The sequence below is a fragment of the Hypanus sabinus genome, chromosome 6 (genome assembly GCF_030144855.1).
Source record: "Hypanus sabinus isolate sHypSab1 chromosome 6, sHypSab1.hap1, whole genome shotgun sequence".
Lineage (NCBI taxonomy): Eukaryota > Metazoa > Chordata > Chondrichthyes > Myliobatiformes > Dasyatidae > Hypanus > Hypanus sabinus.
The window spans coordinates 88446802-88518890 of NC_082711.1; the positions used below are offsets into that span (position 1 = coordinate 88446802).

The 72089-nt window shown below is 40.9% G+C and overlaps 1 protein-coding gene across 1 annotated transcript; it reads left to right on the forward strand.

Moving 5' to 3' along the window:
• Positions 1-22993: 22993 nt before the first annotated feature.
• On the forward strand, positions 22994-49870 carry sem1 (SEM1 26S proteasome subunit). Its single transcript, XM_059972581.1, has 3 exons — positions 22994-23145; positions 36032-36125; positions 49314-49870. Exons 1-3 carry the CDS (start codon positions 23070-23072, stop codon positions 49354-49356), a joined length of 213 nt encoding a protein of 70 aa, XP_059828564.1. The 5' UTR covers positions 22994-23069; the 3' UTR covers positions 49357-49870.
• The last annotated feature ends 22219 nt before the right edge of the window (positions 49871-72089 follow it).

Consider the following 72089-nt stretch of genomic DNA (forward strand, 5'->3'; position numbering starts at 1 on the left):
TAATCAAAAATGTCAGGGTTTCTTTTGCTCGCGATTCCAGCTTTTGCAGTCTCTTGTGTTGCCTTGTCATAGATTTTCTTTTATATGGTATTTCTTGTCAAAAAAAAGATCTTTTATCCTAGTCCCTAAAATAAAATCTAAATTTTGAAGATATATATGACTCACGACGGCATAACGTTTTATGTTTAGTATGTTGGTCTTGTACATTTTAGGTAAAGATTTTTCGTGGATGGGGAAGTAAAGGTCTGTGTGCTACAACTATGTGTTGAACGCATTAACGACCTATTGCCGCCAGTACTGTGGCAAAGGCATCAAACGCTTTCGGCTTGCTCTGCGCTCCTTTTCCCGCGGCGATATCTGCAGTCGGGAGCTCCCGCAGCCGGTGGAAGGGCGGAGGGCGAGTGGTGACGACCTGACCTGGGGTTGTGATGAGATTGTGGCCGAAATAGGAGAAAGAAGAGAAAAGGGACCCGCCCCCCTCTCGCTCCCCCCACCCCCAGCCCCGGGACTTGTCATCGTGGCTTCCAACCCCCTCGCTGAAGGAATCAGAAGGGCCGGCAGCTGGATCCCATGAAAGCTAAGATGAGTTGGATCAAATGCTAGGAGACAGGTTGGGCGGCCTGCTGTCTGAACGAGAGGAGTACAGGCGCCACCCTGTAACAGCAGCCACAGGTATGCCAAGCAGCCACCCTTCATTCCCAGCACTGAAGTTTGAACAAGTCTATTATTAACTGTTACCTACAGTGGAATCAAAGAAGCTTTTTTACTTCTTTTGGGAATGGGGGAGGCTTTGTCAACGAGTCCACGGGTTAAAGTAAGTGGAGGGTTGCTAAACCAGTAACAATGCAATGAGTTGGGAGTGTAATTATATGATCGCTCTCTTTTTCAGAACACTGCTTCAAGATAAATGTGAGCGGTCAAGCCCATGAAAAGTGCCCTTCTCGGAGACTAAATGCAAACTCTTCCATGGCCAACTCTATCTTAAAAACACTATTTTTTCTCGTTTATTTTCTCACAGAAGTATTTTACGGGTGCAATAAAAAGAAAAGCAGAAACCTCCCGAAGTCAGGAAATGCAATGAATTAAAATATACTTTTATCTGTTCAGGCCAAATTGGTGCACTTGCGCAAAGTCTCCTCCCACCATGGGAAAATCAAGTATAATTTCACAATCTGATTCGCTTTATGAGTTTCAGCTTTAAAGTGGGCTTCCCCGACGGAGAAAAATCTGAAGCAAAGGTTTATACACCTGAAACCAATAAGGTGATATTTAAAAAAAAAACATGTTTTACATTTCCCTTCCAGTGCTATCTGCTGAAAATTAAATGTTCTTTTACTACGCAGTCATGGGCTTAGAGAGAGTACTTTACCTCAATGAATAAACAGCATTTTGTTTTTACACTGTATAGTGCCTTTATGGTATGGGTCTAAGCAAGAAAAAATACATTTTGATCAGAAAGTTAGAAATCATCAACAAACTCCAGATTTCAAGCAATAAAAACGTGTTACATCAAATCATACTCGAGTACAAATCTAAACAACTGACGACAGCACCATACTTCTTTTCACCAGGTATACAACACTATGAAATGCAATACTATGATATACAACACGTATTTGTTTCTGTTCTATCTATACGCCTTGTATCTAACGTCAGGCAATTCTACTGTGAAGGCTTATTGTTTCCTGACCCGTTACCGATATTTTTATATATTTGTTTATTGGTTACTGATGACATTAGCAAGACCAGCGTTCATTGTTTATCCTTAAATGCCCTCGGGGAAGGGATGATTTAGCTGTTTTTTAAATCATGCAGTTCTTACAATGCTTGTGGATAAGAACATGTTATTAAAATGTATTAAGTGTCTAAGCATGCTTAAAGGTGTGGATATATCCCCAGGGCTTGATAAAGATGTACCCCAGGCTGCTATAGGAGGCAAAGGAGCAGATTACTGGGGCCCTGAGAGAGATATTTAAATCTTTGCTTGTCACAGGTGAGATGGCAGATGACTGGTGGACAGCAAATCTGGCATCTTTTTCCAAAGGGAAAGCATGAATAAGGCAAAGCTTCATCAGCATGCTTTTTTCTTTTTGGGGTGGGGGAGGCAATCCTGTCTGACCAGTTTGACTGAGATTATGTAAAGGTGGTGGGGCTTACAGTGTGGTTGATGCGACGTACATGGACTTTGCTGAGGTACAACTTGGGGGGCTGGTCAGAGGATTGGACCCCATGGGATCCTGGATCTGGATCATGGATTAGAATGGATCCATGAATGGCTTGGGACAGGGGCAGGGGGAGGGGGGAGAGATTTTCTTTGCTAATTGGAGGCCACAGAGATCAAGTCTAGGACTCTTGCAGTTTGATGTATACATTGCCGATTGAGATTTGTATAGGATGGTGTGAATGTTGGAGTTGCTGATAACTTAAGGATCTGTGACATTGTTGATGGTGAAAATGGCCCGAAACTGCAAGCATCATGATCAGTTGGTTGGGTGGATGGAGCAATGACAGATGGACTTCAACCCTGGTGTGTTTGAAACAACTAATGAATGGTGGGACCGTTGGGAGCATCGAGGAGCTGAGAAATCATGGTGCACAGGTTCAAGGATTGCAAAGCTGGTGGCACTGGTAGGTGGGGTGGGTGTATGGGATGCTTCCCTTCACTGGCGGGGCCTCACGTGTAATGGAATCATATTTAGTGGATTCGCAAATCAATCTGCTTTCAGATTCCTTTGCTTTTAATTATGTGCTCCTGAATCAGTCCTACGTGAGATTATTACATCCAGACAACTACCTCAATGCTCTTGTTTACATACTAACCAACACAAATTTCAGTATACCAATCACCCCTGTATTGAAATTGATTCTAATTCTGGCAATTTTGAAAACTATTATTAACACAAGAGATTCTGCAGATGCTGGAAATCCAGAGTAATACAACCAAGATGCTGGAGGAACTCAGCAGGTCAGGGAGTGACGATGGAAAGGAATAAGCAGTCGAAATTTCAGGCTGAGACCCTTCATGTCCCCTAATGAAGGATCTCAGCCCGAAATGTCAGCTGTTTATTCCTTTTCATAGATGCTACCTGACCTGCTGATTTCCTCCAGCACTTTGTATGTGTTACTTTGAAATTATTATTTTCTTTTCTCAAATCCGTCTTTCACTTTGCTCCATTCTATGTCTAATCTCCCGCAGCTCCACAATCCTCTGAAATATCCACACTCTCCCGATTCATCTGACCAATATACTGGGAATGATTGTTGCCTGTGTGAGCATAAACAATTTAGACTGTCATGTCACCCGGTGTGCAACAGGAATATAACACAAACACGACTAAAGTTGATCTTAACAATGCAATGTAATGCCTTGTGTTCAACTCACAGATGCACCCTCTCACCCCATCAATTACTTCCAGGAGTGTTGGTGATAGAGAATGCTTGCTATAGTAAATTATAGGCTACTCTTTCTCCAAATGCCACAGTTATGGCAGACTATGTTGTCCAACTTTTCAGAATGAAATGACTTAATGCTTCAACAGAACAGAGTTGCTGCCAGACAAGAATGCTACAGTAAATTCCTTCAGGTAGACAGCAGGAAAGCAAGCACAGCAGGACGACTAGCAAGGGACCAGGTGAGGGGATATGGGTGGCATGCAAGGGTGGAGAAAGGCAATAAGAAGCTCATGTAAGGACATTACACCAATGCATACCTCATTAAGGAACTATGCCTCAGATCACTCTGCTTCACAGAGGAGCAACTGATGGAGCATCTTTAGGAACTGATGAGTGTTTAATCCCCCCTCCCTCACTCACTCTCCCCTTTGCTTAGTTTCACCAATCACCTGCCAGCTTGTACTCCACCCCTCCCCCACTTTCTTATTCTGGTTTCTGCCCCCTTCTTTTCCAGTGCAGATGAAAGGTTTTGGCCCAGAACGTCGACTGCTTATTCCTCTCCATAGATACTGCCTGACTTTGAGTTCCTCCAGTATTTTGTGTGTGTTGCTCAAGATTTCCAGCATCTGCAGAATCTCCTGTGTTACTGATGTAGATAAGCCACATGCTGAAGCCACAGCTAGAGTTGTAGAACAAGGCCAGTCTGTGTTGCCAGTAGCACTGAATGCTATAGTGATAATTGTGCTTCTGTACCTTTCCAATTTGGGGATGGGAAAATCTGCAACATTTCTCATAGCATTAAAGAGAAAACGGATACTCTGAGAAGGAGTGTGAAACTAAGGGCAGTTTATCCAGATGATAGGAAGTTCTATAATCATAAAGGCTTCCAGTCCCTAAATGTTCAGTTGACTTGCAGATGTACTTCCTAAAAGTAATAATTTATTTTCATCTTTGCTATGCCCTCTATCTTTCATCCCTATGTCAAACCGAAAGGTAGCAATGAGGAGACATCTTCTTATCATCTAGATCTTGATTTCAACTCTTTATTGTTCAAATAAAGAATATGCCTACAATTAAGCAGATCATGATTCATTTGCCAAGATCACTTAAGAGACTCCTTAGAGTGCTAAGCACTGACTCCATTATTATGACATGCATGTAGGCTTAGCTTCTGCCGGCTCAGTGTCACAGTGGTTGCTGATAAGACCCAGGTGCAGAGGAAAGGCAGACTCTGTTATGGCGAACGCTGGCAATGACTCAACCCAGGAGCAGAGGAATGGCAGACTGTCACAGTGGGCACTGGCAACTACTCAACCCAGGTGATAGTTGAGAAACCTAGAATCCTTATGCTCTATGGCAAACTGCAGAGGCCCACAGAGCGCATGGCAGTATCTCCCTCACTAAAGCCAGCACCTGGTGGCCCAGGGAGCCCTGGGGAACTCAAAACAGGGCCGGAAAACCTTAGTTAGACCTGATGCTCGTGAGACGGGGCTGGAAACCCTGAACAGACCTACCTTATAACTCGGGAATAATGCACACACAACTCAGGAAAATTGGTGCTCATAAAGCTCGGAAATGTGGCATAAGGTGGGTGACATTACAAACCTCGTCAACCAAGAGAACCTCGGAAAAAATCTTGAATGTAGACTGGTGAAGTTTGGAACACAGCCTTCAGGAACACTCAGTTTGAAGCCTTCAGGAACTTGAACTGAGTGAAGAAGGCATCCTTGCCTCCAGCCAACTGGTACCCCATGCCATTGTAGTACTTCCACTGGGTCCATTATAGAACATAGAAATCTACAGCACATTACAGGCCTTCCATCCCACAATGTTGTGCTGATCATGCAACCTACTCTAGAAACTGCCTTGAGTTTCCCTAGCACATAGCCCTCTATTTTCCTAAGCTCCATGTACCTATCTAAGAGACTCTTAAATGTCCCTATCGGATCCACTTCCACCACCACCACCAGCAGTGCATTCCAAGCATCCGCCACTCTCTGCATGACATCCTCTCAGTACCTATTTCCAAGCACCTTAAAACTAATCCCCCTTGTGTTAGCTATTTCAGCCCTGGGAAAAAGCCTCTGGCTATCCACACGATCAATGCCCCTCATCATGTTATACATCTATTATGAGCGGACCTCCTTCTGTCACGGTGGTTACTGGCAGGACTGGACCCATATGAAGGAACAGCAGACTTTGTTATCTTGAGTACTGGCAATGACCCATGCAGTTGAGAAGGAACAGCAAACTCCCCATGAAGAGACAGAAACAAGAGGATTGCGGTAGGTACAGTGTACCAATAGAGCATCAGAGGCATGACCAAGCAACACTTCAAGACAAAAAAATTCTCCACAAACTTTGCTCAATGCTAAACAAGAGTCCCCTATAAATAATCATAGAATGTGGGAAACCCATTCCAGTCACAATTTACTTGACTAGATTTAACAGAGAACACCAGAGCTTAACAGTTCTAGTTAAGGTAACAATTAGTAAATATGAGTGCTTGAGAAACCTGGAAGCCCAATGCTCTACAACAAGCTTCAGAGGCCTGCAGGGCTCATAACACTTAACCGTTGAAGCATAGGACGGAGGAGGAAGAGGGAAAGGAAGAGGATCAGAAATAAATATAAGGACTGCAGTTCCGGTTGAGCAGAAGTTTCCTTATGAATGAGCAGCTAATAGGACTGTTAATTACGTGGCCATAATTGCATTGTTACAATACACTACTGCTACCATCTTGATTTCCCTCTGTTGCTAAGCATCCTTACTTAACCACAATAAATGCCAATGTCAAACCTTGTTTATACATCCATATAAGATGAAAATTATGCAACCATCTAGTAATCATTTTTGTGCCCATGTTCAATTTGCCTTTGTCTATCTTGGTGGTCCTGCACAGTGCAACCTTCATGGCTGTCTTGAAAGGAGATAATCTGCAGAATGAGGGAAGATTGAAGACCACGTGGGAGTTGGGAACTCAGCAGATCACAGGGTAAGAGCTATGAAATTTTGGGTTGAAGAAAGATGGGAATGGATGGCGTTGCAGATGATGCCAATGAGGAAAGTGTCTGAACTGCAACAGGAAGACAAAATATTTGCTTGAGGAACCAAGAGGAGCATTCCATCTGCCTCATGACTGGAACTGTACTGAATGCAGCCTACAGCACTTACTTCTTTCTAGCTGGATTACTTCCTGAGTCTAGGAAAACTGGCCAACAGGAATTAAACTGAGAGTAAATTCCCATTGGCACAGGGATCCTAGCCTGATTTAAATGTTATCCTCTCCAAGGTAAGCCATTGGTTTGACATATAATCAGCCATAGAAATGGTGGCAAATGTGTACTCTGTGACTTATAGTGATTTTACAATACCTCCTACATCTTGATCCCCTTTGTGTAAGACTCTGATATCAAATCCAATGCTCTCACAACTTACATTTCTTTTTCCAAAAACAAGGTCTTTGATTTTAATCTAACATTGATTTCAATTGCAACCAATATAAGGTATGATGTAAAAAAGGCTCCTGGCTGAATGCATGCTGAATTAAAATTAGGCTTTATTTTTCAGCATCATCAGAAAACATATCTGTGATAATCAGTTCTCTCATGCACATCCCTAAGAAACCAGTTTAAGAAGATAAATTCAGCAGCAAGTTTGTCCTAAATGTAAATTTTGTTTGGAGGGAACATAGTTACCAAGGAGAGCTTCAAAATGGCAGTGCCAGTTCTTCAACATGTTTCCTTTGATCAAGCCTCCTGACAAAGAATCTGAGAAGCACTGGATTTAGTTTAGCAATTGCTGTGAACTTCAGGTCAAAGGCATGTTCTTCATGTTTTGGACTTAAACTACTTCCTGATTTAGAGATAAAATATCTTCCGTCTATTAACTGGAAGTCCTATGGAAAATGAGTAAAATGGGTGTAACCCAAAATTTGGTGGATACGATCATATAGGTGAAAAGTTACTACTAATTCAGCATGAAGCACTGCAGTGAGACCAGAAGGATTATTAAGGCACTAAAAAGTCATATAATTAAAAAGACTTGTTGCGGACTTTACCAAACAGCCTTATTTCCGTATTTGGTTCAATTATTACACACTAGCTTTCTTGCTGTCTATTGTATCAATGAATTAGTTGTTTACTCAGAGTTCCAGACGCTGCTTCTTTTCAAGTCCAATAAGAACAAACAGCATCATTACAAAAGGCCATTGTAGGAAATGGAATAAAAACTATGTGATGCTCTTCTGAAATTACTGAAGTAGATGGTTTTTAACCTTTATCAGATTGTGCTACATCTAGGATTTTTGAATGCATCTCTGAAAAAGGAGAATATTCACATGCGTAACTAAAACATACAGTATTTGACTTGCTAAGCACTAAACTTACTTAGCAAGCCAGGCTGTTCAGCAAGAAACTTTAAATAAAAATAGAGAAGGCTAGAAATACATGGCAGGCCAGGCAGCATCTGAGAAAAAAGGAAGAGAGCCAATATTTCAGGCTGACAATCCTCCATCAAAATGGTTCACAACTACTTTCTATTTTTATTTCCAGCCTTTGCAGCATTTTGCTTTTGCAATAAGAATCTTATTTTGGTAGAATGGTAAAACATTTTGACTTCAGGGAATCGAGGATTGTAGATCAAGCAGGAAAGCTGCACTGAGTTAGAAAGAGGCACTGAGGAAAGTGGCACCTAAATTAACAAATTTCACGACACGTGCTGGTGATAATAAACACAATTCTGACTCTGAGATTATCAAAGTGATTGTCCATGAGGTAATTGAAAGACATTGCAGACTTGTTGGGCTGTATGACTTATTTATGCTCCTTTTCTTTTCTTCTTTATATGATTGCCCATGCATCATGTGGTAATATTTCTTCAGACATTTTTCTCAATGATTGCCATTTCAATGGAACATCTGCAGAAGACCTGAACAAATAATATAAAATTAGATCTTCTATTAAAATGATACCAGAACTTTCAAGGGGCAATTAAGAGTCAACTACATTAGCGGGTCTAGAGCAGGGGTTCCCAAACTTTTTTTTATACCATCAACCAATATTATTAACTGAGGTCTCTGTGGATCTCAGGTTGGGAACCCCTTGTCTAGAGATACATAAAGACCTGACCAGGTCAGGATGAGGGATTTCTTTGCTTAAAGCATTTTCACAGAATAAAATAACTTCGGTAAAATTTATTTTGTTTTAGATTTATTTGCTTAATTTGAAATTAATGCAATTCTTGCAACAGTGAGGCTTACACATGCATCTGTTACCTAGGCCCTTGAATTCTAACCCAGCAATTTAATCATGTCACTAGTGCATCATCAGAAGATCCCCTGTGGAAATTCAATCCCCAAGCTCATAATCTCAATCAAATTGTCATTAAATGCATCAACTGAAGATGGGAATTCTTCCACAAAGAAGAGGAAAAGAAAATCAGCAGACCAGTTTGCTGCAGAACAGCTTAATAAAAATTGCTGACCAGCCACAGGAGCGAGTACACCAATCATTTGAGCCACAGGAAATAATTTCAGTACAAAATGCTTTGCATTCACTTAGACAATACAGGTAAATGTACGTAAATTGTACACACCTACTCACAAACATGATGATCACTGTCAGTCACTATGAAGCAAAGCAATCATAATGATAAAAAGCACAGAGCCTGTATCTTACCTCTTTTGCCAGTAAATGAAAAAAAAAGTACACATACACATTGAGTGAATACAAGGATTGAGGCCATATGCTCAGGAGTGGCTTTGATCACTCAATTTTATTTACAAATCAAAGGCATAATTATTCAAAACTGAATTCCAATTATCCTTCCAAGGCTAATGGGAGATGTAGCACTCAACACTATTTTAGAGCATTTTAAAAGAGATCCATGGGACTAGTTTTAATTCTTAAATTTATAGGGCGGGGTGCCGGATAATATGAGGAAGTAAGCACTACATGTCTTTCATTGACTGGAATTTTATTCATAAACATTTTCGTCTGGCCTTCCCAACCAGTAAGGATCTCTGAGTATGATGATGTCCTGCATGAAGCAATCCAAATGGCAAGTTCAATCATGTGGAGTTACCATGGAGAAACAAAGCACGATTGCAGCGGAGCCTCGCTTAAGCAGCACTCTCTTGGGTGTTTTGCTGGGAATAGTGTTAATGATCTGGTCAAGGACAGTGGTAGGAATGTAGGACCATATTAGAACAGAGAGCGCTATAATACAGGAACAGGCCCATTGGCTCACCGTGGTGTGCTGAGCTAACTAAATTAGTAATCATATTAACAATCCAGTGTTAAAGATGGTTCAACAACCACAGTGAGGCAAATTTTAGAGGCCAAAAAAGGGGAGAATGCTGCAGGAATTTAGTGGATCAAGTAGGCAAAGAGTGTGCTGATGCTTCAGATCATGACCCTACATCAGGACTGAGTAGGAAGAGAAAGAATTTTCAGTGTATAGCTATATGTAAAGCCAGGAGTGTGGTAAAGGTCAGCAGCTGATCTGGGAGGGGATGACAAGTACCAGGAACCAGATGGGGGAGCATTTGGGAAAGATGAACAAAAGGAAAAGGAAATTAGATGCTCAGGTAAGTGTGTGCATGTTCAAAGTACATTTATTACCCAAGTATGTATACTATACAGTATACAACTTTGAAATTTGTCTTTTTACAGTCACAAAAACAAAGGAACCCAACAGAACCCATTAAAAAAGACTATCAAATGTCCATTGTGCAAAAAAAAAAGACAAATTATCCAAGCAATAAAAAGCAAACTAATAACACACTAACTGTCCCAGACCTCAAGGGACATTCATCAATGGCCATGAGGTTGAAGGGGTGAGAGACAGTTTCAGTAGGGTGTTCAATCTTCACACACAGTCTAATCCAGAAAGTTGTCTGCTGTGCCGGGATCCACCAGAACCTCCTGTGCGTGTAGAGCTGACAGAGTGTGGAGGACAGAGAGAGTGAGATGGGCCATGGTGCTGGAACAAGGGGCTGGGTTAAGCTTGCCAGATAGGATATCCTTCACTTCTACTTGGAGGTATCATCCCAGTGGCAATGGTTTTTGATGCGTTGCTGGTCAGCTGCTCTGCCATAGGTGTACGTTGCTTCTCCACTGATGCTCACACTCCTGTTGGTGGGGGTGGGGGGTGGTTAAAGAAACTTTCCCTGATTGCCTGGGTTCTGGAGGTGCTGGTGATGAGGGCCCTACAACATGAACTGGTTCTGGGAACGTAACTGAGAGCCTGGCTGATGATCTGGAAGGCCATTTCATAAGACGCTTATCAATTCAGAGGGCTAGAGTGATGAGGCTTTTGAGGTCGGAGGCCACCTCCTGGGTAGACAGCTCATATTTCAAGGACTCCAAGAGGCTGTGATGGTAATGGGCCAGCAGGACTTCCACATTCTAGCTTCACTCTGCAGTGAGGTTTCAAAATTCCACGGTGTAACCCAGCACTGAGCGTGAGACTCGGCGGAGGCAACTCCCACTTCCGGATGGTCAAAAACCCATTGAATCTCAGTGGTAAAATCCTCCAGTCTGTCACAAATGGTGGCTCTGTTGTCCCAGTTAGCGGTGGCCCAGGTCAGGGCGCACCCAGTCAAGAGAGATGAGGGAGCTGATCTGTGCCCTGTCCACGGAATGCAGCGATGGCTGGACCTCAAAGTGTAAGACACACTGAGACAGGAGGTTGCAGCTTTAGACTGGAGACCCATCAAAGCGTTCAGGCATTGCAATCCGGGGATCACAGGGAGGAGGTTGACAGGCGTGGATTTGTAGAATTGAGACCGAGAGTTGGAGGAGAGTGCTGGACAGATGGTCAATAGTTTCCTGCTGCTTCTGGATAACATGTTTGTGTCGGCAGATGACTTCCTTTAAGTATATTCTGCTGGGTCCATTAACAGTTCAGGAAACGTAGAGTAGGCTTGACCCAAGAGCAGCGCAGCATAGACAACTTAGCAGGTAATGATACTTTACCTACAGGCCGTGATGTACCAAACCACATGGAGCCACAGTACGAGAAAGAACAGAAACTAAACACAACAAGCAACAAGGCAAACTTTAGGCTTGGTAAATGAAGGCTAGGAGAAACTGTCTGAGGCTAGCAGGTTCAATCAGTGGACAAGGATTGTGGATAGAAACTGTGGTTAAATAGGCTGCAGGAGATGAGTGGCAGGTGAATCCTTTAGCTGGGTGGAGACTGAGTCGTGCAGGCCTGTCAGTGAAGTGCTATAACAGATCTTGCTGGTGGAGAACAAGCAGGGGCAGGGACCCAGAATGGGACAACCCAGCTAACTTGACCATGGTTTCCACAGAGCAGGGCATCTTTAGTCTCTGGTCCCACTCTCTGATGTGTGCTACATCCAAACCACACATCCTCATTTTGCCGTCCTAAGTCTTCTCTGGCACTTCAACCCTCACACCAGTAGGCTTTTCAGAAGCAATCATCCCTTGTAACAATGCTCTTACACACATACCTTTTCACCCTTGTAATATTATCCTTATTCCTCATTAGTACCCTCAGCAAACACTATCCACTTATCAGGAAGATATGCTGTTATGCTCAGTTATAGTCTCTTTATTCTCTTCATAGGGGCACCATGGAATAATAAAGAACTGTAGATTTTAGCCATCTATCCCTCTTACAACTAACACCTGCAGAGGAGGAGACGTTATGAATCAAAGGAAGGAAAATGGAGGCATGCCAACCATTTGGTGACAGAATTAAAGTTGACACAGGAGCATGACATCCAACAGTCAATCATCTGTTACTCCACTACACCTAGTTAGTACCTCGTATTCCCGGTGGTTTTGTCTGGTTTGGTACAAGTAGAACAGTCTCTGGCAGGGATCGAAAGTGCTTAAAAGCCCAGAAGGAAATAATAAAAAAACAACAGTCACAGCTGGGTTATGAGCAGCCTGCTCCAACTCCATTGAAGCCATAAAGGTTGGTATCTAGAAGCACCAGGGAAGACTAAGGACAGTGGAATTCACGTGGGTGTTACATTGATGTCTTGTTAACTTGTTAGCTTGATGTTATCTATTTGAAGCACACAAATCACTCCTTTCCACACTGTCCTGTTCTTTCCCTCCTCAGGTTCTGGCTGCAAAGTGACCTTCCCCATTGTGACAATCCTGAAAACCCCAGCCATAATAAATTCTCTCTCCTCAACCTCTGCCACTTCAATACAATCAACCACTCCACTTGCCTTTACTTTTTTCTCCCTGTTAGCAAACACACTGAGAATGCCTTTATTTGGATTCTCCCTTGCCCATCCATCTGTAACTAGGATTTTTGCCCCACCCACCACAAATAAATAAATACAATTTGATCAGTAAAATATTCATCAATGACATTCTGGAACTATGCCCCTCCAAACTACTTGAATGTTTTGAACCTAGGCTACGACATCGTACACCAAAGGGTCACTGTCTTTTGAGCCTTTTCTCTATCAACACATAATGAAACTGGCTATATAATGTCTTGATCAAGTTACTTTATAGTATTGTCGGTAAATTATACTTCAGCTACTACTTTCCTGTTATTGATATAATAAAAGTGAATTGCATTTTTCAAAGTAATATAGATAATAATTTTCAAAATTAATAGCAGTAGGGCACTAAGCCCCTTACGTTTTGTTTGCAATTCTATTTTATTACAGCTGGTCTGTAACTCAGCTCAATTTGATCAACTGAATTCTGCAAACTTTAATACACATGCTGAATAAAACTTCAGTTTTTCAGTTTGTAAGTTAGGAATAACACTGGTTCAACTTAAGTTGTATTGTCTGGAAGAGAGGCTGCAAGGTGGCAGGGCTATAGATTTTGTATCTATGTGGGCTGCGATAGAATGAGGTAAAGAGAATGGTTTCACTCTAATCTTCTTGCATCAAAATTTTGCTTAAAGTTAAAATTTAAAATTAAGTTATGTTAAAATTTCATGGGGTTAGTCTGAGGCTTATTGCATCAATAAGATACGGCAAATTTTGGTTCAGAATATTAAAATAGAACTCTTAATATTAAACTTAGCCTATATATAATGACATAAAATATCACTTAAAAATCAAGTGATTCCTTTACAATCCCTAATTAAATTGGCAAGAAATCCTACAGGATCTATACATGCTATGCTGTTCCAGTCTCTGTGCACATATCTTTTGTTCTTCTATTTTGATCTTAATGTTCTCAAGTGAGATTGCCTGATACATCTTCCTGTATTTGATACTTTGTATAACTGTTTAGATATAGAGATGTCCGCACTTTGATCTAGAATCCTTTCTTCAAAGACCGTCAGTCCAAACTACAGCACTCAGACTTCACATATAATTATTGGACTATCCATTCCTGCTTTTGATGTAATAAAATGGTATCAAGTGTCATCTGACTCCATTCTCTATTTTTTTGTTAGATATACAAAAAAATGTATATTAGTTAGATATACATTTTAGATATACCTAAAAAAAGATTAAATTTCACATTCCAAAACTTTCATTTAACATTTTTATGTCAGCTGTGCATATTTATATAGAATTGTCAAATCTTTATAAAATATTTATGTGCATTCCCACCATATTTGTTTAACTCTCCAATTCTAAAATACATTACATGTAGATATGCAAATAAGAAATAAATTTATCTATTTCACCTTAAATATTGTTGCACATTCTATGAATGTTTTTCTACTTTTCACATGTACTGAATGTAGAATCTACATTTAGAAAATAATAAACCTTAAAGCATCTTCCAAAGGCACAGCAGTACACGTGGAGGGAAACGGGTAACTCTCTTAATTAGCAAGGACCATAAATTATTGCAATTTATGACAAACTTAATGGCACAGTATCTAGGAACAATAAATCCAGCTCACACTAATTGTTTCAACACATTTTCTGTTGCAAATTTGAATTAAGTAGTATGTCATATTCATGTTCATGTTTGCTTCAAAAAGTCTGTTTAATAAAGCTTAATCTTTTGACTGTTATAAGCTTGAAGGAAATATATTTCTTAAATACTTTATGGTAATTCCCATTGCCATAGCCAGCTTTAATCTTTCATCTCATCTGAAATTCATATTTGCATTCTTCTTTCTACAAATGAAGTATTTTGTTCCCACTTTGACAACTATATTAGTAGTTTCTCCAAAGTACATTCAAAGAGAAACTTGTAAAATGGAATTGCTATGTAACCACATTAAAATTTGCTTAAAAAGAATGAATAGATCAAATAAAGGATCTTAGGTTACATTCCAGACTCTAAAATGAAATAGCAAATCACGTGACAAATGCCAAGGAGACAACTATCAGGCTAGCTTGACCTTCCACGGAAACTTTTCAAGATATGTACTGTATGTCGAACATTCCTTTGCTTTTCAATTGTAATTGAGACAAAAATAAAAAGCTGACTGTTTAAAAAATTGCTAATTTTATCTATCAAAATCTTTCTGATCAACCTGAACATGAAAGTAAAAAAAACAAATAGGTTTTAGATAAAGTATCTTTGGCTAACTTCTTTGTCTATGTGGGTGCATGGTCTACTTGTATTCAAGGCCATTAATAAATAGGCTAGACTTGCATCACAGTTTTGAGGTCAATACATTGAAAGCTGTCATTTGAAATATATTCAAGGACTGGATATAGCTGAGCAAATCAAAGAATGTATGAATAAAACTCAAAGTAAAAATCCATTTTTTTTTGCTAATAGCCAAACTTTTAGTTCTTGCTCTAAAGCTGAATTTATGTTTGAACATGGAATTGGGTCTATAGCTATAATTAAATCTCATTTGTCATGAAATAGAATAAATAAATAAACTGGTGCAAACATAGCACTGTGCAAAATTACATAACTAAATCAAGAGCAAATAAAGAGCAGATATTCTTAACCTGAAGCTCCAGTTTAAGAAACTCTGTCGAATAAAAATATATTTGTACATATTGTAACATATATAAGTGCATCTAATAGAATTAATAACATGATGAATCATGATGGTAAAAGAAAAAATATTAAAATAAAACTAATTTCATGTTTCCTTGTGTTTATTATGGAAGGCAACAAATTAATTGCAACTGTGCAGCTCTATTAAAGTGTAAATATCTGTTGCATCTACTCCATTAGTTGATTTCATAACTATGTAATTACAGTCTGTGTCTGGAAACAGCTAAATCGACCTTTCTTCCATGCAGCAACTATAAAGGGCTTTGAGTAACAGTTCATATATCAAGGTAGTTTTAGTACACATAGTAAATCTCATTGAAATCCAAAGAAATGTTAAACTATAACATCCACAACATATTAAAATAAAGATTCAATTAAATGTGCAGTTAACCATTCACTATCCACAAGTTTGCATAAGTTTAGTATGCAAAATTATTCTGACTTTTCACGCACAAATTCCTATCTTTCATAAGTACTGTCAAAATAAATTCCTTTCATTTAATTTACAAGAGCATTTCTTTTCAAAATCATGATCAAGAAAGTAAGCATAATCTCTTGAAAAAAATTAACCAAATATGAGCCTGTGTAAACTTTGTATAGATTTTAGGTTTTTTGCTCATTAAGCTCACCTGGCTTTTGGGCTCTTAGTGTATTAGATCCACTTAACTTCTAATGTATTCATAGCAGAATATTAACAATACAGTTAATCCTTTCTCAACGTACAGCTTTTGTGTTATTTCTAAATATTTGTTACAAGCCTCTTAACTGTAAGTTTTTAAAATTAAAATACAGAAGCACAGAACAGGAAGAGAATGCTTGGAACATGAACTTTTAAAAATACAAATAATCTTATTTTCTTTAATAAAATTATACATCTGCTCAGCTCCGATTGTTTTAGGATTAAGTTTCAATATAAAATTAAACTTATCGATTTAATCATGCATAATCCCTTCATTATTACATAATCCCTGCAATTTAAAGTTTACTGAATTATTCTGGATGAATAATTTTCCACGTTTTAGAATACAATTATTCTGTATAAGCAATATTAAATAAAATCATTTTCCATGTAATTTCCTAATATACTTGTAAAGTTCCATAGCAGACAAAGAATTTACTTGTACTTAGATGAGACTATAGAATGAAATTGTAATATATCATATGGGCTTTCCCCCCAAGTTTTCAAATAAAGCATCACCTCCAGTTTACTATTTCTTTAAAATTAATTCTTTTGTAAAATGTAAGTTACCTATACTCTGCATAATATTTTATAACCAAACGGAGAAACAAAATACTGAGCAACAGCAAATGCATTTCATTGGCCCTTCATGCAGCTTTGGAGCACCTAGACAATCAAGATGCAAATGTCAGGATGCTCTTCATTAATTACCACTCAGCACTCAACACTATCATCCCCTCAAAACTCATCACTAAGCTGCAAGACGTGGGACTTCATACCTCCTTATGAACTGCATCCTCAAATTCCTCACTTGCAGAACCCAGTCAGTACAGATTTCAACATCTCCTCCATAATCACTATCAGAACAGGTTGCGTGCTTCCCCTCCTGCACTACCCACTTTATACTTATGGTTGTGGGGCTAAGTATAGCTCCTATATCACAGTCAAGTTTACTGACGACACCACATTGCTGGCTGAATCAAAGGTAGTAATGAATTGGCATATAGAAAGAAGCCTAAAAATCTGGTTGAATGATGCCTCAACAACAATCTCTCACTCAATGTTAGCAAAACCAAAGAACTGAATATAAACTATAGGAGGAAGAAGCTGGAGATCCATGAGCCTGTCCTCATTAGGGGACTGAAGGTGGAGAGGGTCAGTAACGAAAAATTCCTTGGCATCATCATATCAGCGGATCTGTCCCGGGAGCAGCATATAAGTTCAATCACAAAGAACCACTACTTTCTTGGAAGTCTGCATACGTTTAGCGAGTCACCTAAAACTTTTACAAACTTGTATAGATGCACAGTGGAGAGTGTCCTGACTGGTTACATCATGGCCTGGATTGGAAACACCAATGCCCAGGAATGGAAATAGCTACAGAAGGTGGAGGATACAGCCCAGACCATCATAGGCAAAGCCTTCTCCACCACGCAATACACTTGTATGGAGCACTATAACAAGAAAACAGCATCCATCATTAAGAAAACCACCCCCCCCCCCACATCCAGGCCATGCTCCATGCTCTCTTCTCACTACCTCCATTGGTGGGTAGGAAGTATAGAAGCCTTAAAGTTTAAAATTCAAATATAAAATGAGAGGTAACAATTGTTTCCTGAACCTGGCAGCGTGAGTCCTGAGGCTCCTGTACCTTCTTCCTGCTGGCAGCAGTGAGAAGAGAGCATGTCCTGGATGGTAGGGTCCTTGATGATGGATAATGCTCTCCTGCAATAGTGCTCCAAAGAGGTGTGCTCAAAGGTGGGGAAGGCTGTAGCCATGATGGACTGGGCTAACATCACCAGGTTCAGGAACAGTTATTACCCTACAACCATCAAGCTCCTGAACTGGCATGGATAACTTTACTCACCTCAACTCTGAACTGATTCCACAATCTACAGTCTCATTTTCAAGGACTCTATAACCCATGTTGTCAATATGATTTATTTATTTTTTATTTGCATAATTTGTCTTCTTTTGTACAGTCTTTGTTTATGTACAAGGAGTGATTGAAAAGTTTGTGGCCTAAGGTATTTGGAGTCAATTTTAGAAAACCTAGCACATTTATTTTTCAACGGAGTCCTTTCCTGCATTTACACATGTAGTCTAGCAGTCGTGGAGCATACGGATCCCTTCTTCGTAGAAGTCAGCATCTTGGATGTCTAGATGTGGTTGACAGCGGGGTGATTGATAAGTTCATGGCCTAAGGCAGGAGGAGGTGAGTTACTTAAGTTAAAACTTACTGCATAATCAATCAAAGAGTTGAATTGCATGTGCATGTAATGAGAGCTGTATAACTCATCTCCTTCCACCTTGGGCCACGAACTTATCAATCAACGCTGCTGTCGACCACTTCTGGAGGTCCAAGATGCCAACTTCTACAAAGAAGGGATCTGTATGCTCCATGACCGCTGGACTAAGTGTGTAAATGTAGGAAGGGACTATGTTGAAAAATAAATGTGCTAGGTTTTCTAAAATTGACTCCTTCTACCTTAGGCCACAAACTTATCAAGCACCCCTTGTACAGTTTTTTTGTGAATTCTATTTCTTTATTTTCCTCCAAGAAAATGAACCTCAAGGTAATATGTATGTTCTTTGATAATAAATTGACTTTGAACTCAGTGGGTTAGGTAGCACTTGTTGAAGAAAATGGACACTTAATACTTTATCTCCACTGAAAGAGTCGAGGGGAAATAGGCAGATACTGAGAGGTGATAGGTAGAGGCAACAAAGATGATGGAATCTGATAGGAATGAAAGGTGGAGCATAGAACCAAATCAGGGAAGTGGGGTGGGCAAATAGGAGTAATGGGGAGAGGGGACCACTCTCCCCTTCTCCATTTGCCTATCAGGCCTCCTCATCTGGATTCATCTATTGCTTGGCAGCTCTTTCTGCACTTGCTCAGCTCACCTTTTTATAAAGGCCATCTCTCCTCTAAATTGCATGTCCACTAGTCTTATAGAAATGAAGAATCCTCTGACATTCAACCCAATTCCAAAAGGGGCACTTAGGAGCATCCTTACATTAACATTATGGAGTCCTTAGCTTTATTTGTCTCTCTAACTGAAGTATTTAATATTACCGCATGATCCAACCTCAATAATCTTATCATGTGAGGAGTCCAAAGCAGACATAATAGTCTAATCAGTGGCTAGCCAAGGTTTTACAATAGGAGAAAAGGGCATTTTTACATGCCTATGATGCTGGAAGCAAGTTTTTCATTGTGCATGTACCTCACCATGCAGATGCATTTGACAATAACTTGACCTGACTTATTCTGTATAAACAATTTCAAAACCTGTTTGCTTTAACTGAAGCCTCAAATATTTTGCCAGATATCTTCAAAAACTGCTGCAATAGAACACTTTGATAGCTGCCTTTCACCAAGTCTTCTACATTCTACTCATCCAACTCATATTTCTCTTAAAGCCATCCACAATCTTGCAGGCATTTCACTCAAAACTCACAACAATTTGAGGCCACATTTTGGGGTGGGGTGAAAGTTCTAGTTTTGAGGCAACTGACAAATTGATAGCAAATATGAATCAGCCAGGACAATCAAGATGGGTGAATGACTCATTAATTATTCATTTCATTCAAACATAGAAATGTAACTTTTTTTGATAACTTAAATTCCCAGCAAATTAAGCTGGTAAAATTTACATCGATAATAGCAAAATTACTGGAGAAGATTCTGAGGGAAAGCATGGACTTATTATGAATAGTCAGCATAGCTTTTCTGGGGAGGTCAGGTCTCACAAACTTGATTTGAGTTTATGAGGAGGTAACAAAGGTGATTGATAAAGGTAAGGCAGTAGATGTTCTCAATGTTGAATTAGTAAATCATTTGACAATTTGCCTTATAATAGACTGATCTAAAAGATTAAATCGCATGGGTTATTAGGTTGGATTCAAAATTGGCTTAGTCACAGAAGACACCGAGTATTGGTGGACAAGTGTTATTCTGACTGGAGGTCTGTGACTAGTGGAGTTCTGCAAAGATCAGTGCTGGAAACTCTGTTCTTTAGTATATAAATGATTATGTAAATGTGTGTGATTCGATTAGTAAGTTTGCAGATGACTGAAAATTGGTAAAATTGTGGATAATGAAGAAAGTTGTCAAAGGGTATAGCAGGATGCAGATCAATTGGAAATTTGGAGGGAGACCTGGCAGAAGGGGTTTAATCTGGACAACAGTGAGGTGGTGCATATTAGGACCACCTAATAATGCAAAAGGGAACTATATAGTAAATGGCAGGGTCCTTGGGAAAATTTTTATTCAGGAGGATTTGGGGTGCAAGTCCATAGCTCCCCGAAAGTAGAAAAGGTAGTAGAGAAAGCATTGGAAACAAACAAGAAATAATCTGCAGATGCTGGAAATCCAAGCAACGCAGATAAAATGCTGAAGGAATTCAGCAGGCCAGGCGACATGTGTGGAAAAGAGTACAGTGGACATTATGGGCCAAGACCCTTCAACATGCTGGTTCAGAAAGCATAGGGCATGCTGGTGCTTATGAGTCAGGCCAGTGAATATAATAGTGACAAATCACGTTGCAGCTGTATAAAACTTACGTTAGGCTATTTTTAAAGTATTGTGCTCAGTTCTTTGTCACATTACAGGAAGAATGAGAAGGCTTTGGAGAGGGTGCAGAAGAGGTTTACCAGGATGTTGCTGAATTTTAAGAGTAATAATTATAAGGCGAGGCTGAACAAACTTGGTTTGTTTTTGCTGAAACACAGGAAGTTGAGCGCGACCTGACAAAACTAAAGAAAATTACAACAGGAAAGGTAAATGATCAGTCTTTTTCCCCAGAATGTAAATACGGAACACTATACAGCATAGGTTTAAGGAAAAAGTGTGAGGTATTGCACTTTGGAAGGACAAATCAAGGTAGAACATACAAGGTAAATGGTAGGACACTGAGGAGTGCAGTAGAACAGAGGGATCTGAGAATACAGATACATAATTCCCTAAAAGTGGTGTCACAGGTAGATTGGGTCGTGAAGAGTGCTTTTGGTACATTGGCCTTTATAATCAAAGTATTGAGTATAAGAGTTGAAATGTTATGGTGAGGTTGTATAAGACATTGGTGAGGCCGCATTTGGAGTATTGTGAGCAGTTTTGGTCACCTAATTACAGGAAAGCTATTGATAAGGTTGAAAGAGTGCAGAGAAGGTTTACAAGGATGTTGCCAGGACTTGAGAAACTGAGTTACAGAGAAAGGTTGAATAGGTTAGGACTTTATTCCCTGGAGCGTAGAAGAATGAGGGGAGATTTGATAGAGGTATATAAAATTATGATGGGTATAGATAGAGTGAATGCAAGCAGGCTTTTTCCACTGAGGCTAGAGGAGAAAAAAAACCAAAGGACATGGGTTAAGGGTGAAGGGGTAAAAGTATAAAGGGAACATTGGGGGGGGGGCTTCTTCACACAGAGAGTGGTGGGAGTGTGGAATGAGCTGCCAGATGAAGTGGTAAATGCAGGCTCACTTTCAACATTTAAGAAAAACTTGGACAGGTACAAGGATATGAAGGGTATGGAGGGATATGGTCAATAGACAATAGGTGCAGGAGTAGGCCATTTGGTCCTTCGAACCAGCACCGCCATTCAATGTGATCATGGCTGATCATCCACAATCAGTACCCCGTTCCTGCCTTCTCCCCATATCCCTTGACTCAGCTATCTTTAAGAGCTCTATCTAACTCTTTCTTGAAAGCATCCAGAGAATTGGCCTCCACTGCCTTCTGAGGCAGAGCATTCCACAGATCCACAACTCTCTGGGTGAAAAAGTTTCTCCTCAACTCTGTTCTAAATGGCCTACACCTTATTCTTAAACTGTGGCCTCTGGTTGTGGACTCCCCCATCATTGGGAACATGTTTCCAGCCTCTAGTGTGTCCAATCCTTTAATAATCTTATATGTTTCAATCAGATCCTCTCTCATTCTTCTAAATCCTAGTGTATACAAGCCCAGTCACTCCAATCTTTCAACATACGACAGTCCCGCCATCCAGGTCCAGGTGCAGGTCTGTGGGACTAGGCAGAAAAATGGTTCGGCACAGCCAAAAAAGGCTAAAGAGCCTGTTGCTGTGTTGTGCCATGGGTCTATAAAAGAGATTTGAGTTAAGTTTATTTACAGAGGATGGTGGATGCCTGGAATGCAATGCCAGCAGAAGTGGTAGGAATAGACACTAAAGCAATTTTTAGGTAACATTTAGACATATACATGTATAAACAGCAAATAGAGGGAAACAGGGCTTATTTAGGCAGGCTGGATTAGTTTGAACTGTCATCACAATCAGTGCAAACGTGAACCAAAGAGCCTTGCTTCTGTTCTATGTTCTGTTTTCTCTAGCTTTTCAACTGGCTCCATTCTCATTGTCCTGTCTCCCATTCATTTTGTAGCAGCTAAATAGCTAACTAGTGTGTCTTTGGAAGCAAGAATACCTGGGAGAAAATCAGAGACAAGGAAAACAACGTAAAACCAGAGCCACCTATGCGGTTACAGCACGGACTTTAAATCTGACTTGTTAATCGTGAGGTTTCCCCCCTAATTATTTAAAGAATCCAGAATTACGATTGCTTTAGAAATTTGTGTTTTGACTCTATTTCAGCCGATTTGCTTCGATATCTGGGAGTTAGAAAACTGAAAAGAATTAGAAAATGCATGAAACAGTGAAAGCAGACTTGGAAGATCTGTGATATATAAAAAACAAACTGCTGGAGGATCGGCACTTCCCCTGACACAGGATCTCTCAAACCTTAGCCTCCACAGATGCTACCAGACCAACTTGAGTTCCTCCTGATGCTTTTTTTTTTGCTGCATATTGTAGCATCTGCGATCTCTTGCATCTCATTAAAATGCCCTTATTCCGATGGGCAAATGATTTTGGTTAAAAAAAAACACCTTACGATCTGACAGGCCGGGCTCCTAGCAACAAGAGGGTAAAGGTTAGCCTACCTTGGGTACGATGGACCAGGCCACGCCCGCCGGTGAATGTGCGCTTGCGTGCAGAAAGCCAGTGACGTAATCCATCCCAGAGTTCAATGCTCGCATTGCGCTGAATCATGTCGGAGAAGAAGGCGCCGGTGGACTTGGGTTTGCTGGAGGAGGATGATGAGTTCGAGGAGTTTCCAGCGGAAGGTGAGAGTGGTTGGAAACAGCTGCGGGCGGGCAAGGGGTCGACACTTTTTGGCTGGCCTTCAGCCTCCCGGATCCTACCGCAGTGGGGCAGCGTGACATTTGGGGGCGGCGCTCCGCTCCGCACCGGTCGGGCATGAGCGGTAACGGATAGAGAGAGAGCAGGGCTGGGCCTGGGACTTGTCTTCCTCCTCACCTCGCCGCTCGGGTGGAGGCACAAGACACTGCAGACGTGAACAACAAACAAGTGCTCCTTTATGAGTCAGATGAGGTGCAACGAGGATTAGCGTTTGGGGTGAATGTTCTGTGACATAAGGTAAAGAGTTGGAGAGACTATGAGCTGTAGAATATGTTGACATCAAGGTCTGATTGAACCATTTACTGAACTGTGAGTTGTGTTACGGAGGCAGATGAGGTGAGAAAGTAAACTGTGATGGATGCAGCGAAAACTTAAAAGGAGATAAAAATGCTGAAAGCAATACAGCGATTTGAATAACTGAAAACCACGGACGTATAAGTACAGAATATAGACTAAAGTCATTAAAGACAGAATAAAATCAAGTTGCTGAAGCTACTCAATAGATCCAACATATCAATGGAGGGATAAATATTGAATGTGTTAGTTTGAAGAATTTTCATTAGCTCTAGGAAAAGCTGGAAATCAAGTATGTTTAAAGTGGGAAAGAAAAATGGGAATGCCTGTGAAGGGGTGGAAAACAAACGAACATAGATGTTTGTGCTGCAAATAAAATTATATCAAGTGGAAATCTTTGTGAGGGTGACTGCAGTTACAATTACTAAAGTGGAGTGAGAGGGCAAACAAGATCTGATGTTCATAGGATTGAATGTATGTGTGTGTGTATCAATCAAAGTTTTAAATTGGGAGCTCATATGTAGTGGGATCCATTAGGCGTTCATAACCTGGAGAAGGCCTATCTTACACTTTCGGGTGCAGCATACAGTCAGAGAGAGACATGCATGTGTAAACATACAAAGTGTGTTGAATATTTTTAGTGAGCTGTGGAGTAATGATAACCTTATGCTTTCTTTGTTTATAAAAGATAATACTGGGCATGCAATATTCATTGATACCTGGTGTACAGAAAATTTATGTAAAGTGAGATGGAGAGAGCAATATCGTTGAAGAATACACTATAGTGCTTGAGAGCAAATTGAAAGGAAGTACTAGTATACTTGGTATTGGTCTGCCCTAAAGAGAGGCAGCTTATCGTTGTAGAAGTAGAGGTTGTAGCAATTTCAGATAGATCAAAAGTATTAAAAGGAATAGACTGGCTCTGCTTGGACTTGATCCAGATGACACGCGCAGTGTTGGAAGTAGTTCTGTGGAGGACTCGGTGCAATTTTTTTGAAAATCCTCTGGAGGACACGAGTATGACACTTGTTTGCAAGTTGAAGTTGGTTGTAGGGGATTCACAGCCCGTTCCTTAGCCAGAGCCTACAGCAATTTAGACATCAAGGGAGAGAGGAAGAGGAGCCATCCGCAGTACCACCGATGCAGCAGAGAGGGCCTCAAGGTGGCTGTGGCTCGAGAGGGGAGCCATGGAGTCATGTGTAGCTAGCCATCTGGACACAAGCTGAGCTCTGATCAGCCCTGGCTGGGTCACCTGGAGAAAGGTGTATGATGTTGAAAGACCCGAAACACCCGATGATTCCAGGAACATCACTGATGTTGTGTCCAGAAGCATCAGTAGATGTATGCACTCAACAGTTTAGAAAAGCATATGAAGAGAATTATAGTTGGGAAGCCCTTTTAGAAGCCATTTTGAAGAGTATTAATACATACTTCATCACAGAATTCAAAATAGTCTGAAATGGGAGTAAACTATTTGGTTACTGAGCTACCTCTCTACTATTCAACAAGAAAATATTTGATCTTTTCTAACCATAAGAGGTTAGCCAGATTGAGAAATTTCAATGACAGCATTGACATTTATCAGCGGTAGAGAATTCCAAAGATTCAGCACACTTGAGTTTTAAAAAAACGTCCTTTCATTTTCATCTCTGCAACAACCTTGCCGTCAACATCAGTAAGACCAAGGGATCAGCAGTGGAAAGGTTGAACAGTTTCCAGTTCCTGGGTGTTGACATCTCTGAATATCTATCCTGGGTCCAACGTATTAATGTAATTATGAAGAAGGCATGACAGCAGCTGTATTTCATTAGGACTTTGAAGAGGCTTAACATGTCATCAAAGGCTAGCAAATTTCTACAGGTTTACAGTGGAGAGTATTCTAACTGGTTACATCACCATCTGGTATGAAGGGGCCACTGCACACGATTGGCAAAAGCTGCAGAAAGTTGCAAGTGAGCCAGCTTCATCATGGGCACTAGCCGCCCCAGTAAAGAGAACATCTTCAAAAGATGGTGCCTCAATAAAGCTGTAACCATCGTTGAGGACCCCCACCATCCAGGATAGGCTCTTATTGCTACCATCGAGGATGTGCAGGGAGCCTGAAGGTACACACTCAATATTTTGGGAACAGCTGCGTCTCCCCTCTGCCATCGGATTTCTGAATGGACAATGAATCCATGTACACTACCTCGCTACTTTTGCTCTTTTTGCATTACTTATTTTGTATATTTTTTCGTATTGTAATCTGTTTTTTATGTGTTGCATTGTACTGCTGCTACAAAAGAACAAATTACATGACATACGCCAACCTGATTCTGATGCTGTCTCTAATTCTAGCCAGGAGAAACATCCTTTTGTTATCTACCCTATGGAACCCTGTATGAATTGTAGTTGTCTGGAAGATGGGAGGGGGTCAGTGGTGTTTCACCAGTGTAAGAACCTCTGCTTTTTGATATATTAAAGGTTAGGCATGGGTATGTGCTGTGAGATTTCAAAATTTTCAAGGTCACCCCCATGCTCAGAGATCTGGGCAAAAGTTAACTAATGGTCAGGCTGCATATGACATTTAATCCTCAAGTGAGAAGACCACATTGAGAGGAAATGAGAGAATATACGCACCATTTTGAAGGGTGTTCAGGAACACTGACCTGTCTGCATAGCCATATAATTATACTGCACAGAAACAGGCCTTTGGGCCCAAGTAGTCTAAGCCTTTCTGAGATAGTCACATTTGACTGTGTTGTCCTTTATCCCTTTAGGTCTTTCATATTATTGTACCCTCCTCTATTTCCGATAGCAGCTCATCACCTATACTCACCACCCTCTATGTGAAAAAACTTGTCTCTCAGATTCTCTTTAAGTCTTTCCCTTCCACCTTTGTGTGCTTTCTAGCTACTCTGGGGTTGGGGGGGGGGGGTGGAGAGGAGGGAGAATGATTATAGCCATTCATCTTATCTAGGCCCCTGATGATTTTTATAAATCTCTAGTCACCCCAGCCACCTTAGTGTCTCCTAACCCAGGCCTGCCAGTGCTAGCAACATCCCTGTTAATCTTTTCTGCCCCCTCAACAGCTTAATTACATTCTTGCTCTAACTAGGCTATCAGAAATGTATACAATGTTCCAAGTGTGTCCTTACCAGCATCTTGTATATGTAACGTCATCCCAACTGTAGTTCTTAGTGCCCTGCTCGGTGAAGAGAAATGTGCTAAATGCTGCGTTCACCATTTTGTCTACCTGTGTTTTAATCATTGCTGAAGAACAGGGAACACAGCAGACAATTTATGTATAGGACCTCAGAAACACTAATAAAATGGTGATCAAATAATGTTTGTGTGACATTGAAAATAACCATTGGTCTTAGGACTCCAAGGAGAACTTCCTGAATCTTTAAAATAGTACTTTGGAATCTGTTACCATTCACCTGACACCAGAAGAGGCCTCATCAGGGTTTTTAAAAGGAACTGGATAAGAAGTTGAATGGAAGTAATTTGAGTGACTAAGGAGAAAAAAGGCAGGAGAATGGGACTGAATTAATTACAGTATAAAAGGGCAATTTGGGGACTTGATGGGCCGAGGAACCACAGCCTGTGTGGTAATAATTCTGGTTCTAAGAATTGAACCCACAGCTTACAGACTCCATTTACCAACTGAGCAGCAGCTGATGCCTAATAAATACCATCAAAGCACATTTTAATTTGCCATTTATTTCCCTGTTGTTATTGGGTCCTGCTGTGCAAGTTGAGACCCTTTGTCAGGACTGACTGAAAGGAAAGATAGTAAGAGATTTGAAAGTAGGAGGGAGAAGGGGGAAATGCAGAATGATAGAAGACCGGAGGGGGTGGGATGAAGCTGAGAGCTGAAAAGGTGATTGGCAAAAGGGATACAGAGCTGGAGAAGGGAAAGGATCATGGGACAGGAGGCCTAGGGAAAAAGAAAGGGGGAGAGGAGCACCAGAGGGAGATGGAGAACAGGCAGAGTGATGGGCAGAGAGAAGGAAAAAAAAGGGGGGAACTAAATATATCAGGGACGGGGTAAGAAGGGGAGGAGGCGCATTAACAGAAGTTAGAGAAGTTGATGTTCGTGCCATCAGGTTGGAGGCTACCTAGCTGGTATACAAGGTGGTGTTCTTCCAACTTGAGTGTAGCCTCATCTTGACAGTAGAGGAGGCCATGGATAGACATATCAGAATGGGAATGGGATGCAGAATTAAAATGTGTGGCCACTGGGAGATCCTGCTTTCTCTGACGGACAGAGAAACGGTCTCCAGTTCTGCGTCAGGTCTCACCAATATCTAAAAGTTCACACCGGGAGCACCGGACGCAGTATACCACACCAGCTGACTCACAGGTGAAGTATCACCTCACCTGGAAGAACTGTCTGGGGCCGTGAATGGTGGTGAGGGAGGAAGTGTAAGGGCAGGTGTAGCACTTGTTCCGCTTACAAGGATAAGTGCCAGGAGGGAGATCGGTGGGAAGGGATGGGGGGGGGGGGGGGACAGGGACACATTTTAATTCTGTGTTTAAAAAACACAGGGAAAAAAACCATTTCTTTCTCTCATGTTTTTGGTCACTACCAGTCTCTCCCTCCATGCTGTGTTTTTATATTTACCAGTAATTTTATATGGAATTTCATAATGTACAGCACAGAAACAGTACTCCTTCAGTATTATACCCTTTTAAATGAACAAAATATGTTCCAAGTTTATCAGTTATAACAAGAAAAATGTGGTTTTAGTACCTTGGGACTATCTACCTGTATAATAAATATTCACTCCAACTTTGTTTCTAGTGGCTGTGCCAATTTTACATCCATGCTGGTAAGGCTCCTTAATCTTTAATTTGGTAGTTAGCCTGTCATGCTGCACTATCAAATACCCTTTGAAAGTTCAATCTGCATGGACTGCATAGATACAGCATCGAAATGGGCCCTTTGGCTTATTGATATCATAACAACATTTAACTACCTATTTGCGCTAAGCCTATATTAATCCCATTTTTATTCACTCCTCTTTCTTTTAAACCCCCCCCCCCCCCAACCCCACGCTGGATTCTATCACTTACTTACACTGGGAACTGTGTACGCTGGCTAATTAACCAGCAACTTGCACGCCTTTGAGATGTGGGTGGAAACCAGAGCACCCAGAGGACAGAGAAGACCCACTCAGTCACAGAGAACGTGCACATTTCACGCAGACAACATCTGAAGTTGGAATTGAACTCTGGGCCCTGGCTCTGTGAAGGAGCAGCTACCCATCACATGCAGGAAGTAATTATTAATCTTCCATAACAGCCTTGGCTCATAGTTTATCATGTTTGTCTCCATGCCAAAAGTTGGAAGATAAGAAGTGAAACCAGGAATTGTCCTTGGTGCCCGTTACTGGCTCAGTCCTCCAGTAAAATAATGCCTGTTCATTGACTGCCTTAATATCCAAATACCTGTCCATCTGTCTTCATTATACAACGAGACTATACCTCTACCATCCTTTTTGATAAAGGTTTACTGTGCTACCCTTGGAATGAAGAAATTTATTTTCACCTCAGTCCTGAATGACAGCACCTTATTTTGAGATTGACTCCTGCCAGGGGAGACACAAACTCTCTGTCTTATCAAGCCCCTTGAGATTTTTTTTAATTCTTCAAGATAATCTCTAATTTTTCTAAACTCCAAAATGTTTAGAGTTAATCCGTTTAGTTTCTGCTTGTAAGATAATCCCAGAAAGGGTTCAGACTACTCCAGGTTGACATGCCAGTGTATACTGTATTGTCTCTCAAGAAAAAGACCCTTTTTGGCTTTGTTAATTGATAAAAGATGCCCTGGCATTACTTAAGGAGCAAGCATGTTTTCCAGGGGAGCTGGGCAATATTTATCCCTGAAGCAAAAACCTTTTATTTCATTCTTTTATTTCATTGCTGTGTGTATGACATTGATATGCACAAATTTTTTGTTGTTCCTCTCCATTACAATAATAAATTCAATTTAATTGCAGAGCAATTCAAGTTTTTTTGTGTAAATTGACTTCAACATCTTCAATATTGATAGTAAGCATTCAAAATACAAAAAAATTAATTTATTACAAAAGTGCATTGTTCTTAGAATCATAGAACATTGCAACATAGAAACAGGCCCTTTGACCCATCTAGTCCAGGCCAAACTACTAATCTGCCCAATCCCTTCAACCTATACCCAGATCAAAGCTCTGCATACTCTGCCCATCCATGTACCGAACGAGGTGTTGAAATCAAACCTGTATCCACTGCTTCCACTGTTACCTCATTCCACATTGTCACCGTCCTTTGAGTGAAGTTTACTCTTAACCCACAATCTCTAGTTCTAGTTTCACCCAGCCGCTGTAGAAAAAGCCTGCTTGCCTGTACTCTTATCTGTGCTCCTCATGATTTTGTATACCTCTGTAAAAGCTTCCCTCATTTTCCTAAACTCTAGGGAATAAAGTCTATTCAACATTTGCCTATAACCAAGGTCAAGTCCTGACAACACCCTTGTAAGTTTTCTCTGCATTCTTTCAATCTTATTTATCTTTTCTGTAGGTATGTGACTAGAAATTCATATAATACTCCAAATAGGATCTTACCAACATTTTACATAACTTCCAACGTAGCATTCTAACTCCTGTACCCAAGACTTTGATTTATGAAGGTCAATGTGCCCAAAGCTCTTTTTATGGCCCTATCTACCTGCAACTCCACTTTTTAAGGAATTGCAGATCTGTGTTCCCAGATTGTTTTGTTCTACTGCTCACTGTGCAAGCTCTACCCAGGTTTGTCCTCACTGCCCACGACTTCCCCAGTTTTGGTGTTATCAGCAAATTTGGTGATCCAGTTTACCACATTATAATCCAAATTGTTGATATAATGCAGATGACAAAAACAAAGGACCCAACACTTAGTCCTGTATAAACCAATGTTAATCATTGTCATTGTTGGATTCTGATGTTTTTGATCCAAGGTTCTTTCAGAAGTCAAAGAGGCATAAACCTTGTTGTTTCATGATCGTTTTAAGTGCTAATTGGAAAAGAACAGTGACAGGTGCAGAGATCAGTAGCTAAGAACAAAGAATGGGGAAAAGACTAAAAGATGGCAAGACAGCATTGTCTGCTATTTTTATACCACAGATTAGAAATATTCCATTCAAATTTGTAGATGAGAGTTAACCAGTCAAATAGCCCATATAGAAAGAATGCGTTGGCAAGAGATGCTTCTAGATTCATATTAATGTACCCACTTGGGGGGGGGGGGGGGAGACACACTAAGCAATTTCATAAACATACTATGACCACTAGGTAACATCAAAAGTTAAATATATTTGGGTATTTATAGGAAATACAAGCAGGAAATTAATTGTTAAACTACAAAGATAATGACAATCAACAGTCTAATCTAATACAGGCAGTCCCCGGGTTACGTACGAGTTCCGTTCCTGCGTCCGTCTTTATGTCGGATTTGTACGTAAGTCGGAACAAGTACAACCGGTATTATTTAGCGTCAGTCAAACGTTTGTCTTGGTATATAGTATATATTTTACCTTTCTATGTATATAAAACATATATATACTTAAGAAATGTGTGTATTCTAATAATTAAACCACTGCGTTGCTTAGTAATAATTGTAGCTTTCATCAGGGCAGGGCCTTTCACATGCTCCATTATTCTTACCTTATCCGTTATCCTTTAAAATTGTTCGGATGGTTGGCCGACTGTAGCCTACTGCTTTTCCAATGACCGATGGCATTTCACCTCTTTCCAAACGCTTTATTATTTCCATTTTATTTTCAATTGTGTTCGCTTCCCATCAATGGAACAGAAACACTGTGGGCAGCAGGTCCCGACCTGCGCCAGCTCCTGAGGTCTGCTGGGTCCTAAGGACCACAGCACTGAATTCCCCGGGTCCTAAACTGCACCGCACTGAGACAGGTTAAATTGGACAAGTGGGGGCTGTGCTGGGTTTGGGTATTTGATCCTCCACAATATTCTATGTGGGAATTCAAACAGAAGTTGGCAGTGTTTTTATGAGGTTGAGTTGCGAGCTCGCCATCAACCTGGCACGGGAGTCACTGGATCGGCACCAACCCGACATGGGAGCAATCTGTCACTAAATTGAACTCGGGAACCTCCGTTCTCTAGCCTGGTGCTGATCTGACTGCGCCACCAGCCGACCAGAACGGGGGGGTGGGGAGGGCAGGGTCATGGTGAATCTTACTAAGAAAAATTTAAGCCAAATACAAAGTTAAACACTCAACACGGTGTCAACAGCAATGACTTAAAATGGCAGACGGCGTCGTGATCCGACTTAAAATGGCGGACATCGTTCTCCTTCCTTGGTTCGTACGTACGAGTTGTCCGTAAGTCAGACGTTCATAACTCGGGGGCTACCTGTAGTTCTCTCTTTGATTTTGAATCAAACATTAAGAATCATTACATCTGAAAATTCAGAGGCAGAAGGATTTGTAGTGTCTATGGTAAATATAAAATTATCAAACTACCTAAATTTTGAAAATATTAAAGGCTATATATTCTTCAAAGTATTCATAGCATTATGTCTTTGCTAGGCAGATTAATAGGCTCACATGAGTTTCAACTCTTAATGATCCACCTTATACAAGTAAAAATGTTGTAAATTATTGTAAGGCATATCAAAACAAATAACATTACTCGTAGTATTGAGTATCCCCAGCTTCCGAGACTTAATTGAATCCCATCAATGAAATCTCATCTATCAAACAGATGTCTTTTAAGTTATTGAATATGATTAACCAAGTCAGTTTGGACTCGTCAGGTATCCAAGAACAACACCCCTTGCCTATAACTGCACGTGTTTCCCCTTAACTGCATTCCAGTAGGGCATAGTTTATGCAGTTATACTTGTCTAAGTATAATTGATCTAATGCCATCTGATTTTGAAGAACCATCTTGCACATGGTGACTATTTCAGTTGTTATTTTTCTCAAGAAATAAGCAGTGTCATCGCTTATACTTTCTAAAGCTACAGTGACATTTTTAATCTCTTGTGCTCTTTTCGACATCTTAAAATGGAAATAAATCGATCTCCTGAAATTTCTCATTTACTTCTAGATGTGGGAGGTAAAGGTAAGGTCTGTGTAAGAAAGACAATAGCAAGATCCTACAATAGCATGGAAGAGATTTGAAGTCTTCATTTCCACACATAAAGTATACATTGTTTCAGGAACTTAGTCCACTCATTACTCAGCAACAGCCTTGTTGAATTGTAATGTTTTTCTGATGGGAGTTGTCAATGAAAATTCCAGAGTCATTCTTCTATTTAGGACAAGTATAATTGTATAAACTACTGGAATGCTACATTGTGAACTCAAGCAAAAGGCAGCTTTTATTAGTGAAAATGAAAGAATTTTAACAGCTTTGTCATGAGCGTTAGATGCAGATATAGAGATGTCCCAGGAAAAGACATGAATAGAGTCAGATATGATAAGAGTCCCTAAATCATGCTGATTATATATACACGAATGATCTAGTTTAAGATGGTATATGGGGGGCATAATCATTGTGTACTTGGGTCTTCCTTGAGAATAATGAATCATAGGCATAATGTCAACATAGCCATTGCTGGAATATTTAAGATGGAGGGCATATGTTTGTTCTGAATGTGCAGGGATGCCTAGCATTGGTGAATATTTCAGAGTGTGTGGTACATATTGAGATGCCCAATAACCAGAGGCACTAACAGCATCAGCAAATTCATGTGGTACTCGCAAGTATACTTTGAATCATCTCAACTGGAAAATTGGCAGAATTTCTGAATGTTAACAAATGATATTAGAATAAACTCATAATGCCCAGTAGCTGTTGATTCTGTTAGAAGTTTTCTGGCTGATTAGTGATTTGCTTACTGTAGCCCAGCAGCGTAGCACTGGGTCAGAGGTTACTAACACATTAACCACAACGCTAGATGTCTTTGTTGGGTACCACTTTACCTCGCTTGCAGTGGTTGACGTGTGTTGACTTTTGCCGCTGAGTTAGTAATTAATAACACTTGATAAGGTCCTTCCCATTAAGCTCCCAGTGGTTCCTTGTGTGGTTTCTTAATGAGAATGTATCAGCCTCTCTGAGACCAAGAGCTCCCAACAGTGACATAGGATGCCCTCAAATGGACTTAATTTAGTTTTCCTGTTTGGGGTTGCTCTGATCTTGCAAAAGACCGCTGGCCATGGTATGCCTTCCTCATGATGCTTATTATTGTTTGATTCCATTCATTTGTTCAATTTGTCCTGATGACTCTGGGTTTGTCCTGACAAACTCAGTGAAATGTGTTCTTTGGTCAGAGTCGGTGTGACATGGCAGTCCCGATTTAGGAATCGACTTGATCATAGTTTTTGCTCTGTGTGTGTGTGGCAGTGGTTTTTCTTGCTGGAACAACTTCCACCCATCTTGAAAGCTTGTCCACTATTACCAGTATATTTGAATATCCTTGACACTGGCAAAGTAATGTAGTCCACTTGTAAGTGTAAAAATGGATCAGGTGAGGCAGGAGCACTTAATTGTGGCAGCTTTTCCACTACTCCAGGATTTATTTTCCGGCTTGTCGTGCATCTGTCAAACATCTGTAAGGCTTGTGCCCTGAATGTTGGATTTCACAACCACAGGAAGAATCTGTTGATCATCCTTTTCACTACAATGCATCCTAGGAAGCCACGTGGTTAGAGCTACTAGCCTGATTAGTGCCGTAACTCCATGTTCCATCACTGTTTAACTCCCCACCATTTTCCATCCAGAACCACTTTTCTTGTTTAGAGCTTTGAGCTTGCATCTCTGGAACATCTTGTATGTGTGTCTGATACAGATTTCAACTCAGTTTCCATAATTTCATTTGTTGGGTTCATGGTATATGTTCTCATATTTTGAATTCTTTGACCATTAAACTTTAATTTCTTTCCATGCAGCCTTTTCTGCAAGTTCATCTGTGAATACATTTCCATGTCTTTCCATTGTAGTCATTTGGGGTGGCTTTTTCATTTTAGTACGACAACTTCTGATATCAATTGTGTGTCATTAGTGAGTTCTTGTACTAATTGGCTAGCTTTGATTGGGGTTCCTGCAGCTGTAAGAAATTCTCGATTTCCGTAGGTTTCCAAAATCATGAATGACTCCAAAAGCATGTCGAGAATTAGTTTAGATATTAGCTGATCCTTCTGTTACCTTGCAGGCTTCAGTTAGTACCATTTGAATTCCCCTCTCAGTCATTGTGGAGTCTTCATCATACAAACCTTAGGTAGTGTAATAACCACCAATATGCGGTTGATCTCCAGGTTCTTGAGTTAAGACTGCCATCATGTATTTCTCATTTACATACAGGGTAGATGATTTTCCTGTGTCAGAGATTCTGAAAGCAGGTGCAGTATACAATGTGGTCTTTAAAGTTTGAAACACTTTTCAGTTCATTAAGAGTCACAAGGTCGTCTGAGCACTTACTGCTTTCAGCAGATTGTTGAGCGGTTGAGCAATAGTTGACGGATCTACCACTATAGGGGTTAGTTTGTCAATACATCAATTAGCTCTGTAATAGATTGTCAGTCTCCTTTCATAGATTTCATAAGTCCTGCTTGCCTTCACTCCCTTAGTCTTTATTGAAGCAAGCTGTGACATAACTGCCAATCTTCTTGTTTCATCACTGTTATCCTCACTTGAGTCACGAGGAGTTATTGTAGAGTCCATGTCATGCCGATCCTGTAATTCCTCAGTTTAGGTGGTGTTACTGTGCTGGAGTAAAGTCTGATGTAGAGGGTATTTCCCAAGTAGTAAGTGCCATTGGCTGGGCTGTTCCCTTGAAGTTCCTGCAGATTCTTTGATTTTGTTTCAATCTGCTTTAGCCCGATACACTGCACTTCACTTTGTCCACTATCTCAAATTATTGTTAAATTGCAACTAAAATCTTAATGCGTTGTTCTTCAACTTAAGTTTTCTTTTGCATTCCATTGACTTGCATGTATTTAAGTATTTACTTATCCTCTGGCTTGCACGTATTCAATTCTTACAGATCTGTTTTTTTCAAAATAGCAGCTTAGTAACTTCCTCACTCCAACTTTCATCCAAAGAACTAGGCTTTCTCTCAGACAGTTTGGAATTAGAAAAGCTCTTATCTCTTTTGTTTGTGTGCTAAAAATTTCTACTTAATCTATTCACTAAAATTTTCCACTTCACCTGCAAGTCTTCCAAGTCCGTAAATCTTTGCAACTATCCTTGTCAATGGTGTAAGATTGTTGGATTCTGATGTCTTGATCAAAGGCTCTTTTGGAAATCAGAAAGTGGCATAAAACTTGTTACTTCATGATCATTTTATTAAGCATTAATAGAACAGACACTTGGAAACAGTAACAGGAGCAGAGGTTAGTAGCTAAGAACAGGGAAAAGACTAAAAGTTGCCGTGGCAGTATGGTCAGCTGTTTTTATATCATGGGTAAGAAATGTTCCATTCAAATTTGATATGTGGATACAATTAACTGTTTTTCTTTGTTTTTCTCTGTTGTAGGCTGGACAGGTTTAGATGAGGATGAGGATGCACATGTCTGGGAAGACAACTGGGATGATGACAATGTGGAGGATGACTTTTCGAACCAGTTAAGGTAAAATTCACCACTGACTATTCCTGGGTAATGAATGCCAAACCATATGTTTATAACACATACAAACGAGCTGGTGTCCCATTAGTTGGGCATTCATAAGTAAGGTTACATAAGGATAATAATCTATAGTAACATGAAACATATCAAGGGGATATGACATAGTAAGAAAATTTCATGGTATCGGTAAAAAGCGTGTTGAAGCCATCATCTGTAAAGAGTCGGAGGACTTTTCTGTTATAACCTGGGAGAACAGATCACACATGAAAATTACACTGAGGAAAGATTGGTTTTATAATCAAAAATATTCATAATCCTCAAGGTCATAAAACACTGTATTGCCGATTTTACAAAATTCATGTGTGCATTTCACTTAAGAATTAGTTAATGTATTGGACCTTTCCCCTGGTAATTGTATTAGAAAATTAGAATTGGAGAGGGTGAGATGTAATGTAAAGTAATGGAGTATGTTTTCCCTCGACACTGGGAGTGGCTGGATTTTTCTGGTCATTTAACATAGTAGGTGACACGGTATTGGTTAGTGTAAAATTAAATATAGCAATAGGATATGGGATAGGAAGAGAATTACAGCACTAGCTACCTGTTTTCAATTCCGCTGCTCTCCATAGGAAGTTTGTACACCCTGTGGCATAGGATTAGAATTACAGCGCCAGCGACTGGGTTTCAGTTCCACTGCTCTCTGTATGGAGTTTGTACTTTCTCTCTGTGACTGGTTGGGTTTCGTCTGGGTGCTGCAATTCCTCCCACATTCCAAGGACATTTGGATTGTAGGTTAATTGGTCACATGGGTATAATGTTATTGGGCCAGAAGGGCCTGTTACTATGCTGTATCTCTCTAATTAGAATTGACCATTAAAAATGGATGATACGTTATTTAGGAGATAAGACCATAAGGTATAGGAGCAGAAGTAGGCCATTGGGCCCATGGAGTCTGCTCCGCCATTCAATCATGGGCTGATCTGGTATAGAGAGAATGAATGAACAATGTGCCTCCATTGAATTTAAATAAGAACAGACCAGGTTAGTGTTCTTGTGTGCTGTGAGACTTTTAATTTTAATTGTAGAGCAGATCAATTTCTTTATATCTTCATGTCCAGTTGTATAATTGGTGTTGGGGTAAGGTGTTTCTAGATTGGAGCATCTTGTTATTTGGGGTTGTGGAAATGTTGCTTTCTTTTATGGTGATAGCAGCTGTTTAATTGAGAAGACTCATTGTTTTATAAAATCTAATTAACTTTATTGCTTGGAAAAACTTGTCATCCCTTTATCTGCAACTCCTGGTGATCTTTTGTCATAATGTAGCTAGAACTGTCTTATCAAATGGGTTATTCAGCATTAATGGAAATTGGGAGTTAATTTCAGTATTTTTCAGTGACGAAAACTGGTGACAAAACTGTTGATTTTGTACTTTCACTTAAGACATTTGAACTGGGTGCAAAATCTCAGTAAATTCGCGGGTAGTTTTTTCTTAATGTAAAGGTAAATTTGCTTTTTTATTTGAAAGACATGGCTCTGATTGATTTTTAAAGTAATTAATCTTGGATTGGAATTTTCTACCAGTAATAATAAATGGCTGTTTCCTGAACTTCAGACCAAGTGATAGGTCTCTAGAGATTGAGGATGGAGTGATGAAATATATCTCCTGTCCAGTCAGAGAATTGTTTATCTATTTTGATCTAAAAGTGAAAGAGAGAGTACACTGTGTGCATTGTTTCTCCTCTACAGTATTTCTCTTCAGTGAAAACTGCATGTAATTTGTCATTTTGAGTTACATTTCCCCAAGACATTTCAATTTTTAAAAGTATTTTCACATTTGTAATCAGGTTATAATATTTCATCTGTAAATATTTTTATTTATTTTAAACTCAGTTGAAGTCTAGACTCTTGATTCAGAAAGAATGACTTGACTTATTTAGGTAACTTGTGGTACGAATGAACAGAGGTATCTAACTTAGTTTGGCCACTACTTTAATTCCAGCATATACAGTTGCCAGAATCACTTTCTGAAACCTTTGCAATGACCTGTTTTTCTGCGTTAGTCACTCATAAAATGTGGTGTGATCTTTATCCAAGTCACAATATTAGGCAAACACAATCTGCCTAAACTAATAACACACAATCAATTGTATTTTTCATGTCCTTATTTAAGGATTAAATAACAATTTTTCATTGTTTAATCATTCACAGTCCAGGCTGGAGAAAGTATGTGCACCCTTGTATTTAATAACTGGTAGAAACTCCTTTAGCAGCAATAACCTCCACCAAATATTTCCTGTAGCTGCTGATCATACTTTCACAACAATGAGAAGGAGTTTTAGACCATTTCTCTTTTTTAAAAAAAACTTTCAGTTCATCAATATTTTTGGGATACCTTGCATGCCTAGACCTCTTCAGGTCATGCCACAGCACCTCAATTGGGTTAAGATCTGGACTTGGACTTAGCGATTCCAAAACACAAATTTTCTTCTTTTTAAATCATTCTGTTGATTTACTCTTGTGTTTCGGTTCATTGTCATATTGCATAATCTAACTTCTATTAAGCTTCAGATGATAGACATTCTTAATACAATTTTGAATTCATTGTTCCCTCAACAATTGGCAAAATGTCCAGGCCCTAAAGCTGCAAAGCAAACCAAACCAAACCGTGGTGCTCATTCCACAATGCTTCACAGTTGGGATGAGCTTTTGGTGTTGGTGTGCAGTGCCCTTTTTCCTCCAAAGATAGTGACATGCATTTCTGCCAAAAAGTTCAACTTTTGTCGCTCCCCACAGAACATTGTCCCAAAATTATTGTGGAACATCCAGGTTGTCTTTTGCAATCTTAAGATGTGCAGCAATGTTGTTTTTGGAGAGCAGTGTTTTCCTCCATAGTCTCCTTCCATGAACACCATTCTTGTTCAGTATTTTTCTTATAGTGGACACATGAGCAAAGACTTTACCAAGTTCTAGAGATTCTGCAGGTCTTTTGCTGTTACCTGTTCTTTCTCACCTCATTCAGCATTGCATGTTGTGCTCTTGGTGTGATCTTTGCTGGATGCCCACTCCTAGAGAGAGTAGCAACAGTATACTGAATTCCCTCCATTTCAAGACAATTTCTCTTGCTGTGGACTGATGAACGCTCGGGTCTTTAGCAATGCCTTTTCCAGCTTCAAGCATCTCTACAATTCTTCCAAGGTATTCTAAAAGTTGTTTTGATCAAGGCATTGTGCAGCCAAACAGATCTTTCTTGAAGAGCAGGCTCTGTCAGTAACCTGACTTTGTGTGTCTTTTTTTTATATAGGGCAGGGCACCTAAGCAACCCACACTTCCAATCTCACTTCATTGATTGGAATACCTGCCTCCAAATAGCTTTTGTAGAAGACATTACCCCAGAAGTTCACATACTTTTTTGAACCTAGAATATGATTGCTTAAATGGTGTACTCAGTATTGACAAGAAGTACAATTATTTGTGTTATTAGTTTAGGCAGATTGTGTTTGTCTGTTATTGTGACTGACAAAGGCAGACCACATTTTGAGTAAGTAATGCAGAAAACCAAGTAATTGTAAAGAGTTAACAAACTTTTTCTTACAACTGCATGTACTACTTCTGTCCTTCGAAAGCTAACAGATTTATTCCACAGTGAAACTTCCTGCTCAACCTAAGTTATTAAATCCTTTTCCCCACAGCAGCTGCCTCATTGTTTATTTCTAGCATTCTATAATATTTCATATTGTTAATGATCTTGGGTTATTCTGTGAACACGTATTTTTTTCATGCTTTCTATTGTCATTGACATGTTTTGAGTTGAGGATTCCTGCTATTGGATCCAGCTGTTTAATTCTTAGATTCAACTGTTAATTGCTTTTTTGTAGTTTAATGATTATCTGCTTCTATTTCTTGTAAGTACTTATATAGAAGTAACTGCTTACTATGATTCCTAGTTGGTATAGTATGCACAACAATTTAATATGCCTCTGGTGACTCTACCAGGTAAACTGGAAAGCTTCAGAAGCTGATTTGTTTTGCATTAAGTGAATAAGCATTTTCACATTGGTTAACTTGGTACTGCAGTATTGAATAAGTGTTTTCTAATTGGTTTATTCTTATCTATAGATTTGAATAGAATTTTCCATGTCTCTATGGGTATAAAATAGTTAAACACAAAGCAGCACATCTTAATCTTCAGCTTCTTTCTCCTCTTCAAGTAGTAGAGGTATATCACAGTTTGTTTCAATTTCCCTTGTTTTATCAACTCCTAATGAAATGATCCTGAAGCAAGTCTTGTGCTTCGTTCCTGATTTCTAAAAGAACCTTGGATTTAAATCCTAGAGTCTATCACTGTCATCTTTGCAATTTCTTTAACTATCTTCTAATTTGTCTTACTATATGTATTTAAGTAGTCAGTTTGAATCCAATCTGCTAAATTTATTTGAACAAATTACAGCCTAGTTTGTTAAAATTCCTCCTGCTCCACCAGTGGTAGGATCTGAAAATTCATATTTGTTTCATCAGCCCCTAAGAAGTCCTTGATCCTGAAGGCAGTCAAGCTGGGAAGAAGGGGTATAGTGTTAATAAGAAAATACAGATTCTTCAAGGGAATTGAGTGGAGAGCTTGTTCATAAGAATGTCCCAGACAAAGCCATGGCTATACATTGCAAGCTATATGTTGAACCGTTCTAGTCCTTGTGTCAGAAGTGCTATTGTCAGAAGTTGTCATTCGATGAAATTGTAAAAGTTGCACTGGTAGGTTAATTAGTTACAGCTTGGTATAAGTTATGGTTTGACCATCAGAACAAGGAGGTACCATTGCGCACCGTCCATGTCTCTCAATGACCCCTTGGTCACAGTATCTGAAGGTGACATTTGGGCTGCCTTTAAGGGAGTGAATCCAAGAAAAGCACCTGGTCCGGCCAGTGTCCCTGTCTGAGTACTGAAGACCTGTGCCGACCAACTGGCTGCAGTATTCACAGATATCTTCAATTTCTCACACTGGCAGCATGTAGTACCTAGCTGTGTGAAGCAGACCTCAGTCATATTGGATCCCAAGAGCATGGTACCACATGCTCTATTGCCTAGTGGCACTTGCATCCACAGTGATGAAGTGTCTTGAGAGGCTGATGTTGAAACATGTCTGAATGACAGCTTGGGTCCACTTCAATTTGTCTACTGAAGCAACACGTCTCATTGGCTCTTCACACAACCCTGGAACATCTGGACAGCAAAGATACATACATCAAGATGCTCTTTATCAATTACTGCTTGGTGTTTAACACCATCATCCCCTCAAAACTAATCAGTAAACTGTAAGACCTGGGCCTCAATACCCCTTGTACAATTTCCTCATGCATAGACCCCAGTCAGTTTGGATTGGCAAAACATTTCCATCAGTGAAGGAGCACCTCAGGAATGTGTGCTTAGCTTCTTTCTCTATTCACTTTACACTATGACGTGTGGCTAAGTACAACTCCAACACCATGTACAAGTTTGCTGATAACACCACTTTTGCAGGCTGTATTGAAGGGGGTAATGAATCAGCATACAGGAGGGTGATTGAAAACTTGGCTGAGTGGTGCAATAACAACAATCTCTCACTCAATGTCAATAAGACCAAGGACCTGATTGTAGACTTCAGGTGTGGGAAACCAGAGCTCCATGAGCCAGTAATTATCAGAGGATCAGAAGTGGAGAAGGTAAGTAACTTTAAATTCCTGGGTGTCGCTGATTCACAGGACCTGTCCTGGAACCATCACATAAAATATTTGTAAAGAAAGCACGACTGTACTTCCTCAGGAGTCTGCAGAAGTTTAGCGTGTCATCAGAAACAGTGGCAAACTTCTATAGATGTGTGGTGGAAAGTGTGCTGACTGACTGCATTACGGCTTGATATGGGAACACCAATCACAGATAAAGCCCTCCCAACCATTGAGCACATCTACCTGAAATGTTGCCATAGGACATCAGTATCCATCATCACCACCATGCTCTTCTAGCTGCTGCCATCAGGTAGAAGGTACAGGACCTTCAGCACTCACGCCACCAAGTTCAAGGACAGTTACTACCCCTCAACTAACAGGCCCTTGAACAAAAAGGGGTAACCACTCATTTAAGAACTTTGTTATATTGTGTTTCATGTTGGTTATTTATTGCTATTTATATCTGCATATGCACTGTTTACAGTTTAGTTACTGTTCTATAAATTTGCTAAGTATGCCTGCAGAAAAAGAATCTCAGGATTGTATGTGGTGACATATATGTACTCTGATAATAAATTTTACTTTGACTTTGGTTAGTTTTAGGTGTTGGTTAGATCTTAGCTAGAAATAGTTAATACAGATTCAAAACAAGCCAAGCCTGCCACACTAGTGAGTTTTGACCTATAGTATTCTACACACAAATCTTTATGTAAAATGCCGAACCATGTGTCAATCTCCTTGGTCTTTTAAATAACAAAGTTTTGCACTACAATGCTGTTTTTAAGATGAAATTATATTAATGCAAATAAAAGGACCTCAATTGAATGACTGCTCACCATCACATGAAGTGTGAAATCATCAGAGAATGTTGCTATTTATCAGCCTACCTTATCAGTGTATTAGTCTAAATGATCAATATATTTTCATGTTTATTTTATACTAAATAAACTTTATTGTTTAAAGATACTTTCATAAAAATTATCTAGGCCATGCATAGACTTTTGCACTTAGCCTAGGTTAGGTCAACACTTAAATTAAAATCGCATTCTTATAAATGTCCGTGCAGTCTGTTTTCTGGATAGCTTTTCATCAACTTCACCAGAACTTTTATGGATTGAAGTCACAGACTTGAGTAAATTTTTAGGTTTGTTAGCCTTGAATAGACCTCTTTTGTCCACTTGCTTGTTTGTATGCCTGCCTTCTCTCATTCAAAAAGTGTGAATGAAGAAGGTGAAGCTTCTTTAGCTGGAGCAGGAAAACAATTTTGTTGCTCAGCAGGTTTCAAAACATTTTTTAATTGTTAGAAACTTTTGCCAGGTAAATGGGACTTCTCTTTGCATAAGTACCAGAAGAACAAGAGTTAATTGCACTTGAACCTTTAAGTTGTGCATATAAAATTTCTTAAACTTTGCAAGTTTGCTGAATGAATTTTCCTGAGTAATTAAAAAAAATAATTTCTTCCCTTCAAGTATTAATGGCAATGGGTGAAAAAGGATAAGCTATTATTGAATAGTGGAGCAGACTGAATGGACCAAATGGCATAATTCTGTTCCAATGTCTTGTGGTCTAATCTCTTCTGAAATTCATTGGAATCAGGAATAAGATGATATACCCTGTGCTGAAATTCTGAAGTTTTCCAAACAGTGGAGCTCTTGTGTATGTTCAACAATACAGAATTAACCAGAATCAAGACTCTCTCTTGCCTCAATTCATGTTTTAGTCCACTTCTATGATTTGACTAAGAAATAGTTCTTAGCTATATTTAGAACTCAAGAAGTTTAAAGTTAATTTTCGGATGTACATTATTGCCCAAACTTTATTACCCTGGAGAAGTTTGTGAGCAATGGCATTAAACTACTAAAGTCATTTTGGTGAGAAGGCACTATACAATCTTAATTGTAGGATATTCCAAGACATAGCAATGAAGAACTGAATATTTGTGTCCACGTCAGTATGGTGTATGACTTGAGGCTGATTTATACTTCTGCGTATGGGCTACGACATAGGCCTGATTTATACTTTTGCGTATGTTGGTGTGTCTGCGTCGCTCTGCAGTTCACCACCAAAATGCTAGTTGACTGTGGGGTTTCTATGCCACTGTGTTGAGTTTCTTTGTGAGAGACCTGGACAAGGAAATGCATTTCAAATATTTTTGGATGTCGGCAGGTAGATTTGATGATTTGGTTCATCGTCTCCAATCATTTATTTCGCATTGGTGTACGTACAGACATGACAGAGAAGAAGCTACCGGAAATGCGATGCTACCAAGTGGACCAGTCAGTTGTGCGGTCTGCGTCGCCACGATGTGTGAGTTACTTTTTGGGGAGGTGCACGACACCTTATGGCATAGGGTACGCGATACCTATGGTGTAGATTCGACGCAGAAGTATAATTGAGGCTTTAGAGAGCAACCTGCACAAAGCAATGTTTTTCTACATTGCTGTCCATGGTTGTAGTTTGGGGGGTGTGCCACTGGAGAAGCTGGGCAAATAACTGCAGCATATGGTGTATACTGCAGCCTCCTAGCAGCAGTGTGGATGGGGTTCCAATCAAGTTGATGCTTTGGTCTGATTTCAATCTTCTGTTATCAGCACTACAAGAACCCAGGCTATTCTATCCCATGCATGCATGTAGATGGAACAAAAGCCTTGTCATGTCAGGAAGTGAGTCTGTGACCTTTTGTGACCATCATATTTAATGATTAGCTTTATTTGTCATATGTACATTGGAACATAGTCAAATATGCCATTTACATCAGTGACCAACACAGTCTGACTGGGTGCTTGGGACAGCCCACAAGTGTTGCCACGTTTCTGACATCAGCATAGCATGCCCACAACTTACGAACCTGAATCCATACGTCTTTGCAATGTAGGAGGAAATTGGACTACCTGGAGGAGACCCACGCAACAGGGAGGGAATGTACCACTCCTTACAGGTAGTGGTGGGAATTGAACCCTGATTGGTGAATGCATTATGCTACCGTGCCACCCAGTATTATTGATGTGGTTGGTCCAGTTGCATTTTGGAGGCTGGGAGGGACTCGGTGATAGTATTCATTGAATGTTAACGTCGGGTAGGGTTCATTAGCTGGACTCTAATTATTATCTGGCACTAATGTGGCATGATTGTCCTGAGGAGGTCCTGGGACTGACAATCAAAGATATCTGTCTTTGTGTGAGGTACGATTCCAGGGCACTGGAGTGTTTTTCCTTTTGATGCCAGTTGATTTCAGGTTTGTCGCAGTGCCTTTACATCATATTCAGCCAAATTCTGCTTTGAGCTTCCAATTCATCTCTCTAGGCCAACACTGTGATACTGTTAGGAGTCAAGTAATCCATGTACCCAAACTGGGCATCTGTGATGAGTAAGAGCTGCAACTTGGTGATGGCTTACATCACTTTAAAAATCAACTGATGGTTTTTAATTACTCAGAATATGTTAGTTCTACATTTTTGCGAATAGCCTGTATTTGGACCAGAAGGTGCCAGTTTTATAACTAGATACAGTTATATATTGCAGTTCTGAAATATAGGTATTCAGCTGGGATGTTGTCTGTTGCATTGTTTGCAGCTGGTTTTTACTTTCATATTTATCCAACACCTGAATTCAGTACATTAATTAAGGCAGTGGTGTCTTATGCCACTTTTACTGCCCTATCAACCTTGGTAGCCATCTTCTGGGAGTGATGAACCTCATGGGAGGCTCATCCAGGCGTTTTTTTTTGTATGTGTGTATATAAACACACACCCCCGCTTTCAAAAATCGATAGATTCTGGCATTGTACCGGATGACTGGAAAGCTACAAATGTTACTCTACAATTTAAGAAGGGTAGAAGGCAGCAGAAAGGAAACTATAGACCCGTTAGCCTGACATCAGTGGTTGGGAAGTTGTTGGAATCGATGGTCAGGGATGAGATCATGGTGTACCTGTTTGGCACATGACAACATAGGCCAAAGCCAGCATAGTTTCCTGAAAGCAAAATCCTGCCTGACAAACCTACTGCAATTCTTTGAGGAAATTACAAGCAGGGTAGACAGAGGAGATGCAGTAAATGTGGTGTACTTGGATTTTTAGGAGGCCTTTGACAAGGTGCCGCACTTGAGGCTGCTTAGCAATGATAAGAGCCCATGGAATTACAGCGAAGTTACTAGCATGGGTGGAGCATTGACTGATCAGCAGAAAACAGAGTGAGGATAAAGTGATTCTATTCTGGCTGACTGCCAGTTACCAGTGGAGTTCCACAGGGGTTGGTGTTGGGACCACTGCTTTTTATGATGTAAGTCAATGATTTGGACTACGGTATTAATGGATTTGTGGCTAAATTTGCCAATGATACAAAGATAGGTGGAGGAGCGGGTAGTGTTGAGGAAACAGAGCCTGCAGAGAGACTTGCATAGTTTAGGGGAATGGACAAAGAAGTGGCAAATGAATACAATGTTGGAAAGTCTATGGTCATGCACTTTGGTGGAAGAAATAAACAGACAGACTATTATTTAGATGGGGAGAGAATTCAAAATGCAGAGATGCAAAGGGACTTGGGAGTCCTTGTGCAAGATGCCCTAAAGGTTAACCTCCAGGTTGAGTTGGTTGTGAAGAAGGCGTTCATTTCTAGAGGTATAGAATATAACATCAGGGATGTGATGTTGAGTCTTTATAAGACACTTGTGAGACCACACATGGAGTGTCGTGTGCAGTTTTGGGCTCCTTATTTTAGAAAGGATATACTGACATTGGAGAGGGTTCAGCGAAGATTCATGAGAATGATTCCAGGAATGAGGGGGTTACCGTATGAGGAACATCTGGCAGATCTTGGGCTGTATTCCCTGGAGTTCAGAATGAGGGGGGATCTCATAGAAACATTCCAAATGCTAAAAGGCCTGAACAGATTAGATATGGTAAAGTTATTTCCCATGGTAGGGGATTCTAGGACAGGAGGGCACGACTTTAGGCTTGCAGGATGTTTATTTAGAACTGAGATGCGGAGAAATTACTTTAGTCAGAGGGTGGTAAATCTGGAATTTGTTGCCATGAGTGGCTGTGGGGGCCAAGGCATTGTGAGTATTTAAGGCAGAGATAGATAGGTTCTTGATTAGCCAGGGTATCAAATGGTCTGGGGTGAAAGCAGGAGAGTGGGAATGACTGGAAGAATTAGATCGACCCATGATTGAATGGCAGAGCAGATTCGATGGGCTGAATGGACGACTACCGCTCCTCTATCTTTTGGTCTTATGGTCTTAACATGAATTTTGCTGTCTACTGTAAAGTCAACTGCATGCATTCCAATCATTGGCACTTTAAAATGCCATAAAAATTTACAAAAATAAATATATTATTACAAAAGGAATAATGTATTATTCTTCACTGATTTTAGAAATCTGATGACAGGGGATGGAAGTTGTTCCTAAAACATTAAGTATGGCACTTGTACCTCCTCCTTGATGGTAGTAAAGAGAAGAGGGCATGTCCCAGATGCTGACCATCCTTAAAGATGGATGGTGCTTTGAGGCATTGCCTCTTGAAGATGTCCTCCCATAAGGTCTGGGGACCTTTTATCGAGTACTTTCATAACCTTCCTCTTGACTAGGGTTTTTTTTCTTATCGGTCCCTTGCTTTCAGCTCCTTTTTTTATCTGGTAGAAGGCATTATTATCCTCTGTTGCTGAGTGTATTCACAGTCTGGGAGTTTGGCTGTCCTGACTTATACTCTCTATATTGTGTTGTGGTTGGTCTGGAGTTGCTATTGTTTTTTCTTGTGTTGTGGGGCTTGGGGAGGACACTAAGCTTACTTGTCTTTAATTTAGGTGCTTTTTTTGTTAAATTCTCTTCCTTTGTAACATATTGTTATTGTTTTAATTTTGCACTGTTTTAATGTTCCTCATTGGGATTTGGGGTTTTTAATTTGTAAAATGTTTTGAAAAACTAATAAAAAAAAATTTAAAAGAAGATGTCCTCAATGGTGAGGATGGCTGTGCCTGTGATGAAGATGGCTGAGATTGCAACACTCTGTAGCCTTTTTCCATCCTGCACGTTGGAGCCTCCATATAATGTGGTGATGCAACCATTCAAAATGGTGTCCATCGTACATTTATAGAAATTTGCAAGAGTCTTTGACATATCAAATACCAAAACTTCAAACTCCTAACAAAGTAGAGCCACAAGCTTGCCTTCTTTCTGATTGTATTAATGTATTGGCCCCACGGTAGATCCTCTGACTTATTGATGCCAAGGAACTTGAAGGTACTCTTGCATTCCACATTGAAATTGAGATGGAACATCACTCACTACTTGGGTGGGGAAGCGGTGTGACAATGTTAAAATAACCTTTTTTTTATATTACAGCTGTGGCTTGTTCATGAGTTCTGTGAGAGTGAAATCATAGAATCTTGCATCATAAAAGAAAATTTTATTATGTCGTCCTGATGTGAAATTAACTAGTTAGTTTCAGCCTTAGTTTTTTTAAAATATCTTATTATGGACCAGCAGTTTTTCTCTGTTTTTGTAATATTTGAAAGATGCTGCTGAATCTCTTTCCAAAAGTATATAATGCACTCCATGTTTCAATTCTACATCTAGCTTGATTGTTGGAAAATTAATTTATATATGTATTGGATAATGTCTCTGTATCTGTGTAATTAAAATTTACATTTATCATATCTCAGAAATAAGGTAAACAACTTTTTTGGTAATGCAGAACAGAATGTTTATCAGAAATCAATGGTTTTCAAAGTTATGAGCAATCTAGAAAGAATTTAAAATGTATGGGTTCAAGATATGCAACCAAATTTGTGATAATTAGCACCCAGAAGTTTTCATGGTTTATTAACATTTCTAAAACTTACTCTCCCATTTATTACGGTTAGCTATTTTGAAGCAGATGTTCCTGCAAAGTCCACCCTCTACCATATTAATATTGAATTTTGTTTTTGTCTTGTCATTTATCCAGCGGTTTGAAGGTCCATGTTTTGTCTTGTGTTTTCCTGATACCCAGACCTCTTTCACGAAATGACTTTCAGCAGTTCCTTGGGTAACAAAAATCAAAACTAAGGCAGATGTTTCAAATTAAAATGTTTGCCTTAGTTCTTGTTAGCAGTTAAGTAAGCAGTGCTTTTATACCTGTCCTTGAACTACACAGATGAGAAGATCATAAGGGGATGCTTTGCATTATGGTACACTGCTGCATCATAATTTAATAAATTCTGTTCATTGGCAGGCATAAAACCTTTTTTTAGCTAAACTAAATATGTGATTATTGCAATGAGCTTGCCAATGAAATCTTGAAGAAAGCATTGTCCACACCTAAGAAGATTAGAAAAAATAATTCCAGGCTGAATATTACCTGCAATTCTGCAAAGCTGTACTAATGAAAAGATGTGAAGTCAGGGTGGGATTAGTTACTGTGGCGGAAGGAAATAGAATCTTGGAACTATGTTTATTATTTATCCTGGATCTTTAATATTCTCTTAGCAAATTAATGTTATTTCATGTTTTTCAGAGCTGAACTAGAAAAATTTGGATACAAGATGGAAACTTCATAGCTGAATCAATACTACAGGATGTGAATGTTTTGAAGATGTAGAACAAGAGAACCCTGTGTAATTAAAATAGTTGTGGCTGAAAACACAACTTTGTGGAGAATGAAAAGTTGCATAAAATTCTGTTGCAAAGGACAGTTTTTCTCTGACTTTTGTTTTATTTTCCTAAAATAAATTCTGTATTTAAATTTTCTATTCTTGATAATGCTCATAATCCCAAAGAATTGGGCTGCAACTCTGGACAAACTCAAAATTGTACTCCTTTCACCCAAGTTCATGGTTGATGTAGAAAGAGCAACAACTTTGGATTTCAAGTGATACTCTTAGTATTTTTGTCATCTTTTAAATGATGAGTTCTGAAGTAGGCTGGGTCATAAATGCCATTTCAAATAGAACTTTAAACTTTATATGACTTATTTTTTGTGTCATTTAAAATTGAGCAGCTTATTTGAAATTACCTTGAACAAGAGGCTGAGTATTCAGCTTTAAGAAAATAAAATTTAACTTGTTGAATGTGCTTTTGGATACTTTGTGTTTCAACCTTCTGTTTAACATATCTACCAAATGGTTTGACTTTGCCTTAGTAGTAGTACTTAAAGTTCTAAAATATAGGTGGCATGTAGACTCTAGTTGCAGAAAGTGAAATACACAAACTAAAAAGGCAACTTCAGGCTCTATGACAGGACCCTGCGTCATTAGTTTCTGAAGGGAGTAGTTTCTGAATTATTGGACTATGCTTTGTTTGTACTTCCGATAAATTCCCTATACTTCAAATAAAAATGATAGAGGAAGGAAATGACCCTCTAATTTTTGTCAGTTACATGGTGCCTGATGAGTCCAATGTGGGAACAGCAGATTCTTCTGCACAGCAGCAGGAGGATGCTAATTGGGAGATGTGGTTAGTTTGTGAGGCATCTTGCCTGTTACATAGGACTTGCATCTATAATTTGGAATTGTTTTTTTTCCAATGAAGTCATTAATTTAAAAATTGCAATTTTAGGAGAGAGTAAAACAAGTAGCAACTCCATTTTATAATGTGACATTGGCATTATCTTCCAGGTTTTAAATAAACCTGTTAACAAGATAGATCTCATTTGTTGACTTTTTCTCATGCTAGGAATGAGTAATCTCGATTTAGTTTTTCTGTGACATGAGCAGATGCTCTTGAATTCTGTTTATCGGACTTACTCCAGCACTAGAAAAACAAATATTGTGAAGCTCAGAAGTAAATATGCTCGTGACATTCACTGGGTTGGCTAGGATCTGGTAATTAATATTTTATATCAACCTTTCATCATAAATGTTAACCTCTTGTTTTCTTTCTCTGGAGAGGTTGTTTTCTGTAATGTCAGCAAGGCAGCTTATTGAATCAGCCTTCATGAGCCATCTTCCTCAAAATCTGTCTCCTGGGATTTCTACTTTTGATTCCCCTTTCCTTTGATATTCCAATCTTTGAACTTCCCCAGATAACGGCAATCTCCAATTTCTTCCATTGCTTTGTCACCCAGCGCCTATCTATCCAAACTCGCCTCACTCACTCACTGTACTGTACCCATCCTCTGTAATTTCATCTCCCTAAGCTTGCCCCATGTTCTACTACTAACCTGAGTGCTTCACAGAACAACTGGCAGTCATAATATAACAATCTGGCTAGCAGTAGGACAGGAAACCTGCTGGGAGGGGGGTGTGGTGGGATGAAAACTAACCTGTAGTTAATTGCTGAGTATATTGGAGAAACCCATACTGCTTCTGGAATGGAAATTATTGAGTTAAGAACATGAATTCTCTGATTTGTTTTACTTAATTCCAAGTTTAATTACAAGTTTACAATAATAGTCCTGTTCCACAGTAGTGATTTAAGCCTTCAAGTGATTATAAAGTTTGTTGAAAAATTGGATCTGCATTTTAAAAAAAAATAGCCTTGTTCTACAGATGGACGTTAAATACAAAAATAAATTGTTAGTCTTCAATACATAGTTTCATTTAGCCCTTAGCAGCATACTATGACTGAGTCTGACAAATATAATTAAATGCATAATTAATTATGTATATGGCTTGGCATCAGTACTCTTTTTGAATCAAAAAGTCAAGTCCAGTGATTCTGTATTATTATGGGAATTATGCATTAGTGCCATCTAACTATTATGTATCAAACTGGCTCCCGATCTACCGTATTAGGTGGATACTTTTTTTAAAAAAGAGTCCCGTGGTACTGTTATAAGATGAACAGGCATGTTGCCTTTTGTCCAGTACTTATCCGTCAAGGAACATCACCATGAAGGCATTTTTTGGTCCTGGCATGTTGACATTTTGTGTGACTCTTCTGGCTGCAAATTGTTTGCTATCTTTCCCAACTTGCTGGAGTAAATGTATTTCAGCAAGTTCTTAATTGGCTTACAAACAGTTTCTGACATCCTGAGATTGATGGGGTGGTTATTTGTTCAGTATCCCCAGTACAGAGAAATGGTTATTGGCGTATAGTGTATTAAACAGTGGTGTTACTATTTGGATGCATATTTTCGACGTTGCCTGTTGCACAATACTACTGAATATACGTGCAAAGTAATCATTTTTACTTCAAAGGGTGAATGAAGATCAAAGCATTTAGGAGTAACTTTTTTGTATTTACATTTCCTTAAATAAAATCAACTGCAATCAATGAGAAAAGTGATAATTCAAACTCCCAACGGTTTGGTATTACATTTGCTTTATGGCACATGTGCTATATTGTATAATATTTTAAGATTTTTTGATCCCTTCATGTATTGGAATTCTGAATTTTAAATTCTTGTGTTTACTATTGCTTCTGAGTTAATCTGATATAAAGCAAAATAAACATTCCTTGATAAGTAATGTCCATTCCATTTTGCATCTGATCAACTGATGCTGCAGTGCACTAAATAACAGCTGATTTTCCAGATAAAGCTGTGATTGCAGCATAGGTCGTTACTTAATGTAACACTGAAAAGGATAAAATAGACTCATGTCAGGCGGACATTTGTTCCTACTGTCCCAGGGACTGTGAATTCCCATTTTCTTTTGGTGTTATCCATCAATACATAATTGAATTGGTACTTTAAAACTGATTACCAATGCAAATCAGAAAAGTTGGTTTCTGGCATCATTTCTGAATTTCATTGTCACAGCATTTCAACAAACCTTGATACAGCACATAATTGTGTGTTGGTTCATTTCCTTCCTTTCAAAGGAATTAAAGAAGATCACAGCTTGGTAAGTGGCATGCTGCGGATGTCGGGTTTTGTCACGATAATTTTGCTAGGCCTTCGGGAAACAAAGGTATTCTCAGCATGTGTTTGCTGTTTTCCGTTGCTCTTCCGACTTGCTCACTCCACAGTGAAGCAAGTGCATTCTCAGGCCACACAGCAGGTGCCAATTCATTGTTTCTGAAAAGGTATTTTGCGGACTGAGAAGCTGAGCCATTTAAAATGAGTTGTGAACATTAGCTCTGCCATCCTATTTAATGAGCTGTGGTTGATGTCACTTAAGAATTCTCTATGCAGCACCGTGCATGACTTTAATACTTCCTCCTCTTTAGAATTTAGAGACTGACTTTCCTGATCTAAAAGGAAGAGAATCCAAAGAACTTCACTGCTGAAAGTGTAGCAAATGAGTGTAACATCTTATTTTTTCATTCTCTACCCACTGCCTTTTAAGTGTGAGTCCATGGCAAAAACTAAAATTGGGTTGTGAAGAGGCTGAGAGAGGTGGTGTGAAGGAGGTAAATTTGTTACCATATTCTATAGATAAGCATATCAGAATGTGCAACATTAAACTTGTTAGACTTTGTTTCAAAATGCATTCATTGCATTTATTAATAAATATACAAATAAATATTACACAAACACGCTACTAAAAAGATTTGACAATTAAAAATATGATGATATGGAAATGAACAGCCAGTCTGCATGATAGGTCTATAAGGTTTTTAAGACTTGAAAGCAGTAAATGTTGTTTCCTTGGGTTTCAGCACCGTTTAAGTATTGTAAAAGACACTGATACATAAAGCATAAAACCAGTTGGTAAATTTGCAGGTGATACAAAGATTGGTGATGTTTAGATAATGTTGGAAATTGGCAAAGCATATAGTGAGTTCCAGATTTGGACGGAGAAGCGGCAGATGGAGTTAAATCCAGTCAAATGTGAAGTTGCCCTTTAAGAGAGCAAATTAAAGGGACAGTAAATATTTTGGCCCTTAACTGTTCATGTGCAGAGGGTTCTAGGAGGCCAAGTCTATAGCTCTCTGAAAGTGTGTGCACAGGTTGATAGGCTGGTACCCTCTGACCCTCAACACAGGTGCCCCTTGGGACTGTGTCCCAGCCCCCGTCCTTTACTCTTATGACTGTGTCACCACTGACAACTCTAATCTGCTAATTAAATTTCCTGATGATACTAAATTGATTGGCCTAATCTCAAATAATAACGAGGCAGCCTACGGAGAAGAAATCATCACCCTGACACTGGTGTCAAGAAAACAATCTCTCCCTCAATGTCAAAAAAAAACAAAGGAGCTAATTGCGGACGACAGGAGGAATGGAAATGGGCTAACCTCTATTGACATACATGGATCTGGGCTTGGGAGGGTGAACAGATTTAAGTTCCTCAGCATACACATCACTGAGGATCTCATGTGGTCTGTACATACCAGCTGTGGTGAAAAAACCACAACAGCTCTTTCACCTCAGATGGTTGAGGAAGTTTGGTATGGGCCCCTAAGAACTTTCTACAGGGGCACAATTCAGAGCATCCTAACTAGTTGCATCACTGCCTGCTATGAGAACTGTACTTCCCTCAGTCGTAGGACTCTGTAGAGAGTGATGCGGATAGCCCAGCGCATCTGTAGTTGTGAACTTCCCACTATTCAGGGCATTTACAAAGACAGGTGTGTGAAAGGGACCTCACACTCAAAATGCTGGTGGAACACAGCAGGCCAGGCAGCATCTATAGATAGAAGCACTGTTGACGTTTTGGGCCGAGACCCTTTGTCAAGACTAACTGAAAGGAAAGATAGTAAGAGATTTGTAAGTAGGAGGGGGAGGGGGAAATGCAAAATGATAGAAGACCAGAGGGAGTGGGATGAAGCTAAGAGCTGGAAAGGTGATTGGCAAAAGGGATACAGAGCTGGAGAAGGGAAAGGATCATGGGACAGGAGGCCTAGGGTGAAAGAAAGGGGGAGGGGAGCACCAGAAGGAGATGGAGAACAGGCAGAGTGATGAGCAGAAAGAGAGAAAAAAACAGCTAAATATATCAGCGATGGGGTAAGAATGGGAGGAGGGGCATTAATGGAAGTTAGAGAAATCAAATGTTCATGCCATCAGGTTGAAGGCTACCCAGCCGGTATATAAAGTGTTGTTCCTCCAAACTGAGTTTGGCTTCATCTTGACAGTAGAGGAGGCCATGGATAGACATATCAGAATGGGACGTGGAATTAAAATGTGTGGCCACTGGGAGATCCTGCTTTCTCTGGCAGGCAAAATGTAAGTGTTCAGCGAAATGGTCTCCCAGTCTGCGTTGGGTCTCACCAATATATAAAAGGCCACACTAGGAGCACGGGATGCAGTAAACTACACCAGCCGACTCACAGGTGAAGTGTCACCTCACGTGGAAGGACTGTCTGGGGCCCTGAATGGTGGTGAGGGAGGAAGTGTAAGGGCAGGGGTAGCACTTGTTCCGCTTACAAGGACAAGTACCAGGAGGGAGATTGGTGGGAAGGGATGGGGGGGACGAATGGACAAGGGAGTCACTTAGGGAGCGATCCCTTCGGAAAGCAGAAAGGGGGGGGAGGGAACTATGTGCTTGGTAGTGGATGCCATTGGAAGTGGCAGAAGTTACGGAGAATTATACGCTGGACCTGGAGACTGGTGGGGTGGTAGGTGAGGTCAAGGGAACCCTATCCCGAGTGGGGTGAGGGCAGATGTGTGGGAAATGGGAGAGATGCGTTTGAGAGCAGAGTTGATGGTGGAAGAAGGGAAGCCCCTTTGTTTAAAAAAGTAAGACATCTCCTTCGAAGGTTTTTACACAAAGGGGCTTCCCTTCTTCCACCATCAACTCTGCTCTCAAACGCATCTCTCCCATTTCCCACACATCTGCCCTCACCCCATCCACCCCGCCACCCCACTCGGGATGGCATGAACATTGACTTTTCTCACTTCTGTTAATGCCCCTCCTTCCCTTGTTACCCCATTCCTGATATATTTAGTTATTTTCCCCTCCTCTTTTTTCCTCTCTCTCTGCCCATCAGTCTGCCTGTTCTCCATCTCCCTCTGGTGCTCCCCTCCCCCTTTTTTTCTCCCTAGGCCTCCTGTCCAATGATCCTTTCCCTTCTCCAGCTCTGTATCCCTTTTGCCAATCACCTTTCCAGCTCTCAGCTTCATCCCACCCCCTCCGGTCTTCTCCTATAATTTTGCATTCCCCCTTCCCCCACTACTTTCAAATCTCTTACCATCTTTCCTTTCAATTAGTCCTGATGAAGGGTCTCAGCCCGAAACGTCGACAGTGCTTCTCCCTTTCGATGCTGCCTGGCCTGCTGTGTTCCACCAGCATTTTGTGTGTGTTGCTTGAATTTCCAGCATCTGCAGATTTCCTCATGTTTGCTTTGTAAAAAGGGCTTGAAGGATCATTGGGGACCCAAGTCACCTGAACCACAAACTGTTTCAGCTGCTACCATCCCGAAAACGGTACTGCAGCACAAAACCCAGGACCAACAGGCTGATTAATTGACGCTGATACAATTATAATTCTATGTTATATTGACTGTCCTGTTGTACATATTACTTATTACAAATGACTATAAATCGCACATTGCACATTGAGACAGAGATGTAACAAAGAGTTTTACTCATGTATGTGAAGGATGTAAGTAATTAAGTCAATTCAATTCAATAAGGCATTCTTGCCATTATTAGTTGAGGCAATGAGTTGAAGAGTCAGGAATGTGTATTGCAACTTTATAAAACTGGTAAGGTTAGAACTGGAGCATCTACTTAATTCTGGTCACATTATAAGAAGCAAGTGGGGGCTTTGAAGAGAATGCAGAATGAGTTTGCCATGATTAGAGGTCGTGCTATAAGGAGAAATTGGAGAAACAGGTTGTTTTCTCTGGAGCAGCAGAGGCTGAGGGGAGATCTGATAGAAGATTATAATATACCGATAGGTATAGATAGAATAGACCTGTATCTTTCTCCCAGGCTTAAAGTGCCTAATACCAGAGAGTATGCATTCAAGGTGAGTTCAAAGGAGATGTATGTGGCTGGTTTACTTGACGCAGAGTGCTGGTGCCTGGAATGTACTGCCAACCATGGATGCAAATACAGTTGAGGCACTGAAGAAGCTCTTAGATAGGCAAATGAATGTGCAGGGAATGTGGTAATATGGGCATTGTGTAGGCAGAAGGGAATAGTTCATTTAGGTGTTTAATAAGTTTAGCACTTTACAGGACAAAAGGTGTGCTCCTGTGTTGTACTGCTCTATGTTCCTAAGATATTCATTCAAAGTGAATTGAAAATGTATTAAAACAGCTTGTAACAGGAAATTGTAAATGGAATTCTATCATCAAAGAAGGAGATAATTAAGCATTTGAACTGGTTTGGAGGGGGTTAGGAACTAGAGCAGCAGGTGAGAAAGTGACAGATTGAGAGAAAGGTGCATGCCACAGCCAATAAGAACTGGCAGGAGCAAGTATTAGACACAATGGGATAGATGGGCTGAAGTGTTCGCTTGGGCTATTAAGGGTGATAAACTTTGAACATGGATCAGTACATTGGAAATATGATGCTGTGGCAACAATAGAGACTTGGTTGGGAGATGGATAGAAATGGGTGCTTAATGTTCCAGATTTCAATGTTGTAGATTGAGAAAGAGGTAAAAGATGGAGTGAGAGGGATGATGTGCTATTAATCAGGGACATTATCACTCGAGGGAGCATATTGGAAGGCTCATCCACTGAGTCTATTAGGGTAGAACTCAAAAACAAGGAAGATGCCATTACTCTGGGAATATACTAGCCTCCTAATAGCAACCGGGACATTGAGGAACAGATGTGCAGGCAGATTAGGGAAAGGTGTAAAACCAGTAGTGTTGCTGTCATGAATGACTTTGACTTCTCTAAAGTAGACTCAGACCTCCTTAGTGAAAAATAGGCAGAATTTGTTAGGTGCATCCAGTAAGGTTTCTTAAATCAATATATAGATAGTTCAACAAGAGGAGGAGCTGTACTGGAGCTGGTGTTGGGAAATGAACCTGGCCAGGTGACTGACACTTCAGTGGGAGAGCAGCTAGGGAACAGTGATCGCCTTTTTGAAGCTTTGTCTTTTGAAGGTGTCCTGGATGCTAGGGAGGCCAGTGCCCATGAAGGAGCTGGCTGAGTTTACTACTTTCTGTGGCCTTTTCTAATCCTGTGCTGTGGAGGCCATGTCATTGTGTGTATTTAATGCAGGGATTGATAAATTCTTGATTGTTATATGGTTTAATGTCACTTCCAGTACACAAGTGTAAAGGAAAACAACATAATTATTACTCTGGATCTGGTGTAGCCCAAAAAATTGCAGTAAGGTAAAGGACACAATAATAATAAAATGCAATAACCATAATTGCGTAAGATAGTTTATATCCATTGATTGTATGCCCATAAAGTGACTCTAGGCACAGGATTGTCTGTGCATAAGGTGACTGACAGGAAATAATAAAGTAATGGAGTTGTTGATCAGCCTTACTGCTAGGGGAAAGTAACTATCTTTGAGCCGGGTGGTCCTGGTATGGATACTACAGAACCTCTTCCTTGATGGGAGTGGTACAGGCAGTCTATGTGAAGGGTGGGTGAGATCCTTCATGTGTTATTGGCCCTTTTCCAGCATCTTGCTGTATGTACCATATGACCCAGATGGTGCACAGGCTGGTGCTGGTGATGTGTCGGGCAGTTATGACAATAGACAATAGGTGCAGAAGTAGACCATTCGGCCCTTCAAGCCTGCACCGCCATTTTGAGATCATGGCTGATCATCTACTATCAATACCCAGTTCCTGCCTTGTCCCCATATCCCTTGATTCCCCTATCCATAAGATACCTATCTAGCTCCTTCTTGAAAGCATCCAGAGAAATGGCCTCCACTACCTTCCGAGGCAGTGCATTCCATACCCCCACAACTCTCTGGGAGAAGTTTTTCCTTAACTCTGTCCTAAATGACCTGCCCCTTATTCTCAAACCATGCCCTCTGGTATTGGACTCTCCCAGCATCTGGAACATATTTCCTTCCTCTATCTTGTCCAATCCCTTAATAATCTTATATGGTGCAATCAGATCCCCTCTCAATCTCCTTAATTCCAGCGTGTACAAGCCCAGTCTCTCTAACCTCTCTGCGTAAGACAGTTCAGACATCCCAGGAATTAACCTCGTGAATCTACGCTGCACTTCCTCTACAGCCAGGATGTCCTACTTTAACCCCGGAGACCAAAACTGTACACAATACTCCAGGTGTCATCTCACCAGGGCAAGAGGATTTCCTTGCTCTTGTACTCAATTCCCTTTGTAATGAAGGCCAACATTCCATTAGCCTTCTTCACTGCCTGCTGCACTTGCTCATTCACCTTCAGTGACTGATGAACAAGGACTCCTAGATCTCTTTGTATTTCTCCCTTACCTAACTCTACACCATTCAGATAATAATCTGCCTTCCTGTTCTTACTCCCAAAGTGGATAACCTCACACTTATTCACATTAAACATCATCTGCCAAGTATCTGCCCACTCACCCAGCCTATCCAAGTCACCATGAATTCTCCTAACATCCTCATCACATGTCACACTGCCACCCAGCTTAGTATCATCAGCAAATTTGCTGATGTTATTCTCAATGCCTTCATCTAAATCGTTGATGTAAATCGTAAACAGCTGTGGTCCCAATACCGAGCCCTGTGGCACCCCACTAGTCACCACCTGCCATTCTGAGAAACACCCATTCACCACTACCCTTTGCTTTCTATCTGCCAACCAGTTTTCTATCCATGTCAATGTCTTCCCCCGATGCCTTGAGCTTTGATTTTACCCACCAATCTCCTATGTGGGACCTTATCAAATGCCTTCTGAAAATCGAGGTATACTACATCCACTGGATCTCCCCCATCTAACTTCCTGGTTACATCCTCGAAAAACTCCAACAGATTAGTCAAGCATGATTTACCCTTGGTAAATCCATGCTGGCTTGGCCCAATTCTATCACTGCTATCTAGATATGCCACTATTTCATCTTTAATAATGGACTCAAGCATCTTCCCCACCACCGATGTCAGGCTGCCAGGTCGATAGTTCTCTGTTTTCTCCCTCCCTCATTTCTTAAAAAGTGGGATAACATTAGCCATTCTCCAATCCTCAGGAACTGATCCTGAATCTAAGGAACATTGGAAAATGATTACCAATGCATCCACAATTTCCAGGGCCACCTCCTTTAGTACCCTAGGATGCAGACCATCTGGACCTGGGGATTTGTCAGCCTTCAGTCCCATCAGTCTACTCATCACCATTTCCTTCCTAATGTCAATCTGTTTATTACCCTATGTCCTTGGCCCATCCATACATCTGGGAGATTGCATGCGTCTTCCTTAGTGAAGACAGATCTAAAGTACTCATTAAATTCTTCTGCCATTTCTCTGTTTCCCATAACAATTTCACCCAATACATTCTTTAAGGGCCCAACATTGTTCTTAACTATCTTCTTTCTCTTCACATACCTAAAAAAGCTTTTGCTATCCTCCTTTATATTCCTGGCTAGCATGCGTTTGTACCTCATTTTTTCTCCCCTTATTGTCCTTTTAGTTAAGTTCTGTTGTTCCTTAAAAACTTCCCAATCATCTGTCCTCCCACTCACCTTAGCTCTGTCATACTTCCTTTTTTTTAATGCTATGCAATCTCTGACTTCCTTTGTCAACCACTGTGGCCCCTTCCCTCCCTTTGAATGCTTCCTACTCCGGGGGATGAACTGATTTTGCACCTTGTGCATTATTCCCAAGAATACCTGCCATTGCTGTTCCACTGTCTTTTCTGCTAGGATATCCATCCAGTCACCTTTGGCCAGCTCCTCCCTCATGGCTCCATAGTTTCCCCTGTTCAACTGCAACACTGACACCTCCGAGCTGCCCTTATCCTTCTCAAATTGCAGATAAAAACTTATCATATTATGATCACTACCTCCTAATGGCTCCTTTACTTCAAGATCGCTTATCAAATCCTGTTCATTACACAACACTAAATCCAGAATAGCCTTGTCCCTGGTTGGCTCTCATACAAGCTGTTCCAAGAATGCATCCCATAGGCACTCTACGAGCTCCCTATCCTGGGGTCCAGCAGCAACCTGATTCTCCCAGTTCACCTGCATGTTGAAATCCCCCATAACTACTGCGACATTACCTTTGCCACATGCCAATGTTAACTCCCTATTCAACTTGCACCCAATATCCATGCTACTGTTTGGTGGCCTGTAGACAACACCCATTAGGGTCCTTTTGCCCTTACTGTTCCTCAATTCTATCCACACAGACTCAACTTCTCCTGATCCTATGTCCCCCCCTTGCAAAGGACTGAATCTCATTCCTCACCAACAGGGCCTCTGCCCACATTTCTGTCCCTACGATAGCACGTATACCCATGTACATTCATTTCCCAGGTCTGATCTCCCTGCAGCCATGTCTCCGTTATCCCAACAACATCATAGTTACCCATTTGCACCTGAGCTTCAAGCTCATCTGCCTTATTTCTGACACTTCGTGCATTCAGATAGAGAATTTTTAGCCCATTTCTCCTCTCTCTGTTTGAATCACTGCCTATTGTGCTTAACCCAGCTCCCCGAACTCCCATCGGGCTATACGCCCCTAGAATTTGTTGTCCTTCCTAAATTTACTTATTCTTTCTGCATATTTAACTCCATGTTCTGTCAGACCATCCCTCTGTATGTGTCCTCCTTATCACATGTTCCGCCTTACCTTTCTCTACTACACACTTAATATTCCGGAACCGTGTAGTCTCCACCTGTCCTTTATTCTTCATCTCGCTATCCTCTCTCATATTCTGGATCCCTGCCCCCTGCAAATTTAGTTTAAACACCTCCAAGAAGCACTAGCAAACTTCCCTGCAAGAATGTTAGTACCGCTCCAGTTCAGGTGTAAACCATCCCTTCGGAACAGATCCCACCTTCCCTGGAACAAAGCCCAATTATCTAAAAACCTGAAGCCCTCCCTCCTGCACCATCCTCTCAGCCACGTATTAATCTGTATAATCTTTCTGTTCCTTGCCTCACTCGCACGTGGCACAGGTAGCAATCCTGAGATTGTTACCCTCGAAGTCCTGCTCTTCAGCTTTGCACCTAACTCCCTGAACTCCCTACACAGGACCCCCTCACTCATCCTACCCACGTCATTGGTCCCTACATGGACCACAACATCTGGATTCTTGCCCTCCCTCTCGAGAATAACCTGCACCCGATCTGAGATGTCTCGGACCCCGGCACCAGGGAAGCAACATACCATCTGAGACTCCCGATCTTCCCCACAAAATCTCCTATCCGCCCCCCTGACTATAGAATCCCCTATCACTACTGCTCTCTTCTCTTCCCTCCTCCCCTTCCTAGTTGAGGGTCCAACCTCAGTGCCAGAGACAGGACCACTGCAACTTGTTCCCGGTAGGTCATCCCCACCAACAGTATCCAAAACGGTATACTTATTTTTGATGGGAACGGCCACAGGGGTGCTCTGCTCTCTCTGTCTGCTACCCCTGCCTCTCTTGACTGTCACCCATTTGCCTACTTCCTGTCTCTTCAGTGTGACTACCTCCTGATAACTCCTATCTATCTCTGCCTCTGCCTCCCGAATGATCTGTAGTTCATCCAGTTCCTGCTCCAATTCCCTAACTCGGTCTGATAGGAGCTACAGCTGGACGCACCTTTTGCAGGTGTGGTCATCAGGGACAACGGTGTTGACTCTGACCTCCCACATACTGCATATGGAGCACACCACTGCTCTAACGGTCTCCCCCATTACCTGATCCCAGATTAATCAGAATAAATGAAAAAAGAACCTACTGACCTTACCTTTTTACCTCAGCAAGCACAGTTACCTGTTGCACCCCTGAGGGGAGGGGGTTGGGTGCACCCACATTAAGAATGATAGCGGGGGAGGAGTGATTGTGCATCCTGACTACCTGAGCTCTGTTTGTTTAAGAAGTCCAACACCCAGCTGCACAGTGCTGTATTTCGACTGAGGAGCAGGAGTTTGTTCACCAAGGTCTGTGAGATGGCAGGAAAGGAAAAAAAAATCAGCCATGATTGAATCATGGAGCGGACTTGATGGGATGAATGGCCTAACTTTGCTCCTGAATCTTATGGTAAAATGCTGTAGGAACTCAGCAGCATCTATGCAGAGGAATAAAGAGTCAACGTTTCAAGTCAGGATCTTTCATCAGGATTGGAAAGGAAGAGGGAAGAAGCCAGAATAAGTTTGTAGGGGAGGGGAAGGAGTACAAGCTAGAAGGTGAAAGGTGAAGCTGGGTAAGGGGGAAGGTAGGTGGGGGGGATGGTAATATAGTGAGAAGCTTGGAGGTGTTAGGTGAAAAGTAAAAGGCTGAAGCAGAAGGAATCTGATGTGAAAGGAGTATGGACCATGGAAGAAAGGGAAGCAGGAGGGGCACTAAAGGGAGGTGAGAGGCAGGTGAGGAGAAGAGAAAGGGTAAAAGGGGAGCCTGAATGGGGAATGGAAAAGTTGAGAAGAGGGAGAGGAGAGAAATTACTGGATGCTGGAGAAATTGATGTCCACGGTGTCAGGTTGGAGGCTACTCAGACAGAATATGAGATGTTGCTCCCCCAACCTGAGAGTGGCATCGTTGTGACACCTGAGAAGACCACAGACCAAAATATTGTAATAGAAATATTTAGCCTTTAGGAAATCCTCCCTGTTGCAGACAGAGTGGAGGTTCTCAACAAAGCTCTCTATACTGGGTCTCACCAATGTAGAGGATGCCACACTGGGAACACCATATACAGTAGATGACCCCAACAGGCTTGCAAGTGGAGTGTTGTCTCCCTTCAAAGGAATATCTTGGGGCGCTGAATGGCGCTGAAGGAGGAGGTGAATGGGCAGGTGTAGAACTTTTGCCGCTTGCTGGGTAAGTGCTGGGAGGGAGATCCATGGGAAGAGACTAGTAGAAAAGGCAAGAGAGAGCAATTCCTGTGGAGGGGGGGGGGGTGGGATGGTGAGGCAAAGGTCTGTTTGGCAGTAGAATCCTCTTTGTAGAATCCATTCTTTGTTAACTGCAACATAATGTCCGAACTCCAATACAGTAAGTGCCTTGACTGACCTGTCTATCTGTGATGGAACTTTCATGATCTATGCACTTGTACTGTTAGGTCCCTCTGCTCTACCATTTTAACTAAAATAAACTTTATTCATAATTTAAAAAAAACAAAAATAAACTGTGCAATGCCTTTTTTCATTCTTACAGTCATAGACAACCGATTAAGTAGTATTCAGTTACATTTCTGTGGCCTCCTGAAATAATACACTTCTACAATAATTGGGAAGGGACCTCGTCACTGTCGGTTGCTGCCTCCCTGTCCAGTAGTCCATTATACTGTGGCCTTTCCCCACCATCTTCAGTGCATCCCTCAGCACGTATGGATATCTCAATGCATTTGTAGACCACCAGTCGTTCATCAGGTTAATGATCTTGATGTCTGTCTGTGTGTATGTCCCAGGGAACAGACTGCAGGACAGAGAGTCCTCTGTCATGTAGGTGCCCAGGATGAACCGAGACACAGGTGTCTGCATCTTCATCCACACCCTCTTCACAAAGCTACAGCTCACAAAGATGTGAGCTATCACCTCATCACCACTACCGTCATCTTGGGTGCAGCACCCACTGGAAATGATGGTCCGGGCTGCAGGAAGGACCTGACTGGGAGGGTTCTCCTCACTGTCAACTAGGCAAGGTCTTGATACCTGCTAGTGAGAGCTGGCTATCAGGCATTCTGCCAGATGGCCCGGACTGCCTGCTCAGTAAAACACCCCACCATATTCATCGGGTCCTTCTCCACAGGTTGTCTGACCCACTCCTTCTGGATCCCCAGATGAACTGGATAGCAGCCAGGTAATTTCCAAGCTGAACGAGCGGGGCTCACCCCACGCCTGCACCAAGTTAATCATCCCTGAAATCACCTCATACCAGGTACTTTTCAGTGATTGAGAGGGAAAGTCCTCCCTGCATCCCAATTTCTGCTTTACCTTCCCAGTCTTCACCAGCCAATTCAGCACATACAAAGCAGATCAAGTAATCAGACCTGATGGCTAAGGGGACACTGGTCGGGACAGCTGCTGAAGAGCATGGCTTTGCTCTTCATGCCATTAACCCTAGCCCCTGATGCTGAGTCAAACTTCACAGATTCTGATCTGAACCTGACCTTGAATTCGAACAGAAGGTAGTGACCTTGTCCATGAATAGGGAGGCTTTCATCTGGGTCTCTCTAATGCCCAGCAAAGTCCCCCCTCTTACGCTTTCGTCCTCCCAATGGATTCAGCAGTGTTTTATACGGCACACAAACAAGATGCAAGAGTGAGCAGCCCTGCCTGGCTCCAGACTTAATGGCAAACCTACCTGTTCCTCATCCATTGATTTGGACTGCACTACAGATGTCTGTGAGGAGCAGTTAGACCCAATCCACAATTCCCTCCCCTAAGCTAATTTTGGAGAGGATGTCCATCATGCACCTGTGTGATATTTTGTCAAAGGCTTCTCCTGGTCCAAACTAATCAGGCATGCACCCTTGCACTACACATAGACAATTGTATCTGAGTAGCACAAGGCTGTCAAAATCTACCAGCCAGGTGCAGCACAGGTTTGGTCTGGGTGGGTCACTCATCCTAGAGCAGACTTGACCCTATAGCTAATGGCTTTGGATATGATCTTGTAGTTTACATTCAAAGATCACATGGGTCTCGAATTCCTCAAGTTATCCCAGTCCCCCTTCTGCTTGTAGGTGTAATGGTGCCCTTCCTCATGGAGTCTGTCATGCTTTGTACCAGAAACATTACATTTCCAGTAGGTTTGGCCTGTCTAATCTCACAGAGCCAAACATTAACTCTGCTGGTAACTCCCTGGAGTTGCATCCAAGTTGAAGGAACGGATGGAGCCAGTCACTTCCTCCAGGTTCAATGGCTGGTCCAGACTCTCCTGCTTGCTGCCATTTAATACCCTCATGATAAAAGACGGGAAGTCCTGGGAGGCTATGCTAACCGTGCCTTATAATTCACAGTATAAGTCCTTTGTTGGTTTGACTTTTCAAAATTCATTCCTTCACACTTATCTGTAGTAACCTGGATACTGAAAATGATCGGATCAAATATAGAAGTTCCTGAATGGTGACAAGCCCTACCCCACTCTAGGAATCAAGTGGCCTTTTGCCAGTTCTAAGTGATCTCCTTTATCAACATAAGTGTAAAAGGCATTGTACACACATTGGCTGCTCTAGGAAAGTCTGTAAAATATCTTATCAATGGGTATTGTGAGTTGGTGGTTGGAATGATTCCAGTCTTCATTGGCATATTGCCAGCCTGAAGTGGCTTGGAAGGTAGATATTGTATGGCTAGGCAAAGCTCAAAGACCATCTATAAATTTGCCAATGACACAACTACTGTTGGCAGAATCTCAGATAGTGAAGAGGAGGCATACAGGTATGAGATCAACTGGTTGAGTGGTATCTTCTTTTTAAAAGGTGGCAAATGTTCAGGGGATATTTCTGTGGAGTTCTACATAGGTATGTTCCAATGAGACAGGGAACTTATGGTAGGGTACAGGAACCGTGGTGTACAAAAGGCTATAATAAATCTAGTCAAAAAGAACAGAAAAGCTTACAAAAGGTTTAGAGAGCTAGGTAATGTTAGAGATCTAGAAGATTATAAGGCTAACAGGAAGGAGCTTATAAAGGAAATTAGGAGAGTCAGCAGGGGCCATGAGAAAGCCTTGGTGGGCAGAATTAAGGAAAACCCCAAGACATTCTACAAGTATGTGAAGAGCAAGAGAATAAGATGTGAAAGAATAGGACCTATCAAGTGTGACAGTGCGAAAGTCTGTATGGAACCGGAGGAAATAGCAGACGTATTGAATGAGATACTTCAGTATTCACAATGGAAAAGGACCCTGCTGATTATAGTGATGATTTGCAGTGGACTGAAAAGCTTGAGCATGTAGATATTAAGGAAGAGGATGTGCTGGAGCTTTTGGAAAGCATTAAGTTGGATAAGTCACCGGGACCAGATGAGATGTACCCCAGGCTACTGTGGGAGGCAAGGGAGGAGATTGCTGAGCCTCTGGCAATGATCTTTGCATCATCAATGGGGATGGGAGAGGTTCCAGAGGATTTGAGGGTTGTGGATGTTGTTCCTTTATTCAAGGAAGGGAATAGAGATAGCCCAGGAAATTATAGACCAGTGAGTCTTACTTCAGTGGTTGGTAAGTTGATGGAGAGGATCCTGAGAGGCAGGACTTATGAACATTTGGAGAGGTATAATATGATTAGGAATAGTCATCATGGCTTTGTCATGGGCAGGGCAGGTCATGTCTTATGAGCCTAATTGAATTTTTTGAGGATGTGACTAAGCACATTGATGAAGGAAGAGCAATAGATGTAGTGTATACAGATTTCAGCAAGGCACTTGATAAGGTACCCCATGCAAGGTTTATTGAGAAAGTACGGAGGCATGGGATCCAAAGGGACATTGCTTTGTGGATCCAGAACTGGCTTGCCCACAGAAGGCAAAGTGTAATTGTAGATGGGTCATGTTCTGTATGGAGTTCAGTCACGAGTGGTGTGCCTCAGGGATCTGTTCTGGAACCCTTACTCTTCATGATTTTTATAAATAACCTGGATGAGGAAGTGGAGGGATGGGTTAGTCAGTTTGCTGATGACACAATGGTTGGAGGTGTTGTGGGTAGTGTGGAGCACTTTCAGAAGTTACTGCAGGACATTCATAGGATGCAAAATTGGGCTGAGAAGTGGCAGATGGAGTTCAACCCAGATAAGTGTGAAGTGGTTCATTTTGGTAGGTCAAATATGATGGCAAAATATAGTATTAATGGTAAGACTCTTGGCAGTGTGGAGGATCAGAAGGATCTTGAGGTCTGAGTCCATAGGATGCTCAAAACAGCTGCTTGATTTAAGGTGCTTGGGAGTAAGTACAGAGGAGATGTCAGGGGGTAAGTTTTCTACTCAGAGAGGGGTGAGTGCGTGGAATGGGCTGCCAGCAACGGTGGTGGAGGTGGATATAATAGGGTCTTTTACGAGACTTCTAGATAGTTACATGGAGCTTAGAAAAATAGAGGGCTATGGGGAAGCCAAGTAATTTCTAAGGTAGGAACATGTTTGGCACAACTTTGTGGGTCGAGGGGCCTGTATTGTGCTGTAGGTTTTCTATGTTTCTATCTCCGGATTTCCTATTCGGCCTAAATTGTTGATCTTGGTTCTATTTAACATCTCACTTAACTAGCTCAGCTTTGAGATTCCATCCATTTTGAAATTAGCTATAAGAAACATTTCAGTTGATTCTTCAAACCTCTCTATTTTCCATTTGCCTATTACGAAGTTAATGTTCATGAGCTTGTTTCCACATGACTTCCAGGCATTGATTTTGATATTACTGAATGTTTTGAAACTACATTTACATTTTCCTTCTTGCTCTTTGTACTCACATTCTGCCTAGCTAATACAAATTTATAATTCTTTCATATGTTTTAAAATTCATCATGAAAGATTATTTTCCTGATGTCATGCATTTTATGGTATTGTTGGTGTCAAGAAAACAACCTCTCCCTCAATGTCACAAAACCAAGGGAGCTGGTTGTAGACGACAGGAGGAATGAAGACAGGCTAACCACTATTGACATCAATGGATCTGGGGTTGAGAGGGTGAACAGCTTTAAGTTCCTTGGCATCCACATCACCGAGGATCTCGCATGATATGTACATACCAGCTGTGTGGTGAAAAAGGCACAACAGCACCTCTTTCACCTCAGACGGTTGAGGAAGTTTGGTATGGGCCCCCAAATCCTAAGAACTTTCTACAGGGGCACAGTTGAGAGCATCCTGACTGGCTGCATTACTGCCTGGTATGGGAACTGTACATCCTTTGTTGCAGGACTCTGCAGAGAGTGGTGTGGATGGCCCAGCGCATCTGTAGTTGTGAACTTCCCATGATTCAGGACTTTTGCAAAGCTAGGTGTGTAAAAAGGGCCTGAAAGATCATTGGGGACACAAGTCACACCAACTACGGTCTGTTCTAGCTGCTACCATCTGGGAAACGGTACCACAGAATAAAAGCCAGGCTCCAGGACAGTTTTTTCCACCAGGCCATCAGACTGATTAACTCTCACTGATTTGAGTGTACTTTATATTACATTGACTGTTCTATTTATTATAAATTTGCACATTTAGATGGCGACATAACATGAAGATTTTTACTCCTCATGTATGTTAAGGATGTAGGAAATAAAGTCAATTCAATTAACATTCTGTTTAATAATCCTTTAACAGAGCTGGAAAAGTGAGAGAACATGTACATTTTCCATTGCAATGTATGACCAAATATAGAAAAGGGGAGCAGAAAGGCAAACAAGTAGCTGTTGGAATTTAACATAGGGGAGTAAGTGGTAATGAAATTTGCAGAAAGGATGGGGATTGGGAACATAGACTTAACGGCAAAAAAAAAACTGCTGGGGCAATTCGGTGGGTTGAGGTGAATATTTGGGGTGAAATAATTCTTGAAACTTTGGGTTGAGAACCTGCATCAAGACTTGAGCCAAAATGTGAACCATTCCTTTCCCTTCACAGATACTACTTGTCCCAGTGAGTTCGAAATTTAGCTCCATATTCCAGCATCTCCAGACTCTTGAATGAATGCTTACAGTGTAGTTGGTACAAATTGCATCAGTCTCTGCCAGCGTTGGGCGGACGGTGAATCATATGCGATGGTTTTTCCTGGATGATGTTCAGTTTCTTGAGGACTGCTGGCACTGCATTCATTCAGGGATGTGGAGGGGATTCCATCTCATCAATGTGTGCCTTGAATGTGGTGAAAATAGCCTTCTGTTGTGCTGTGGTGGTCCTATGTAGCTATCCAACAGACACGGAAAGCTGAAATTGCCTGTTCCCCAAGTCAATGAACTCCTTGGGGGTGGGAGGGAGGAGGGAGTAGACCTGAACTATCAAACTATAAATCTCTTGAAATAACTTATCCTTCCATTTCAATATTCCTGATCTGTCCTTTTTACCTCTGTAGATTTGAAATTCTTGAGTCTATTACAACATAATGCATGAGAACCTTTCCATATTGTTCTCTGCATATTGGCTGACAATCAGAGTTGATAGCAATTGTTAGTTATTATACTGGGATATCATTACCAATCACAATGATAAAATCCTCACTATACCAATTTTTACTTCTTAAATTACTCAGCAGAACAAAAATTTGCCATGAAGTGTCAAAACAACTCATATTCTCAGAAGCAACACACACTGAATGCTGGAGGAGCCCCACAGGTCAGGCAGCATCTATGGAAATGAATAAACAGTAGACATTTCGGGCTGAGACCCTTCTTCTGGACTGAATAGGAAGAGGGAAGATCATATGCTTAGAAGCTTTTGATTACTTATAAATGCTTTATGTGAGAACTTAAACAGGAACTTAAAAGGAATTGCATATCGTTAAGTTACCTTGAACAATAACATAAATTAATCTGACAAATCTCACCGATGTAACCATAACGAACAAATAGAAATATTTTCCTTAACTTTGGCTTATGTCTTATGGTCTTATGGCCTGCTGGATTTACCTCATCCTTGCAGCTGACTCCACATACCATTCCAGTGTCACCCAAAATGAAGAACGCTCAAAGCAAGACACCCACCAAAAGAAAAAAAAGTCATGCCAGCCCCCTCTCCAACATTTTCATGCTGTTCCTAGAGGCAGCAGCTAAACCTTCCAGGAAAGATAATGGCATGCTGTACCTCTCATACTGATCCATAATTCCTTGGAAGTGGTGTCACAGGTAGATAGGTTCATAAAAAGAGCTTTTGATACATTGGCCTTCATAAATCAAGGTACTGAGTAGACGAGTTGGGATGTTATGTTGAAGTTGTCTAAGTTGTTGAGGCCTAATTTAGAGTATTGTGTGCAGTTCTAGTCACCTATCTACAGGAAAGATATCAATAAGATTGGAAGAGTGCAGATAAAATTTACAAGGATGGTGCCAGGACCTGAGGACCCGAGTTATTGGGAAAGGTTAAATAGGTTAGGACTTTATTCCCTGGAGCGAAAGAGAATGAGGGAAGAGTTGATAGTGGTATATATTATTATGAGGGGTATAGGTAGGGTAAGTGCAAGCAGGGTTTTTCAGCTGAGGTTAGGTGAGACTAGAAATAGAGGTCATGGGTTAGGGGTGAAAGGTGAAATGTTTCAGGGGAACGTCTTCATTGTGAGGGTGGTGAGAGTGTGGAATGAGCTGCCAGCGGAAATGGTGGATACAGTTTGATTTTAAATATTTAAGAGGAATTTGGACAGATATGTGGATAGGAAGGGCGTGGAGGGCTATGGTCTGGGTGCAGGTTGATGGGACTAGGCAGAATAATAACTCGGTATGGACTAAATGGGCCAAATGGCCTTTTTATTTGCTGTAGCATTCCATGGCTTTATGACTCTAAAGTTTTGCCTAAGCTTTCAATCAATTCCTCTAACATTTCCAGCATAACTAACCAATGTTGAGTTCTCCCCTCTAATCTTCTATCTATATTATTTTTGTTCTTTCTTTCTCCCTTCCATCCTTCTATTAGACTATCCTTGTTAGGTTGTGAAGCTAAGGATAAAATTACCACCTTTAAGGTATTGTGAAGTACATGTTGGTATAGGTTAAGCTGTGTTCCTGATACTCGCTGGTCTGGAAATATTCTGCTAATGCCTAGTGTCCCTGGTAGCTGCTGTATATCAGGTTCCCAAAGAGAAACGAGGCAATGCTCCCTGGACCAGATAAGCTTTGACCAGGCCTCCATATTGGTGTCCTCAATACATCCTTCCAACCTGGAAAATTCATTAGGGTCTGTCAGCCCTGCACAAGCAGGCACCTCCTAGTCTCCACCCAGCTAACAGGAGTCACCTGCCACATTTCCAACTTATCACCTGCAGCTCTCATCCACAGTCCTTTGTTCACCCATCGAACCAGCCAGCCTCAAACCAGTTGCTCCAAGCCTTCACTTACCTTGCTGCCTTGTTGTATTTGGTATTTGTTCTCTCTTGTTTTGTGGACCTCCGTGGCTTGTAATTTTGCAGTTCATTATTAAAATTATTCACCGCCGAATCGCTTACGCTGCTCAGCGTTTGGGTCAAGCATTCTCTACATTTCCTGACAGGATGGGTGAACTCTTGCTCGACCCAGCAGAGTTTGCTCACCGAAAGGAAGTTGTCCATGGAAACCATTGGCCATCTGCTCACCACTCTCTTCCAATTTGCTCTGGCGACGCCGCGCCAGTCAACCTTCCTCGGATTCCTGTGACCAAGCACTTTGATGGATCTCCAACCTGATCCCAGAGCATCTTACACTTCAAAACCCAGCCATCTCTGGGTTCTGCAGACCAAGCCAAGATTGCCTTTGTCATCGCTCCCTTGACTGGGTGAGCTCTAACCTGGGCTGCCACTAACTGG

Bases quoted from the DNA above. Each gene is read 5' to 3' on its own strand.
- sem1 (XM_059972581.1), top strand. From the start codon at position 23,070: ATGTCGGAGAAGAAGGCGCCGGTGGACTTGGGTTTGCTGGAGGAGGAT. The intron at 23,146-36,031 runs GTGAGAGTGGTT...TCTCTGTTGTAG, and splicing joins CGAGGAGTTTCCAGCGGAAG to GCTGGACAGGTTTAGATGAG. The intron at 36,126-49,313 runs GTAAAATTCACC...CATGTTTTTCAG, and splicing joins GACTTTTCGAACCAGTTAAG to AGCTGAACTAGAAAAATTTG.